This window comes from Mastigoproctus giganteus, chromosome 14 (genome assembly GCF_048544385.1).
Source record: "Mastigoproctus giganteus isolate SK-2022 chromosome 14, ASM4854438v1, whole genome shotgun sequence".
Classification (NCBI taxonomy): Eukaryota; Metazoa; Arthropoda; class Arachnida; order Uropygi; family Thelyphonidae; genus Mastigoproctus; species Mastigoproctus giganteus.
In genome coordinates this window covers 92,427,729-92,499,817 of record NC_143588.1, presented here as the reverse complement: position 1 = coordinate 92,499,817, position 72,089 = coordinate 92,427,729, and the positions used below count along the sequence as shown (strand labels likewise).

The window sequence follows — 72,089 nt, the reverse complement described above, 5'->3', positions numbered from 1 at the left end:
TAATCAGTGGCAGTATTTCGCCCGTTCAGGATGATGATAAGACCAAACCATTGTTGATCCTCCTTCATATTTCACAGTTGGCACAAGACAGTCAGAATGATGCGTCCTGAATACGTCATTCAGCCATTATAAAAAACTACTTCATATCAAGTGTTTCCATTATTCTGTCCATCCCCTGTATGTCTAAGCCAATCATGATTTTAATAAGTACTGTACTCTAGAATAAAGCCACTATTTATCCTTTTGTGTGCGGTACCACACCTCTGTTTGATTTTCAATGGCAACTGGGTATCATGGCCACAGAAGTGAAGAGGAACTTGATTTCGTATTTAGCAAAGTAATAACCGCTGGGTTTCTTTGGCATGTGTGTACATTGGGATGAGCTAATACAAGTAAAACAATTCAGAAAATAAAAAGCAGGATAGAGAACCCTTCACCTTGACCTTTTACCACCGTCTAAATCAGATGGAAGGAGTGGCGCAATTCTCCACATTGAAAACGAAGAAGCAGGAAAAAACCGTAATAAAATAAACCACTCAGAAACAAAGCTGCTTTCCAAAAAGTGAGTTATGCGCATCTCTGCTTGTTAATATGAGAGTTACAAAATAGGTAAGCTCTTTATGTGAAATGAAAATTTCTCACGAATCTCTTCAAGATTCATGGTCAACGTTTAAATGCCATTGACAGCCAGCACAAAAGGATAAAGAATGATTATTTATTCTTCTAAAGCGCATTTTATCAATTAGTATTTCTCTTTGTCTATGCCCAGCTTAGTGGCTATACCATTTTTCCCCAGCTTGTTAAAGTCTGGGTTCCTTTCCTTTCTGCAGTCTTTGTAGCAGTAAGGTTTTAGGAGCATCAGCGACTAAGGCCACGTTGCTCCATGTACACTCTCTGTAAATTGTGTGTGTTCTGAGATCGATTTTCGGTTTGCTGGACGAAAAACCCGAGTTTCCGGGAGAAAAAAAAACCACGCTACCCTCGCCTGAGACCGACTAACCCAGCCACGTTGTGAAAAAGACCCATAAAAATTCCTCACGTCATCAACGGGACTCGAACTCAGGCCTTTTCCACCCGGTGTGGGAGGACGGCGATTCTACCATGGTGCTATCCATTAAGGCATTCCCTTGGGATGCCCTCATGAGGAGCACCATTTTAGCTCCAGAAATACTAAATGGACGAGTGTGAGTTTATAGCGATAGGTGGCAGGACATTCCATTATGTTGTAATCAATAAATGTTGATTCATCCCCAATAGAGAATTCTAAAATACTGTCAGCAAGGAAAATAATATGAGGGTTTTTTGGAAGTTCCTGTGCATTTTCAAAACGTCTGGATATGCCATAGATTCTAAATCGTATTTAATGCTTCTTAAAGAACTTACGAACTCAGTTCTCAGGAAGCGGTCTGGACCAGAAGCGCTGTTTCACGACAAGGCAAAGTCACCTACAGCGCATGCAGCCCAAGATAAATAAATAAATAAAATAAATGTTCTGTTTGTACTCCTGGATGACTTCTTAGAGATAAGGCTGGAGGAAATACAAGAATATCACCATATTTAGCAGTCACGTGCGCATGAACCATGGTCAAATTAAACGCGTTTACCATTGTATCCCCAGAGGATATTAAAGAATATCCTGTGCAGCCAGCAAAGGTATCTTTGCTGGCATCTTTGCTGGCTACATCTTTAATTTCCACTCTTTCAACTGATAACTGTTTGTGATTGTATTGTTTTTGTTAACAATCTTTCACGTTGGTATGTTGAAGTGTCCTTGAATTACAAACAGTTCTAGCTGAATAATTCATATTAATTTATCATTTCGTTGTATGTAGCATCCTTCATCTTGTGGAATTTAAAAATAGACAATTGGTAAGTATCCAAGTCAAAATAGCATCCCTGTACAAACATCTCTTGACAAGTAGAGCATAGTTCAAGAAGACTGTAAATAAATCTTGATGTAATGTCATATTCAGGAAGCAATTGGTAGTAGCTGTCCAATCTCCCAACAAATTAGAAACGCGAGAAGCCTGTTCTTGCCCTTAGTATCCAGCAAGAGATTATTATTATTATTATTATTAGCCATATGGTACAAGGAAGCCTGAGGCTTATGCTGCACCAGCCAAAAAAAAAAAAAAAAAATTCCCGAGTTACCCCCCTGTGTGTGTGTGTGTGTGTGTGTGTGTGTGTGTGTGTGTGTGTGTGTGTGTGTGTGTGAGAGAGAGAGAGAGAGAGAGAGAGAGAGAGAGAGAGAGAGAGAGAGAGAGAGAGAGAGAGAGAGAGAAGTAGAAAGGCATCACCAAGAAAGAGAAGAATGATGATATCCAGCTCAGGACCCTGGGTTTGCCAAGCCCATACTCACCAGATGTGAGCCCCCGGGGAAATCGTGGTTTCTAATTTCTGGTCTGTTCCACGCATAAAGGAACCATTGTGTCCTGTCCATTTATATTCCAGAAAAGACTCATCATCAGTAAAAAACATTCATTTCAACATCATCAACTAGAATACATTAAGAAACATCATGTCATGTTAGAGGTGGTAAATTTGGAAGCAGGAAGTAAGTACCAGGTAGCCAATTAAAGCATCTAGATTCAGAGCTGTCTGTAGCGCAAGTTAATGAAGGAAATGCAACCAAATTTGATAGATATGTTCTTATGGAAGAGAACATAAGAAATACAATTAGGTCCAAAATTCAGTGATGAAATACGCAATACCCTGTCAGATTTCACATCGATCTTTGAGCTTTAACGTTTGAAATTTTAATTATAATTTAGAGAAGATTCCTAGAGAAGTGAATGATTCAAAGAAGCGAACTTCTCTGCGTCTGAAAGGGGGGAAAATTCTCAATAAAAAGTGCCTCCTTTTCTATTTCGAACTTCATCAAATCTCTGCCTCAACCACAGTTGTAGGCAATGTATTCCAATCATCTACAAACAGGCTCCTCTTCATGAAATACAAATTTCATGTCTGACTGAATTATAATCCCAGAGTCCGTCTTAGGCTACTTTTAACTCAGTTCCCCCCCCCCCTAACTTGTAAGTCACTCCTGAGTTTCTGTCCCTAAGTGCATAACGTTATATTTAGAATCATTATAGTTCAGATAACATTCTTCAGACTATTTGTGCAATAGACTATTGTTAATAGAAAATTGCCTGGTTCTGATCATTAACTACCCTTCCGAGCTTTAAATCATCAGCTTTGACAGTTTCTTCTGAATATCCTCATCAATGTCATTAGGGAAAATAAGAAGCAGAAATGATAATAACACTGCTCCTTGAGAAACTGCACTGTTCCTATCGAGATGATTCTGTAATTTCATTAATTTGACAAACACCAAACTTTTCTCAAAGGACAATATACAAAGTTGTCTCCATTTTAATTTCTTTGCTAATGATTTCTCTTCCTTAGCTTTTGCCTCTATATAACAAAACTCAGTGGTTTTGTTTCATAAACACTTATACGAACAACAGACTGCAGAGGGTATAATCCTTCATTCCAACCACGGAACAGTGATCAGTTGAGCTACCGATGTGGGACATCTTGGACGGGTTCTCATTCAACATTCCGGTTCGTTCTATAACAAATCCATACGGTTCAAATCGAACTCTGTGAAGGCCATTCCAACTTTTGTACATTCATGTCCATGTCATTCTCTATGGAACCATTGTGATGGGACACTGTCCTGTTGAAACAAACATGGGTGTGTATTAAAGAAATGCCGCATATCAGAGAGCATTGAGTTGTCCAAAATGTTAAGGTAGGCGCCGGCGTTTAGAGTTTTTCCCACAACGACCAAAAGTCAGTACCATAGCCCCTCACCAAAATCTCACCACCTCTAAATTTCATTGTTGGCACAATGCGCTCAGGTACCGAATAGGGTGCAACGAGATTCCTTACTCCATAGAACCGAATTTCACTGCTCCACGGATCAAAGGAATCAACCGCTTTGTCGATTGCTGCAAAAGAAGCGATAAGCCAGCAAAATGAGATCCCAAAACAATCTTCTCGAAAACGTAGGTTCAACTGCCTTGTGTGATTATATAAAAACCGGAGGTTCACATACTTTTTGAGGGTTCTCATCCTTGTTTATATTTAATTAAAAACTGGAATACATGAATTAATGCAGTTTTAGTAAAAATGTAGACAGGCTAAGGGTCCCCCACCTCATCGAAAAGAATAATGGTAGTAGGGGCATGTGATGCAAGAAAGCAAGTGTATGAGCTTATGCAGCATCAGCCCCACAAAAAAAAAAAAAAAAAAAAAATCACACCATTCCCTCCAAATGCCTGTCCAGTTCCTCTTTAAATTTATTCAACCTATCAACTTCCACAAAGACAGATGCAAGTTTGTTCCAGCAATTAACCACCCGCTGGCTAAAGGCAAATTTCCGCACATCTATTCTACATCTGTCTTTTCTTAATTTGAATTTATGCCCCCTTTAGGTTCATAATCTGAACAAGTGGAAGGATCCCATCAGAATTCAGTGTGCTCAACCCATTCAAGTCCTTATACACCTCAATCAGATCACTGCGCAGGTGCCTAGTCTCCAGCCACTGCAATTTGCAGAATTTAAGCCTCTCTTGGTAAGAGTATCCCTTCATTCTCCTCACCAATCTTGTTGCCCTTCTCTGTACACGCTCAAGCAAAATCTACATCCCTCCGAAAATTAGGCCTCCAGACTTGTACGCAGTACTCAAGGTGCAACCTGACCATTGCCTTATACAGAGCAACAATCACCTCCTTTTCCCTGCTAGCAAAATTCCTATATATCATTGACAAAACCCCATGACCTGCCCTGGCAGCCTGTCTGCGTTATTCACAAAACTCCATATCTGACTGCGGAATTACTCCCAGGTCTTTTTCGTTTTCTACCACCTTAAGTGTAGTACCACACAGTTGGTACGTTTCTCTGGGGTTACTTCTACCCATATGCAGTACTTTGCATTTGTCAAGGTTAAACTTCAGTTGCCACTTCTTAGCCCATCTGCCCAAATTTTCTAGATCCTATTGCAGTAACGCCCTGCCATTACTGTCATTAACAACCCTGCCAACCTTTGTATCATCTGCAAACTTCGACATTAAGCCGGATATACCTTCATCAATATCATTGATAAATATACAAAACAACAGTGGACCTAACACCGAACCCTGTGGGACTCCACTAATAACATTAGTCCACGAAGAGCAGCGTCAATTGGTTACCACCCTCTGTCGTCTCCCACTCAACCATCCTTTTATCCATTGTAGCAACTTACCCTTAATACCATTCTGGTCCAATTTGTACAATAGTCTTCCATGCGCAACAGTGTCAAAAGCTTTCCTAAAATCCAAATACTGTATATGATATCAAAATTATTTTTTGCATCCAGTTCCTTTGTAACCACATCATAATATCCTATCAAATTTGTCAGACAAGGCTTTCCCTTAACAAACGCATGCTGTGTCTGAATTATTGCTGCAGTCTTGTCTGGATGATCCCGCAATGCATCTTTAACCAGTGACTCCATTATTTTACCCGGAACAGAAGTTAAACTAACTGGTCTGTAATTACTCGTGTCACCCTTCGATCTCCCTTTGTGAATTGGGGATACATTTGCACATCTCCAGTCGGTGGGGACCTCCCCTGAGTCCAAGGATGCTCTCATAATTATGGCTAAGGGTTTGCTTAGTTGCTTTAATATAACTGGATAGATTCCATCCACCCCAGGTTCTTATGTTTAACTTCAACTATTTTTCCTCCACTTTGCTCTCAGTTATTACAAAATCATTAAGCAGCCTGCTGCAATTTGATAACCTTGTGGCATTTTCAAACCTTAATAACTCGTCATGTGTGAATGTAGATGCAAAATACTCATTCAGTTTGTTTGCTATCTGAGCAGGATCATCAACAGTCGAACCATCGATGTCAAGTGGACCAATCAGATTCATCCCCTTCCTTTTAGAGTTTATTAGTAAAATAATAAGAGGAGTTCCTGTGATCACGACATACGGTCGAAAAGCGTTGTCAGCTTCAGGAAGGAAAATCGTTTTGAATATTTTCGTTAGATTCTTTTAATTGCGTTAATTTGATTTTTAATTGTTTTAAATTGATTTGAATTGTGTTAAATTGATTATTTAATTATTTATATTTTACTCTAATGTACCGGTAAGTTGTCGATTTTTTCGTTTTTTCCGTTTTAATTTCTGGAGGGTATCATAAGGAAGTGTTCTACACACTATATTGAGGTAAACTCCTCTTATTATTTTACTAATATTATTATCAACGTAGAACATATTGAGTAGTACAGCTCTGATTCATACTATCTAATTAATTTTTAGAGTTTATATAAGTAAAAAAGAAATCCTTGCTGTTTTTCTTATCATCTTTTGCCAAGGATTTCTCGTAATCTGCCTTCGCCTGCCTAACCTCCTTTGTGACCCGATTACAGACTAGCTTATATCTGCCGTAGGCTTCTGCGTCGCTTGATAATTTTAATGCATCCCATGCATTTTTCTTCTCTGTCACGAGTCTCATTAGTTCACCTGACATCCATTAGTTCATTTGATAACGATTTAGGCCTAAACCTTGAACAATATTTCTTAATAGGTATGAAACTTTTAGTAGCTTCCACGATTAATTCCTTGAATGCTTCCCACTTAGAATTTACTGTTGGTAACATCGTCAGTTTATCCCACTGTACAGAATTTAAAAACTGTCGGACACCACTGTACTCACCTTTACGGAAGCAAAAACCCTTTCCTTTACCCCTGATGGTAATTAAATCTTTAAGTAAATCCCACATCAGCACACTGTGATCACTGCCACCTAGGGGTTCCTTTATCTGCAAATTCTTAATACGAATGATCACTGCTGATAACCAGATCAAGAGTGTTACTTTCTCTGGTTGCCTCTCGAACATGCTGCTGCAGAAAACGATCATCCAATAAATCCACAAAAGTTTGACTAGTGTGTGAGTGACCAACCCACAAGTTGAAGTCAATGTCTGGGAAGTTAAAATCTTCCATTATAAGGCATTCTGATTTACTAGCTCACTCTATTTCTCTGTACAATTGTTCATTGTACTCATTCGAGTCATTAGGCCTATAACACACTCCTACTCTTATTTTTGCTTTCGTAGTGCACTGTTCATCTATATCAACTGGATGCACTTCTTTTGATTTTATTTTATGTTTTTCTTAATTAATAGCATGACACATCCTTCCTTCCCATCCTGTCTATCCTTTCTGTACACATTGTACTCCCCAAATTCCAATTCTGCATTCCTAATATCAGTGTGATACTACGTCTCTTATATCCCAACAATATCAGCCTTTGATCCCTTGACCAACACTTTAAATTCATCAAATTTATCTACTATATTTCTAGCATCAAATTTATTTACTATACTTCTAGCATCAAATTTATTTACTATACTTCTAGCATCAAATTTATTTACTATACTTCTAGCATATACTTCTAAATAAATGAAAATATTCAAAGCATTTTGGAGCAAACACTAAATAAAGGGGCTACCAATCTTCGCACAAGGTTCTGAAATACGATAAGATATATTAAAATTAATCATTAACGCCAACAGACATTTTATATTTTATTTTATATTGATATTATGACATTTATTTTAAATATTAGGTTCTCAGTAAAGCGCCTCTAGTGTCGTTTTTCAACATTGCGTTTGGAATGTGAGATGAAACGCTGTCGAACAGCAATAGAGTAAGCAATCACTTCGTTATTTTTATAAAATAATCTTTAAAAATAAAATTATAATTAATTGCTTAAATTATTATTAATTTCTTAAAATTTTTATTGTTAACAACGTCCAGCTGAAAAAATAAAAATAATCGCGCAGTGGTTTTGATTGGTCTGTATTTAAAGCAAACACGAACAATATTCAGTTGGCAAAGTTAACGAATTATATTGAATTAATGAATTATAATGAATATTAATGAATTATAAGTGCTTATAAATAAAGTTTAACCAAAATAAAATCGTACTTTATTAAAGCTTGTGTGTTAAGTAAAAATAGTCGATGATAAAGAGTTTTATTATTATTACTGCTACGAAATTAGAATCACTTTAGAATCATCCTGTGTTCGTTAATTAAGATTCAACTCAGTATTATTAAACAGCCAGTTTTGATATCAGCTTTCCTTGAACCATAAATTGTGTGTGAATTACTCCATACTTTTGTATCCAGTTTAGTAGGTGGGACATGCGCAGTTACACACGCAAACGTAATAAGTCTTAGAAGCAGTAGCGGGCAGAATTTAAAGGGAGAAAAATCCCCAAATAGAACAGCACCTTTCTGAAACTACCAAAAACCACAATAGTTAAATATAGTAAACTACGATGATGATTTTAGGCATCAAACTATATGTTATAGTTTGCAGGTTTCTCTTTTGTTAATCTCAGAATCCACATTCCTTACGTCGAAGATATTTTTGTCCCTGATTTGAAAAACAAAAAGTGGTAACCCTCAACAAACATTGCCTTCAAAGTCGTCTATGGTAAATGACAAATTAACCTTTTTCAATGATATACGAGTGTGGTAATTAAGTTTATTCACAGGCGCAATAAAGTGAAGGAGCTCAAAAATGGTTTTATTTTTATTCAAAGTAATCGCCACTAGATTGAATGCACTTATTACACTACTCTAAAAGTTTCTAAAAAAGAGTTCACAAAGCCATCCAAAGAGATGATGTTTAGTTCTGCAGTTATCTTTTTCATTATGTCCTCCACATCCTGAAATCTTTTCCTTTGAGGGCAGTTTTCGCCTTAGGAAAGAGGAAGAAGTCCGCTGGTGTTAGATTGAGAGAGTAGGGTAGATGGTTGATCTGTACAATGCATGTTTCATCAGAAATGGCTTCACAACAACTGCAGAATGGGCAGGGGCATTGTCGTGCAACAAGAACCAACTGCCTTTTCCTCTAAATTGCAGCATCAGCCGAAAAATTTGCTTCAAGTCTTTGAAGCATCTGTAAGTAGAATTACATCCTGTTTGTCAAAAAACTTGATCAGCATTATCTTGATCCTGGATCTCAGTAAAAGGAACATTTAGGGCTTTGGTGACTCATCTCTAGTGACAAAACAGTCGAGGAAGTTAGGATTGTCTTGACAAGTCTGGATGAAATTTTGTTATGATGACACCCTTCGTTGCTTTTGCTAATCCGTGAGGCCGTGAGGCACAAATTTTGCACAGACCTTCCTTTTCCTCAAATCTTTATTCAGAATTTGACGAATCGTCTCCTTATTCATATCCAACTCATCAGCCATCATTCTGAAAGTCAAACAACGTTTCCTTGCCACAATTTCTCGAACTTTTCTGTCCATATATCAAGGAGTCACGAACCTCCACTTCTTGGGTCATCAAGAACATCTTCATGTCCGTCTTTGAACCGCTTATACCACTCAAACACACTGCGTTTCACCACCATATACAGCTTTTAACATTCCATTCCTTTCTGTTGCAGATTTTCCCCTTTTAAAGCAAAATTTAATATTCGTTCTTTGCTCCACTTCAAAATAGTGACGCGCTCGCAGCGTTACCACTACGAATGAAACTGGTAGTTACTTGCAACCTGTCTGCCTACTAGACAATCTATGTACCACCATCTGTTGGAGGAAATGTGAACTACAACGTACCACTTCCTCTTACTTTCAAACTGTCAAATATAACTGTAACAGCACCAGTCTGAGAAATTCATTGCCACATCTCGTATATTTGGTGTTGCACTGCTTTGAAACACAAGGAATTGTGGCCATTTTCATGACATTGGGGATATCGAGGGTTTGAGAGGGTGCATATGCTTTGTGCAAGGGGAAAACGATTTAATATGACAATTAAAATATTATAAATATTCTGGGGGTTTTTTTTGTGCTTACATTCGTCTCTTTAACTTTTCTATAACAAAAATAAAAATGTTAACTCAATAAAAGCACCTTCTGAAATTTTTTTCTATCTAGATGGGGGTACAGGAATGCCTCCCCGCCTGTGGCGCAAATATACTTCTGGCCGACCCTAAGTATAATAATAATTTGGGTCGGCTATGAAACATACGTCAACTTCTCACTTACTTACCGCTACATTTGATTTGGCCACCTCACGCATTTTTTTACCAACTTAGTTTCATTATTTTCACTCCATGTTACGTATATTTCATATTAGAAACAGAGACCTAATTTCTTGCTATATTTCCTTTGTTTTTGGCTGCTGACCCTTGATGAAGAAGTTAAAGTCATCAGATCTACAGCAATAAGTACTTATGTATATTACTTTTATTTTCCAGCTACCTAATGATTTTTTCCATTATTACTACTTCCAGTTTTGTCAGCTTTTCTCCACTTTCCCCAATTTATTTATCTACATTTTATTATGGTCGTTGGGTTTTTCTGCTATTTCTAGTAGTGCCCCTAGTCCATAAACAATCCTAATATTTGTCTACATATTCTTTATTTTGCTGTAATTTATTCTTCTCTGAACGGTCCAGGTTACTTGTCCATCCTTGAAGAACATCTGCATCCCTTCATGGTCATCGTGCACCCACAGGGCAATGGACTCTTCCAGTAGGACAATGCGCCTCCCCACAGAGCCGTGGTGACTGGAACATGGTTCGAAGAGCATTCCGCATATTTCACCACCATGGAATGGCCTCCCCGTTCACCCGACATAAACCCTGTGGAGTATCTTTGGGATGCTGTGGAAAGGTCCTTCCGAGCATTGGATCCTCCACCCAGGAATGCAACTGTATTATAGACAGCGTTGCAGCAAGCATGGATGGAAATACCTGTGGAACGGTTTTGTGAACTAGTGGACTCAATGCTTGGCCTTGTGACTGCCCTTATCCGGGCGAAACGTGGACCTACCCGTAGGTATTCCATGATTTCTGTCCACTCAGTGTACCGCATATCGTTTTTGGAATATAAGAAATAATGAGAGTATCCTAATTCAAGAGGATCTAGATAAATGAGTAGATGGACCAGAAATTAGCAGTTGAGGTTGAACAATGATATACGATTCAAATACAATGGTACCACTTAAAGTTTCATCACCATAAACAGTTTTTAACATCTCTTGCAGATTTTCCATTTTTAAACCAAAATTTCTTATTTCTTCGTTGCTCCATTTCAAAATGATGACACGGAACGTTGACACTAAGAATGAAATTGGTAGTGTCTTGCAGCCTAAAAGCCTACTAGACAATCTGTGTACTGTTGGAGGAAGTTTGAATCATAACGTACCACTTCCGCTTATTTCAAACTCATCAAATATGACTGTAACAGCATCAGTCCCAGAAATTTATTGCCACACCTCGTATGTTTGGTGTTGCACTGCTTTAAAAGAAATGGCATTACAAAAAGGTTAAACAGGCATTTATCAATACAAGATTTGTTAGAAGGTAGCGCCATACCAGGCAACGCGTTCAATTTCAGTTAGCTGTCTTTGTCTGTCTGCAAAGTTTTTTGCTGCTTTCTTCTCTCTCTATCGGATGTCTTTAAACGATTTGAACTTTGTTACCATCAAATTAAAGCTATCATAGCTGGAATCCACTTGGTGGACACCAATGCTGGTGTCCACCAAGCTCTCGAACGGTGAGTGATGCAGACAGTTTTTGTAGCGCCATAACTTGCAATGGTTCGAATCCATCTGGTCTGGTCATGAGGTCCACAGCTAGCTCGAGATCACAATTATTGAGAGCCTCCCAAGGTATCGAGGATGCATGCGGCTTCGAGACATCGTGGTGGATCAATGAATTTGGGTGCTGTGATGTCTTTTTTCTTTTTTGGGCCTTGGATATCGAAGTTAGGTGCGGCTAAGTGCAGGATTATGGCAATGGGTTCGTGATCGGATTCAAATAGGTCGTGAGGACTGTCTTCGAGGTCGCATGGTGCTGAAGAGAATGTTAGATCCAAGAGATTAGATCCTCTCGTGGGGTGGCAGTTAAGTAGGCTGATACTTAATGAATCCATACTGCTAATGAGTTTCATACTAAGATGTGTGAGAGTAGGTGGAAGAAATCTCCACAAATAATGTGCTTAGCAGAGGCGTGGAGGTGATTTACCAGTCAGTGGATCACATCTTCAATGATGACACTGTTTAGGCGTCGTGGAATGTACTGTTGCTATGTCTATCAGGTTGCTATGGCATTAAGCTTGTTGTTGAGTATGTTGCTATAGCATTGAGCTTGAGGGACACCATAGCAGCTTAAAATGCAAGGGATTGGGTTACTACAGAATGTGCCAATGAGAAGATTATAGAGTATTGCGACTCTCCCTCCCTGTACGATCCTCTCTAGAGGAACAGAGCATCTGGTACCCAGCCTGAGGAGCGCAGGCAAGGGAGTCCCACACATTCCCAAGCCACGTTTCGGCAATGCAGAGAATATCAAAGATTTTAGAGAGGAGAAGCTGTTCGACAGTGTCTATCGTGTTACAAATACTCGAATACTCGAAATTCGAATGGTGGTAGTCATAGTAACTGGAGTTCGTACATGTGGCAAGTCTCTTTTTAAGGTTCGCACTGATTTACTGTGCATTGTGATGTGTATATGGATATCTTTCATCGGTCTGGAGCCCTGGGGACTGTCATTATAATCTGCTGAGAGTTGGATTGAATGATATGTGGACAGTTTGTTTCCTATGATAAGTTTGTTCTCAGTGAAGTTATCTGATTTCTCGTGCATTTTGTTGGTTTGGGACCTTGGTAGTTTTAATTGCTATTGCGGTTGATGTTGATGTCGGTAGTTTATTGAGGTTTTTGGCTTCTGGTCTAGGAAGGGTTTGACGAGGGTTCCAGGGGGCCATAGCCTTGGATCCAGCACGAAGCTCATCTTCTCTTGGTGGCAGGTAAGGATGAAAGAGGCGTAGGTTGGATACCTGGTTCTTCTCTGTCTCATCTCAATATTCAATCCCATGTACTTCTGCAAACATGGCCTTAATGCTGTCTGGTTTAGTAGGCGGTTCCAGTCGAGATATAAAGATTTGTCCATGAGTCTGAACCACTGTGATGTTGTACGAATTAGAATGAGTCCCCTTCCAGGAAAGTTCGGTGGCACCTCTATTGTCCTGTTGTCTTCCATGTTCCATTTTTTGATATGTTGAATATATCATCCGGGTTTCTTTTGAGTGAACCTGTTGATCATGAGAGATGCCTTGGGCAGGGAGTAGAGGCTGCCTATAAGCCTTGCTGTGGGATCTTTTGGTTATTCTCAGCATCTTTTTGGGCAGTGACTACTTCTGAAAATGTGGATCTTAATGCACCCTTTCCGGTATGGATTGTCTCCTTCAACCTTTTAGGTTTGGTATTATTTTGGGTAGGTATTGTGGAGAGGTCCACCTGACAGGTCTTTGAGTCTGCATCTCTGCTATTGAGCTGATTCTTATCTCGTTCTGTTACAGCTGCCATTGGACTAAGGGTGACAGGCATATGAGCCATTGCATTATAAATAATTTGGGGGATACAGTTCCTTTGAACGTTGAAATCATGTATCAATTTTACTTCTTGTGGCTTGTTTTCCGAGTTTCCCTGAGAAACATTGAGTGCGGCATTGCTGAGTATACTGTTTTCATTGGGGTTAAATAAGGTTGCTAGTTGACGCACTTGATTGGTTACGAGCCCTATTTCTTGTTTCATGTCAGTATTCTGTACACAAAGCTGCCGGTTCTCTTCAGATAAATTCTGCAGACTGTCAGAGATTGATGTGAATTTCCACATCTGCAGTTTGCATGGAGAAGAATTTCATGTATTCTGCACAGATGCCATCAGTTTTTCAGGAACCTGTTTTGCTCATCATTAAGGAAGGCACTTTCGGCTTAGCTTTCTTTCCTAATTCCACAGGGTTTTCGTGTGTCGTTATGATTGATTGTTGACTGCAGACCTCTGGGCCCATTTCACATTCCAGTTATCCGCTACTGCATCAGTTTGACTTGCAGCGTGGGTCTGACTAAAGTTTGATGTTTGGACGTTTGTTTGTTTATTTTCTACCTCCGAGTCATCCTGGATATCCACATATTCCGCCACAAATGTCATTTGTTCTTTACTTTCTTTGCAGGATGGGCATATGTACTTTTGACTTCGCTGCTTGTTGAATCGCTTTATATCGCATTTGGTACAGGCCGCACAATAAAATTGCCGACATGAGGTACATTGGATTATTGCTTCCTGCTCTACTTTACAACGGAAGCACGAGGGATGGCTTGTTGAAATTTCTGATTCTGCCATACTTTGCCTTTAGGTTGAAATATGTCTGGCTAATTACTTTTCTGCGAAGAATTACAACCGCTTACAAGAATTAAAACTACTTGTATTTTAGGTGTACTTTTGACGATGGTTTGCCTGTGGGAATCGAAATAAGATGGGTTATATAGTACCTTTATATGCACTTCTGAAGATTATTATTGATACAGCCGTTGTATTTTCTGCTAAGAGGGGAGTTTTTAAAGCTGAAAGAGTAGGGAAGTTTGATGTCCCCTGGAGGGTTCAGCAGTGCAGGGCTTTGTGACTTCTCAAGGTTGATCACGATGTCGTTATACGCCTTGAGGGCAATAGTGTTTGCTAGCTGTATGCGGGTTAGAGCTAATGTAATGGAAGCATTAGCAGAAATATAAAAACGTGAAATGCCTGTTTGTTTGATGACTGAGACGATGGCTCATCCGTGTTGAGCTGAAAAAGAGGAATCCATTGGTACTTGAATCATGCTGTACGGCCAAGGAGAAGTATCTAAAACTTGTTATCTATGAAGAGCATAAACGGACGCGACATACATCAACTTGCGCAAGTGCACTGAGGGATACTGCTTCAGGTTTCCCCCCTACAACTTGATTCCCAAAGCTGGCTTGATCACATCACCAGGTTTACCGCCATTGTCAACCAAGATGATCAGCCACCAACATCTGACACCAACTTTGATCCGCTGACCACCATATTAATATCAAGACAAGAGCTGATTACTGCCATAAACTCACTGCCAGCAACTGCTACTACTGGACCTGATGAGATCCCGCAATTTATGCTTAAGAGCCTAAGTCCTTACATCCCACATAACATATTCTCAGTGCGCTCAAACCGCTGCTTTCCATACCAATGGAAGAAATACCTAGGCCAAAATATTCGAACTCCATCACAGGTGAAACATTACAGGCCGATGTCAAACTCATTCTGCCCGTTGAAGTTGCTAGAAAAAATACTGCTGCAGATCCTACCAAATAACCCCACACAAATTCACGATTCACCTTCATACAGATCAACTGCGACCAATATTTTAGAAACTACCAATATAATCATCACAGCCTTTGAGAACAGAGAAGAACTAGCAGCCACCTACGTAGACATGGAATCTGCATTCGATGTCGTGCACATCCCATCTCTCCTAAAGCTACTAGAGCACCGCGACCAAATAGGTGGTGACGTCTGAGCTTTCCTGACATCCCTGCTGCATAACTGAATAGTGAAACTGTCTGTAGATAACTCCCAATACTGCAAAGTAATCTCGGTCGGAGTCCCGAAAGGGGCAGTATTATCTGGCCTCCTCTTCACCGCCTTCATTACTCCACTGGTAATTCGAGAGCTGAATACCCTAATATATGCCGACGACCTAAAGATACTCAGGCCAATTAAGGCAAACCAAGACCCTCACCAAATCTCGGAAGAGCTAACATCCACTCTCTCACCAATATCTATCCACCTCAAGTAATTTTGTCTATGTATCAATCCAGAGAAATCAGAAACCATGGTTTTCTCGCTAAAACAAAAGCTAACAAAAATCTATCCAGTCCTCAATGGACTGGATAGATTTTTGTTCTATCCCGCTTGTTCAAAATCACATTGACCTAGGGATCAGATTCGACCCAAAGCTTCTGTTCAGCCTACATATAGATATGCTTCTCACAAAAGTTACCACATAAAGTTACCAACTACACAGAAACAATCAAATAACAACAAAATCTGAAGAATATTCCAATGAGTGTTATTCTTTCATAGAAAACAAAGTGGTGTTCTCCATAATTTCATACTTAGTTTAAAAACATGAAGAAATTATTTACATTTTTTTAAAATAAGAAATTAATTTTTTTTTCTCCATGTATTCCCCATATAAACTCAACTGCCCGTGTATTATGTCTTCAAATTGCGTGTGACCTCTACTCGATTTGTTAGTTTTTCAGAACGAAAAACCGGAGAAAATTGCGCCCTCGACCAACTAATTCAGCCACGGAGTGCAAAAAAGTTCCATGTAAAATTCCTCACCTACTTAAGGGGATTCGAACCTGGGTCTTTTCCACAAACTCTGTTTGCACCCACACCTCGACCCTCAACCATTAAAAAAATAATAATAAATAAATAAAGATTGCTAATCAAAAAAGTATGCATTTAAATTTTCTAAACTTGACTAACAATGCAATAATTAGTTTTAAATTAAAATAAATAAATAAATAATACCGATATTTAATTGTACATAACATAAAAATACTTATAAAAATTTAAAAATAAATAGTTACTAAAAATAAATATTTTTAAAAATAACTACTCATTTTACTTAGAAATGCAAATTTATATATTTTAAAAATAATTTTAATAAAGAGTAAAAAAAAATTGAAATAAATGAGGGCGTTTTTGTACGTGAACAGAAACGACTTTAATTTTGAATGTTAAAGATGTGTGGCGTGACGTCACTGTCACGTGATCAAAGTTTCGTGTGACGTCGCTATCATGTGATCAAAGTTTCGTGTGACGTCACTCTATCAGATTTTTTAGAGTGAGGATTGTTTTTATAACTAAGCTATAGACATTCTACACACAGTGTCAGAAAAATTGTCCCACCTATAGGACCATCTTCTTCTTCCACTAATGTGTCATTTAGCTTTTTAAAATTTAATTCTAGTAGAAATTATGGCAATATTTCAAAAGGCAATTCTACTTTCTTTTAATCTCATTGACAAGTGTTAATTAGCCAGAGAACTTGCAGAGTTAATTAAATTCAACAATCATTAAACATAATTATGTGAACAAGCGCACCCTTCAGATTCTCTGAAGACATTATGGTATTATAAGAGTAATTCAACACAGCTGAAGAGTTATTATCGTGGACTTTTATTAATGCACTCCTTAGGGAAGCAATTAAGGGTAAAGGGGACTTTATAACGTAAAAACAATACATCGAATTACAAAGTATTAATGATGTATTTTACAAGATGAAATGCGCAAAAATTTCTGTCAACAAAATACTGATTTCTCTCTCTCTCTTCCCTCAATTTAATACTGAATCTTTAAAATGATGAGTCACATGATGATGTTCGTTTTTCTCCTTATAACTGTGCAGGGATTTATATACAAATGAATTCATTTATTGGTTGTATAGAGTTTCTTGCATAATTAATTCTGTTCCTCACTAGGAGCAACTGTTAATTTTTCCAGCACTGGTTTTGCCTTGGTTAAACTTGGTGTTCCGTTGGATTTGACCATTGGTAGTTTGTTGTTGTATTCTTGGACTGGCAATTTGCTCTTCTTGTGTCTACTCCAAGAACAGAGCAGTCCCTCGAAAAAGTGAAATGGGAGCTGAAATATGACGTAACACAAAGAAGACACAATAAACGTGATGAAAACGTACGAAGAAAACTGGAACAGCTAGAAAACAAAAAAGAATTTGCAGAGAGAGAGAAATTAAGGTAAAACTTTAGTAACAAACTACAAATTTTATATTTCAAATAAAAAAATTAAGCGGTATTAAATATTTCACGAAGCAATTTATTTCATCAATAATATAATAGATAAATTAATTTATCAATAACGTTCGCCTTAAGCTTTGTATCCATCATCTTTTAAGTGTGATATTTAAAACGAAATTTAATATTTAATCATATATACAATATAATTTATTTTAAATGTTATATATAAAAGATTATGCACACAGCAAACGTTATTGATAAATTTATTTTATACATCACTTTATTTTATAACTAAACATTTATTATTTTTTTTATTTTATAAATAAAAAAATAAAATAAATTTGTAAAATATTGTATTGTAAAATTTGTATTTATAATTAAATTTTAGCCTTAAGTTCATATATCAATTTGGCGCCATCTAGTGGCGTTAACGTAAACTAGTATTTTTGAAATTAAATTTCGACAAATTATTATTATTATTAAATGTAACCATACTTACTTGTTCGACAGCTCCCATATATATCCTTTCCCTTATTACTCCACTATGGTAAATAATAATTGGTAGATGTAATAAATAGGCTAAATAACAAAGCTTATCGAGTGGTTGAAATCCCTTCCAACATAGCACACTGTTAACTATACCTGAAAATGAGGAGAAAAGTATCTTAACAATTTATTTTAAAATCGATTTTTTAATTATTACTTTTAAAAAGTTCAGATTAATTCAGGTAAAATTAAGATACATTCATTTTTAAGAATATATTGAAAAAACAAATGAAATAAAGATAAATGTAAAATAAAACTGTTTAAACAAAAACAACTGCAATTGTTGCCACTAGATGGCACCATAAACAAATCATTATTAATACAATGTTTGGATTTGCTAGCCAGCAGATTACCATTTGGGAGTACTGAACTTGGACTCTTCAGGTTGTAAGCGATTTTCGAACTTTTAATCTGTAACAAGCAATGTTTATTTCGTAGAATTAAAGGCTTGCTGTCTGGTAGAATAGAGGCAACGAGATTATACCCTAGCTGATCAGGATGGCCCCTAGAAGTTACCAATAGGTTGGGTCCAGTGGACCCAATCTGGCAGCCAGCCTGCGAACACCATTTTAGAACTGTACCACCGAAATGTAAGGAAGATTGGATCTCACCATGATGTCCATCATAAGCGGGAAAAAACATCAATCATACTGTGTGATGGAAGAGATCAGGGGTTGCCAGAGCTTTGCTCTGGAGACTAAACATGGGTTTCACCACCACAAGCCTCCAATAAATTAATGTTATAGCTAAGAAATAAACTCCTACAAGAGGACAAAGTTAAAGTAAAGATTTATACAAACAGTTTGAATCAATCTTTATGGATAACCCCGGAAAATTAGGACTTAACCAAAGTTTTAATTATAAAGGAAGTTGAAGTGTCTTCCCTAAAGTTTATTCTCACCTCCATATCCTGTAGCGCAGGCAAACACTATCCAACCGAGGGCTACAGCCCACGCAATTCTGCTGAAAGCTGCGTAGAAAACTCCAAGAGGTGGTTCAATCTCTTGAGTAATTCTATAGGGATACAGTCCATAGATGAGGGATGCATACAGAAAGATGGCGAAACACCATCCAAGCAAAATCATCCACTAATAAAAAAGAGCAAAAAAAATAAATGAATCTCTCCAAGAATTTCAAAAGTGTATATCAAATACACGATTTTAAAAGAAATTCATCTCCTTTAAGGTGAAATTTTAGAATTGACGAATACATACTTACCAGCTTCATCTTTGTCGCGTGACCATACCTTCCCACAGCATACCCGGTCAATATACCAATACAGAAGGGCCCAATGTGATCGTATATCTGCATGTAAACCCATCTCCAAGTAATTGGGCCTGTTCTGTGAGGAGAAATGCAGAAGATGGTATTTAGATAAGTTTGACAAATAATCCCACATCAAAAAAATCTCATTATGGAAGAAAACACTTACTTAATATTCACGAGGTAGGCCGATAAGGGACCAGGGACATCCTTAAATACAACAACGATAGCCACAGCAACTGCACCTCCTACTATGAGAAACATCAACAGAATCACTCCTAGGTTAGGGCGCCTGAAATATTTTTAAAATATCATAAAAATTCTCACGTGCACTTATCTTAACAAAATAAGCACTTAAGTATGTGGTCCAATAAAGTCCAAATGATTTCAATTACCTGCTTAGGATCCAGAGGAAGACCACAGATATGATGTACATTTGCATCATCAAAGACAGTAACCAAGTTGGATAGAGGCACTGAAAAAAACAAACAAAAGAAAAAGTAGTTTTTAGGTAATAAAATGAATTAGGACATTTAAAACTGCATACACTACTATATATTTGGTTAAAATTTCAAAATGGCTGGCCTTCGTGGGTAGCACAGGTGGTAGAATTGCTGTCCTTCCACACACCGGGTGGAAAAGACCCGAGTTCGAGTCCCATCGATGAGGTGAGGAATTTTTATGGGACTTTTTGGCAGCGTGGTTGAGTTAGTGTGTCACAGGCGAGGGTAGAATGGTTTTTCATCCAGCAAGCAGAAAATTAAAGTCATAACACAGATAATATTGCACCGAGCAATTCAGTTAATTGTAATAGAGGTATCTTACCGTATCAAATGCACTGAAATAATTCACAATGCACAGGAAATTTATCCACCAACGTTGTCGACAGTTTTCCAAAACAGGTTCCACGTAATCTTGCCAGATAGGACCATCTCCAATCAATGGAAGTAAAAGAAACAGTCCAATCGCCAATCCTTGAGCGACAGCAATCCTGTTCAGTGAAAGAAATTGAGAATTAAAATCATTAATTCACAGTGATGTAACAATAACATCGACTGTTTTCACAAAGGTAAATTCCCTATGAACATACTGAATTCCCACAATTCAATGTGAATAAAGAATATATTTCCAAAACTCGACATAATAATTGAACTGGGTCAGCCAAATATTTATTAATGCGCAGAAATGACCAATAAAATACTAATCGACAAGCCGGATTTATTAGTTGCCATAGCGACCGTCCTGACTGAATTTGTCGAGCCCTGTTAATATTTATAGAAATATTCGGTTAAAGAAAATTTTAAATACGTAACATTTAAGTAATTTTAAATGATTATAAATACCTGAAATAAGTTCCAAATATTAAGGAAGGAATTCTTAGTTTAACTTTTTGGTTTTCTGAATTTTTCCATCTTGGATACGCAAGCATCACACCTCTAAAATGAAAAGAAAAGTTAATAATTAGGCTGGATACTATTCTAAAAAGAACAGGAAATTTTAATAAAGTAAAATTAATTAAATACTAATATTAGTAGAATTAATTACTAATAATTAACGCTTATTGTCTCACTGCTTAAATAATACTTCTTATTTTAGAAAGCCATTTTGTTTTTAATATACACTGGTGTGCAAAAGTTAAATTACAACGATCGATATGCGCTTGGAATTATTTAAATTCGTTTTCTGTAACCAAAAAGCAGTTGTGACTTAGCATTCAATCTCCAATATGTTAATCACAACACCACTTACCCAATGAAATAAAAACTATCAATCCCGATAGAAGCATTGGCCATCGATGTAAACGAAAGATCTTGCATCATCTTGAAGAAATTCACAGGGGCAGCTGCAAATACATCCATTTGTTGGATGAAACTGGTTTTTCATCCAGCAATCAATGTTTAATAAACATCCATTTAAACAATACAATGAGGTCTCATTATCTCAATTATCTTTTGACCAAAATACACATTAGTCGACCCTTACTGGGATAAAACTCCAAATATATACTTACTATATTTAAGAAAATGGAGTTTGTGAACTATGGCATAGGTGGAGTTGTAAATAGTCCCAAATACTGTTAGAACACGCATTCCTCTCATGGCCCCCATCGGATCTTTATCTGAATCCACGGACAGCAACTTCTGGACGTTGGTGTAAAAGGAGAAAGTCGTAAGGAATTGGACGACGAAGGCTGAAAAGATGGTAATTAATTGGTTTTTTTTTATTTTTGTGCAATGGTCTGCTTGATAATTTTCAAGTAGATCGTGGTTAGCATAAAGTAGAAGTAGCCAATTTACTATGTTTTTAATAGGTACAGTATTTAATAATGTATTTCTCAAAAGAACTGTGAGGAATTATAGATTATAAGCCTAAGAATATTCAATGTGTCCTCATCTGATGATAAAAAGGAGTCCCGAAAACCAAATCATCCGCCAATGTGTAATATGTCCATGAACTGTGGGTGTTCTCTGATCGATTTACCAGTTTTTCTGAATAAAAAACCCGAGTTTGGGGAAGGGAGCATTGCTGTCCTTGCCTGAGACTGAATAAGTAGGCCACGGTGTTAAAACAAGCCCATAAACGTTCCTTGCGTCATTGAAGGGATTCAAATCCGGGGCTTTTCCACCTGGTGTGTTCTGGCAACAGAATCGTTATATATTTAATTCCCTGTTTCCCAATGTTTAATTTTAAGTTTTGTCAACAGCAATTTTCGTTTTTTATCTTATTTTGAAGTCCCTACCCCCAACGGGGGAGAGGTCTGCAAAATAAGGTCAAAAGAGTAAAGTCAGTGCTTAGGAGTAATAAATAACAGTCTTCATCGATGGATCCTTTTCTTTTTTCTAAGAAAATGTTTCTATAGAAAAACAGACGTGAGGGAAGAATGCGAACACCCTGCTGATCAAACTTTTAGAAATAATTCTTACCAATAAATTATTCAGAAAATTGGTAATTTATCAAGAAAGATAAAAGATCACTTACACCTTGGATGATTGCTAATCTCTGTTGTGGTCATTCGATTCCATATTCTGATTGCAGCATCCGTGATGGTTTCAATCCCAACAAAACCCAAAAAAGTTAGAAACACGACTCTAAAAAAATAAATAAATAAAATAAAATATGCTCATTAGACCGCGTTCAGTTAAACCATACATTTCAACCAAAGTTCTTAATATCAGCATAAATGAATCATCATTAGATAGCTTGGTAGAAAATGTGAAGCTTACAGGATGGCCTTCTGCTCTAGTGTCATCTTAACATTTTCTTTAGTTTCGCAGTGAAGAACCTTAGCTTTCAATCTTATGGCTTGAGTGGCTGTGGGCGAAACAGTCTTATGTAGAACATTCATAAATGCAGTGTCCACTTAAATATTCTCTTTTTTTTTTTGAAGAAAAAGTGAAGATAAAATAGGATAAAGTGGATCAAGGTAGGAAGTAGATCACATTAAGCTTTTACACTCAGTAGCCAAAAATTAGAAACCTTCATTCAATATTTAATAGCGCTTCTTTTGGACTGAATTACAGCAAAGTCGTGGTACGGATTCGACTAGGTTATGTGTCTGAAGGAGTCTAGTTCCAGATTTGACTATTCTTCCATCAGGATCTTTGTCAGCTCCTGTATTGTGGTTGCTTGAGAATTATTGTCTTTCCCATAATATCCCAGACATTCCCAATTGGATTCGGATCTGGAGAATTAGGCGTCCAGGGCAGATATTCGAAATCTTGGGAGGTGGTTCCTCGAACCATTCACATACAATTTGTGCAGGGTGAATAGTTGCGCTGTCGTCTTCAAAGAATCTAGGGTGGACAGTTGTGTTGTCGTTTTCAAAGAATTCATCGGGTAGAAATAAAGCATTGCAGGGTGAGGTTGATTGGACGGCCTTCTGACGGTATGAGCGAACACAAACCATGCTGCCAACAGAAAATAACTCTTACAAGGCTTCTTGAAGTTCATGTCACAATTTCACCCTACCATTGATGCGAAAAAGCATAAGTCGAGACTCGCCAGACCACATGATCTTTTTTCCACTCTTCCACAATTTAGTCTTGGAGTTAGCAGTTCAACTCTAGTCGAATCTTTTGATTTAATAGAAGACACGAACACCAATTTTGAACTCCCGCCTCATAATTAGGTTAGAAATGGGTATTTCTTTGCCTAAACTGAATTTTTCAGTCATTTGCTGAAAAATTCAGTTTAGGACCTTGCATTCCGCATCGGAAAGATTACTTTTGTCTTTCCTATCACCGGATCGACTAAGAAATTCCAGGAAAACAAGAGTATTTATCTGATACCAAAGTACTGGTGATCATACCACTTGACAACTGACATTTCCATACCTTGCGTTTAATTATCTGTTGACGCCAGTTGCAAAAGGTTTCTAATATTTTGGCCACTGAGTAGATGTAATTAGTAACCTGTAGTTATGAAACTGATATTAGTATGTGAAGAATTTTTAACATGTCTATACATTACGTCTGTTCTGCAGTTGATTTGCTGGACGAAAAACCCGACTTTCCGGAAGAAAAAACCATGCTAGCCTTGCCTGAGATCGACTTACTCAGCCAATTTGTGAGAAAGGTCCTAAAAATTTCCCGCGTCATTGGCAGGATTTAAACTCAGGTCTTTTCCACTCTGTTTGGGAAGGACCGCGTTTATACCAACTGTGCTACCCACGAGGGTAAGCGTTTTCATAATTGGGTGATGAATCTGGTGAACAGGATAACTGGAATTACACCTCGCCATCTTGTTTGAGAAAAACTCGCCATATTTCTCTAATTGGTAAGAATTGGATGAGTTAGTGGGAGATGAGGGCCTTACAGAGTCCAATGCAGAGCTCTCGACATCTTGTTTAAAAGATTCTATTGGATCTCAGCTGGATGGGATCCACTGTCACTTATGAACATTTTTGAACTGTCACAGAATACCTGTGTTATTATTCTGATTTGACTGGGCTTTATGAAGAATGGTATTGGGCACAATCCAGAAGAGTGGTGTCTTTTCATAGACAGTTCAAAAAAACTTCGAAAGCCATTCTTTGCAATGAGAACATACACCCATCGATTTGTGTTCATATTATAGAAGACCGTGGAATTAAAAATATGAGTTAAAGAAAGGTCAAGTATGGACCTTTCTGACCAGTATAAATGGGATGTCTGTGTGGTACAGGATGGCAGTAGATTAGCACTACAAGAATTGAGAATGGGCTACCAGAATTGAGTTGCAGCCATCCACACACAACGTATTCAACAATCCCTTGGTTCCAAGCAATAAAAGTCATGCTTCCACCAAGCAAAAAAACAACAAAGTCATGCTTCCACCACTCCATATCAAGCTGGAACTCCAAACAATTTGTTAAAAGAATTGGATCCTCAGAGTGGTACTTTCAAGCACATACAGTCGATGTTTCCAAAGTTACATGAGCTGCGTTTTTAGAATCCATTATTCTTTTCACAGTAATGTGGCAACAACCAAATTTCATAGTAGTTTATGTCCTATCCTAAATGTTTCCATCGCCCCTTCTCTTTTGACCTGAAGATGGGTTTCTACAATGGATCCGAAACGTAACCTATAAGGATTTGTAGTGTAGTTTTGCGTGTATTAATAAAATTAAATAAATGAAAAGGTAAATTATTAACTATTATAAAATTGTTTAATAAATCTTAAAAATTAAATTAACACTAATTAAAACCAAAGTTAATATTGTAGTTTTATAATAAAGTAATTTAATAATAATGACATTAAATTTGAGTAGTAGTGGAACTCCAGAACTTTTTACCTCGTGCAATTAGGGACTCAATATCTGTCTGGCTACAAGTGGATGGCAGACAAAGTCCTATACGGAATGAATAATTATTTGCACCATTACGAAATCGCTTGAAGAGTTTGAAAAACTGCAAAGAAAATCGATAAAATACAAAATTATAAAAATTAATTTTACCCTTAAACGACGTGTGCTGCCATCTAGTATTAAACAATGAAACTGAAATATTTTAATTTGAACGACAAATACTTACCGTTTTGGAAGTGCTTATTGGTGATCCAGATCGGTTTCCTGAGTGGTAGGTATTAATTGCATTGGAGATGACTCTTGGAGACTTTAATTCCACCATACAATACTGGCCTCGGAAAAGTTTATCTTCTGGTCTCGTTGGTGGTTTATCTCCTCTACCAACAACGATATTCAGACAGTCATCGTACCCTCCAATTGCAAGAAGAGTTCCAGATAAAAGCGAGCTAGGGGGCTTCCCCATAGAATCTACCACTACGTAATAAAAAAAAAATATATATATATATTATTTATTTTTTAAGTTATCATAAATATCAATCTTCATACAAAATAGGTTGAAAATAGAAACTTTGAAGCTCGTGGGGCAGCTGACATTGAAATCAGTGGGATTGTCCCTCATTTGCCCTTGAGGTGAAAGAGAATTGAGCCGCTATAAATAAATGATGAAAGGAATCTGTCTCAAGTTAGACGCAGTGCGTTTTAATAAATCATATTTGGCTGAAATCGGCCGAAGGCTTAACAAAGATTTCTATGAAACGATTGTAACAGGAATTATTATAATTCGATATATGAATGGCCTGGTTTTTTCCCATCAGTAAAAATAAAGATAATTCTGTGAATTTGTAATAAAAATACGCGACTTCAACTCGTGCACTTCGTTTATCCTTAAACGATCTGCGCGTGTGATTTGTAGACGATGGAGTCACGTGATACGTAAAAGCGATACTTTTGAGTTTGGCTTTAACACTAATCTCGATTGATTATTTTTATTTGCGTGAATATCCATTTTGTATAAAAAGATAAAATTTTTAACAAATTTACGTTTTATAATGTGCCGCTAGATGGCAGCACCGGACACAAGGTTGGATTGTTGAATGTCATAAAATACAAGTGATTTATGGTATTTCCTTTTATTTTTATAACCCGTTTTCTTTTAGATTCTTAGAAGGGCTTTTAAGAGTCTGAAAGAATGTGGTAAAGGTAAAGGCTGTGGGGTTATACGATTTCCGTTAATCATGCTAAGTTTGTGCTTTATTTATTACCTATAATATAATACACTAGTGTCCAAAAGTTAGTCACACCAAGAAAAACACGTACTTGGATCAAGATTCATAATATTGAGTTTGAAAAATATGTTTTTACTTTCGTGTATCATAAACACGAGATCCTGAGATTCATGAGAAACATTGGGCAGTCTCATATAGAGTCCCCATCCTTTCTTAAATCTCTTGCATATACTTATTTTTTTTAAAAAATCGTGTTGCTACTATTTATTTATTTTGGATTTTATGCCAAGGTAAAAAAGGGCTGCGAGGCGTCAATAAATGCACGTATCCTGCAGTTGGTTTGACAGTTTCTGGATGGCCCGTCTACAACAATTTCAATATTTATCCTCTTCAAAGTACTCTCCAGCCCCGCCTGTGCAGTGCCTCATTCGTGATTTCCAGGATCTAAGACAGTAGAGGAAGTCCTCGGAAGACACCGCCTTTAATTGCTGCCTTGTGTTCTTCTGAACGTTGGCTAAGTCCTCAAATCTTTGAGGTGGATTTTAATTTTCGGGAACAGAAAAAAGTCAAACGGCGCCACATCTGGTGAATAAGGCGGGTGCTCTAACGTTGTGATCCTGTTTTTCGTTATAAACTCTCTCACTGTGGCAGAGGAATGACGTGGCGCATTGTCGTGATGGAAATCAATTTGTCCAGCCATAATCGGGCTGCGTCTTTCGAATTTCTTCACAAAGTCTGAATTTCTTCCAAATTCACGATGAACAACTTGTCACAATCAAACACGAGATCATGAGAAACATGGTGTTGATGTTCGATCCAGACGTTCTTGCTTTCATTCTAGCCACACCTTGTACAACTTTCGTGCTCGAAATCCACTTTAAGAAGTGAAACCAAAACATCGAGTCAATGTTAAGGTGGTGTAACAAGATCTACGTGTAGAGGACACTGAAACTCATCCTGTTTCAGTATCGTGTATACGCTGAACTACGGATGATGAACAACCTTGGACCTTGGCCACTGAACCGAAAGAGACAGCGAAGCGAACTTTAATCAAACACGCAGGTTTTCGAGCCAGGTGTCATTTAACGGGGTGTCCTTGGATTTCACTTCCAATTTGTTCGTCACCTTCGCTAATGGTGATTCATTCCCACATTTCAATGCGCGTGTCTGGAAGATGTAGGTTTATCTGACATCTACAAGAGAATAACGGAATGAGTTAACGAGTACCGAATAACCAAATGACCCCCACCCCCCGAAGAGACATTAATTAGGTGGAACCCAATTTTGTCCACATCTACGAGTACTCGTTTCATTTTGGTCGATTGTAAGAAAATCGAATCGTTTTTCTTCCTTAACGCGTTAAGGTCGCGAATCCTTTTCAAGACAGGGGTTACCTAATCAAACTAATTAGATTTTAAAATCGTTACAAGGCGAGCAACCTTTTTGCACTTTAAATAAAAGAGACAACCTCGAGGATTATGATATTTTTAGCATTTTTTCCCCCTCACTTCTTCTGAGATTTCGACTATTTAAGGGTTCGTGTATTTCTTTTTGTAAAATACTTCCTCTTGATAGTCTTAAACATTTCGTTACAAGGACAATTGGATTGCAATAACTTGGTCTAAGTATAATCATTAACCACTGTGGTCTTGGAGAAAAGACCCTGAACGCCTTCTTGCAAAATACACTCCGAAATCACCTACAGTAAGATATTTGCTCCTCCCCATCAAGATCGTGAAAAAGAATTTAAAAAAAATGGTGAAATAAGTAAAATATAATAATTTTTTTTACTCCGGAACGTCCAATAGAGTGAAAAGAGTTTATAAGATAGAGACAATACAAGAACAATATCGTATTTAGCAGTGACGTGTACTAGAAGCACGGTCATTTCAAACGCGTGTACTACTGCGCCCTCCTGTTTGACCTCTCGGCTAAAGCAGCCTGAAAATAAGTTGATGTTTCAGAAAACACTGCGAGCATCTTTTTATATTGTGGCCCAGTCGCGGAATTGACGCCAAAGCTGTTTATTATTTACTGATATAGAAATGTCAGTAGGGCCGGACGGGACCCGATGAATCTGTTTTTAAGAGCCCTGGACAATGATGACCGAGCTCGTTTATCAACTGACCGTCCGTTATATATAGGATGCATTATGTACGAAGCAGAACAGCATTAATTAAATATATTATTAATACTATATTTTTTAATAATTTATTATTTTTATAGGAATATATTAATAATAATATGTAATAAATACGTGTCGATAAAAAAGGAAGTCTCATTTTATATAATTATGCTTTTTTAATTATTATTATTTTATTTTATTTTGTTTTATTTTTTATTTTAATTTATTTTATTTTTAATTTAATTTTATTTCATTTTTAATTTAATTTTATTTTATTTATTTTATTTTATTTTTAATTTAATTTAATTTAATTTTATTTTATTTAATTATTATTAAATTTAATTATTATTTAATAATGGTATTAGTTTAACCATTATTTTCGTACATAAATTTTAACACATACAAAGCTATAATATCAGGACAAGATTCTAAAAGAATTTAAATTCGAAAATATTCAAAAATTCCAAATTCTAAAAGATTACAAATTTCAAAATTCTAAAAATTGTAATTGAAAAAGCTATAGTATCATGCAAAGATTCCAAAATATTCAAAAATTCTAAATTCGAAAAGAAGACTCAAAAATTCTAAATTCTAAAATATTTTAAATTCCAAAGCTCAAAAATTTTAAAGATTCTAAATTCCCAGGCTCAAAAATTCTAAATTCTAAAATATTCTAAATTCCAAGGCTTAAAAATTCTAAATTGTAAAAGATACAAATTTCAAAATGTTCTAAATTCCAAGTCTCAAAAATTCTAAGATTCTAAATTCCAAAGCTCAAAAATTCCAAATGATTCGAAAATTCTAAAAGATTACAAATTTAAAAATTCTAAAAATTCTAGTGTGAATAGCTGTTAAGCAAAAATTCTTTTAATCATCACGAGTGTGATATTTTAATTGTTATCAGTTTACTAAATACATAATCACGAATTATTATATTTGCTTATTATATTAGTCATAGTAGAAACGTTCAAATATGTGTTTCAACCCAAGAAAAAATAAGTAAAGTGCATTACGAAATTGGCAGTGTACTCGATTTAATTTATTAAATCACAGAGCAGAAATACGTGTTGCATTTCACTCGTTGTTTATTAAAAAGTATTACAAAACATGCATTAAATATCACATTGGGTGGCATGCGCAGTGAAGTGAAAACAATTACTTTTATATATTATTGTGATTGTGTTTTTAAGGGACATATTTAGGGAGAGGGCGTTTAACCCTCTTGAAACCGTTTGAAATTGTTAAAAAAAAAAAAAATGAAAGAGCCACTCAGAAGTCGAAGCTTCCCTCTTTCTGTTTACTATTATTCTTTTTTGTAACAGCCGTGTACCACTACTTTTCGAACAGCCCCTTCTTAGTCATAAAAAGCCTAACAATATCAAATCTGCAGCCTTGAAAATGAGAATTGTCGTGACTAAGAACTTTGATCCGTGAATTGTTTCGAAGAAACTCTTTTTAGCAGGAAACTCAGGCAGTGTGGAAACTTAGGGAAAATGTCTGTAACTGATGTAGGGGTCTGATGATTCAGCGCCAGTCAAGTTTGACGCGTTCTGTAAAGGAAGTTCACTTCGATATCGTGCAAAATAGCTATCGATAAAATCTTACGAACTACAGATACAAGTAACAGTTACAAATAACAGTTACAAGTGATAGTTAGAAATAACAGTTACAAGTGATAGTTAGAAATAACAGTTACAAGTAACAGTTGCAAATAACAGTTACAAGTGACAGTTAGAAATAAAAGTTACAAGTAACAGTTACAAATAACAGTTACAAGTATTAAAATATATGAAGGTGAGCCAGTTAAGGAATTCAAAACTATTAAGATCGCTTTTAGATTAGATTTTTTTTTTATTGCAGATGTAATTCAAATACAATTTATCTTTATTATCACTAAAGAAATTTAGTGATAATAAACGAGACCAGTTTTTGTTTCTAAGATGGAAACAGGATTTTCAATTTTAAAAGCGCTTTTCATCTTCTTTACAAATTATTAATGCCTTTTCCAAGAATAACAATAAACAAACAAAATAAAAAAATAAAGTAAACTGTATCGTGTGCAAATCACAATCACTGGCGTCAGTCCAAATTGCTAACATTCATAATGTTTTATAACAGAATCAACTTTATAAAATAAATATAGATTAGATTTTAACTTATTAAACAAATATTGTAATGATAATTTATTATAATGATTATTATTATTAAAAGTACAATATTTATTCAAAATAATTCTTTCAAGGATCAAGGAACTTGTTGAGGAGTATTTAGCTTCTTAAAACCGGTTTTCTGGATACCGATGTGATGGGGAGCATTGCATCATCCACTCTTGTCCACATCATACCATTTAGTAACCATGGCACGGTGGAACGGCAAGATCGTGTACCGACTGCTCATGGCATGAGTGGTAATTTTGAAGAAACTGGTTCTGCCTGATAAGGAAGCTTCCCGTTGAGTGAAAAACACCAGTACACCATCCTTACAAGGTCCTCCTGCAAGAAATTAAAACTTCGCAATCTCCTTACCCATACAAATTTCTCTTAACGAAGGTTAACTCAAGCGGATGAAAACTTTATTCGCAATCTGTGGATGTCTAATGATGCTTTTCAATCTAACTGGTTTTGTGAATAAATAAAACTTTCCTGGTTGGTTGGAAGAAAGCCCCCGACTGAGTAACAGTGTGGTGCACAACTTCATCTCTGACTCTTTTGAGAAGCTTTTAGAACGGTGTAATAAGCGCTTTCAATCAGATGGTGATTGATATAAAAAAAACACCGTCTTTGAGCTCCACACCACACCTCGTAGGTGTATGTGAACTATAAGAAATTTTTCTTGCGCTCATGGAACTGTTCACACTTTTACAACTCTCTTTTAAACGTCCAAAGCATTCTTGAAATTCCTCCAAAGTTATCTACTTCGGATCACACAGAATTGTACGAATCAAAACAGGATTTATTTAAAATAAGAACTGGACCGTTTGCACGACAATGCACCTGCTCATACGGCATTAATTATTTAATGTTATTTTTTTTTTTTTCTAAAAAATGGGTTAGTGTGATCAACAACCAATGAGATGCACAATAGAAAATCTGTTGAACTCATATTCTAGCTCACAATATCTGTCTTTAGTGTAAACTTTGCTCAGATGGAATAGTAGAGATCAAAGTCAACAGATGCTTTGGATTATTTTCTCTAAACATCTATCAAGTATCTTCTTTCATTCGTTCATGCTGTTGAAATGAGTTGAAAGCATTTTATAGAAAAATATACTGAGTACAAGTCTGAATGACTTTTACTCATAATTTGTCGCGGTATATAATAATAATTATTATTATTTGTTAAATTTTGAAGGATATTATCGATAATAAATCAAGTTAGAAACCTAAAAACAGATCTTAAATTCGCAATATGATTTTTGTGACGTCACAGCATGACTAGTCATACAGGTTACGTCACTAATTCTCTTAACCCTAACAAATTTCTAAATTTAAAAAAAATTTATTCGGTCTATTCAAATATTTTTTATAAAATAATTTGTAATATAAAATATAAGTTTTAAGAAAGCTGACTAATGCGCTTATTAATTTTAATAGTTATTAAATCTAAACTTTATTGAGACACCGGAAAATGATACGGTAGGATTTTTAAAAGCGTCATTTTTAGTCTCAGAAATATTTTTGTATATTTTTTTAAATGTTATTTTATTATGTAAACTCCAAAAACGAGAGGTATCAGAACCTATAGTACTTAGTACCATGCTTGCGTTGGAGGTTGAGAAGACGAAAGAAGATATTTGTTGATATTGGACTTGAACTTCTGTAGATTGTAATTTTCAGGAAATACGTATGAAGGAAGGTTGTTCCAGAAAACGGCAGTTGAATGAATAAATGAGGAAGATGAAAAGTTGGTTCTGTGGGTTTGAAGTTGGACAGTAAATGGATGTTGGCTGGTGGCGGCACGTGTTCGGACTGTTTTGAAAGAGAGAGTGGGAATTATAGAAGCCAATTCAGAAGAACAGTGCCCATGGAAGTATCTGTAGAAGAGGCATGCAGCAGAAACAGAGCGTCTATGAGACAGCGAGTGGAGAGACTCTGTTAGAGATGAATCATTAATTAACCTAACTGCCCTCTTCTGAATGGAATCAAAAAGCCTGAAAGAGGTTTTGGGGGCACCACCCCAGATGTGGGAACAAAATTCCATGGCAGGACGGATTTGCGATTTATACGGAGTGAGCAGCTGTTTGGGAGAAAAGTAACACGAAGAGCGAAAGAGAAAACCAAGTTTTTTAGATGCAGAGGAAGCAATATTTGTAATGTGCTTGTGCCAAGAGAGATTAGAAGTCAGGGTAATCCCCAAAAGAGATATATCATTTTGCCTAGAAATCGGAGTGTCACTAAAGATAAGCATAGGAGCAGAAGAATCCTTTTTGCGAGATATAAGACAAGCCTGAGTTTTAGAAGAGTTGAAATCAACGAAGTTGTCTTTGCCCCACTGGAGAATTACCTGACGATCGGCATTTAAGGAATTGGTAGCAGATTTTCGAGAAATTTAAACTGATTGAGCAGGGACAAGGTTTCTCAAAATGGAAAGTTGAATGCAATGTGCTATCATCAGCAAAACTACGGATAGGATTTCCAGTCAATGGAAGAAGGTCATTGATATACAAGAGGAAAAGAGTGGGGGAAAGAACTGAACCTTGGGGGATACCAACATTAGTGGAGAAGTTAGAAGACAGAGAGCCATCTACCATCACCCTCAGTGAGCGATCAGAGAGAAAACTGGATAACCAATTACTAAAAACAGTTGGCAAACCATAAGATGGAAGCTTGTTTAGAAGACCTTTATGCCAAACACGATCGAAAGCCTTTGAAATGTCAAGAGCAACTACTTGTGTTTCACCGAACCTTTCCATTGAATTAGTCCACAAATGGGTAACATAAGCCAGAATATCACCAGTGGATCGACACTGACGGAATCCATACTGGCGATCATTGATCAGACGGAAGGTTTCTAGGTAGTTTAAAAGTTGGCGGTTAATTGATTTCTCCATTACTTTAGAAAGAGTAGAAGTAATTGCAATGGGACGATAATTGGATGAGAGGGATTTGTCACCCTTTTTAGGAACTGGCTGCATATGAGCAAATTTCCAAGCAGAAGGAAAAACACTTTTGGAATAAGAAAGTGAGAAAAGGCGGCAAAGAATAGGAGTAAGTTCAGGAGCACAGGTTTTGAGAACAATTGGAGAAATACCATCGGGACCTGGAGCTTTCTTAGCATCAAGATTCGTCAAAATCCTTCTGACATCCTTTTGACGGAAGACCACAGGAGGCATTGAATGGAGCGTGTTGGGAATGGTGGGAGGTGTTTTACCAAGATCATTAATACATGAGCTCGAAGAAAAATGGGATGCTAGCAGGTCAGCTTTATCCTTGGCTGAAGTGAAAACAGAACCATCTGGTTTGGACAGAGGTGGGAGCAGAGATGGGCAAAAGTAGCGGCCAATAGCGTTGGCAAGAGACTAGAATTCTCGGCTACCATTAGGGCAAGAAGCAAGTTTTCTACTCTTAGCCTGTTCAAACTCTAGTTTGGACTGATTAATAACTGCTTTTCAATTGTTGCGAGCTTTGGTGTAGGCAGAAAATGAAAGTGAAGAATTAGAAACAAGCCAATTACGGTATGCAACATTCTTCTCTTGAACAGCCTTAGCACATTTATTGGAAAACCAAGGTTTAGATAAATGACGAGATTTTAAAGTGGAGTGTGGGATAAAGGATTCCATTCCTGCAAGAATAATTTCACTGACACGATCTGAGCAAACGTTGACATCAGAGCTTTTGAAACAGTAATCTGACCAAGGAAAAGAAGAAAAGAAGTCTCGCAGGTCATCCCATTTTGCATTCTTGTAATGCCAAACAACACGAGGTTGGGAATAACCACGAGATAAAGGTTCCATTGGAGAAGAGACAATTACCAAGTTGTGATCTGAGGTGCCTAAAGGACCTATCACTTCGACCGTGTACTTAGAAGGATTGTTTGTGAGAAAAAGACCAAGCGTGTTAGCTGTATAATTAGGATTGTCCAGTATTCTTGTAGGTAAATGAACAATCTGTGCTAGGTCATTAGTAATTGCAAAAGCCTCAGCATCTCGACCAGCTCGGTCGGTGTGACTAGAAAACTGAAGCCAGCTGGAGTTGTGAACATTAAAATCACCAAGGAAAATGACTGCACTGTTAGGAAAGTTGGACTGGAGAAAGTTAAGTTGCAAAGAGAGGAAGTCAAAAAGCTCCAAGTGATTAGTGGAGTTGGGAGAACGGTAGAGACAACAGATGAATTTTACACAATGAGGTATAGAGATTTTAAGCCAGAGAAGATCAAAGAGAGGAGATTCCAAATTGCCAAGTCTCTGACAGGGAATATCAGAACGGACATATGCACAAGTACAACCTTTGAGGCGAAAGGAATCATACAGCGAATAATTTGGGCATCTGAGATGAGCAGTAGTTGAATCAACCGATAACTGAGATTCTGTCAGAAAAAGTACATGAGGTTTGGCAGACTGCAAGTGGAAATGGACATCGTTGAGATTAGAATTGAGACCACGTATATTTGTGAAATGAATTAGGAAGTCCTTGGGAGGTTTAGATCTTTTCGCAGATAAGCTTGCTCCATTTGTTTGACAATTCTTGGTGTATTCAATAGTAAGAAAAAGTGGGTGGGACATGCTGTATGAAGTAATGAAATTTTTGGATATGGTGTACACATGGTAAAAATATACCCAGATCCTTGACATAACGTGGCCTCGACAATGCTCCCCACATATACACACTACTCGGACTCCCTCCAGTCACTATCTGGCAGAGTAGAGGTAGCAAGATTATACACTAGCTGATCCGGAAGCTTCCTAGAGAGTTACCAATAGGTTCGGTCCGGTGTACTAACTAGCGGCCGGCCTGCGAACACCGTTTTAGAGCTGTACCCTCGAAATGTAAGGAATATTGGATCTCGCCATGATGTTCATCATAACCTCAAAAGTCATCAATCATACTGCATGACGGAAGAGATGGGGAAGGGTTGATGTCACGCATCAAGAAGGATTTTATACAGTCCCTTTGGAGTAGGTATAAACTGACAGGGGGGTCGGCAGGGAAATCATAGAAACGAAAGTGGCAGTGCATCAAAGCGAAGTTTGGGTGCACTGACCACACCGGCCTAAAGGAAGAAAACAAGCATAAGAAAAGATTTTGAGTAAACAAGAAATCTGAATACTTATAAAATTGAAGGTTTAGATGAATAGGAAAAGGCAACCAATCAGAAGTAACAGTTCTCAGGCAAGGAGGAATTATGATATTCGAAAGAGGAATATAGGTAAATTTTCCGGTGGAAATCAGTGTGTGGATACGATTTTCTTTTTGTACGAAAAAAATAAGAAAAAAAATACATTATTAAATAATATAAATATGTATTTTGACACCGATGAAAGTGATCACGTGAGAGTGACATCACACATTGTGAATAAGTTATTTCAATCAGATGTTTCTTGCATTCAAATTCCCTTTTTTCTTATCATCTGATAGAAGTGGTGAGCATCTTTTCATCAGTTGAACAAAACCAGTCTTCGGATGGGTAGACATATATTTCTACCCCTGTGATTTTTCTGCCCTCTCTGCTTACCCCCAAAGACGTAATTTCAGAAGGCCAGACTCTGCTTACGTCTTTGGACGTAACCAGAGGCTGTCCTTCTGAAATAATGATTGATATTTTTGAGACTGAGATGGCCTAACTCGCTGTCCCTCTGGATCCGAACCCTGGCAGCTCCAAGGTCAAAAAGAAGAACATGCTGCCGTATTGTCCCTAATTTTTTTTAGCCAGTTGGGATCTCTCCCCCCTCCCTCCATGATGCTCGCTAATTATGTTATGAAATATTTATGAAGGTTGGTTAATGCAAGCTGATTCCACATCTGACCTTGTACTCACCGGGTTCAGCATCCAGCAAGAAAAGTAAATAGGGCAAGTCGGATTGCATAAACCGTAAATCGACCTCGCTAATTAATTGTAAGGGACGGATTTTGTCAAGCTATGCACTGATTTCTTCTTAATGAGCTCTCAGAATTAAACATTAACTCCATAGTCAATTTAAAGAACTTTCTACCCTAAAATACAACATTAAAATCAATTCTTATCGATTTGTTTTATTTTGTTATGAATCATTTAAAACACATTTCTTCTACACGAATCGAATCTTTTATTCTTTCATTGGGAAAGTAAACTTCCAGGAAAGTTTCATCTCTCAGCACACGCGAGTATTCTTTGAAACGGCTGATTTCTTACTAAACATTGCGTGCACGTACAAATAGTTTTCAAGATAATTCTAATGGCAAATCGATTAATTCTTCTCACGGTACCAATTTACTACGATTGCATTATTCTTAGAAACGTTTGAAAAACCGGTTGTGCCATCAGCAATCAGCAATACTGGTAGAAGTTTTGTAGGAGACTTAAGAAATGCCGATGGTACAGTAGTCATCAATAGGAGTGAATATAAGGCATAAATTTCAAAATTTACTGTATAAAATCCATTCTCCAGAATTGACTCCGATTTTTAGAATGGCCCCTGGACAGAGGACGCTAAGTCATCACACATTTGAGACTACTTCTTCCAGGTATTCAGTACATTACTTAACGATCTCTCTTAAAATTAATGCGAGTGACTAAGCAGAGTATTAAAAATGTTGCCTCGAACAGTAGAACAAACCTTGCCTTCACTACGAGTTGTCTTGACATTGCACTGCTTCAAACACTTTTAAATCCTGCTAATTTAATAATTAATAATATTATATTGTATAGTTAAAATAAAAAATAAATTTTCTCTGACCACATAAGGTCAGAGAAGTTCCCAAAATAGACAGAACACACGAACATCTCCGTATTTAGTAGTCGTGTGGACTTGAATCATGGCCACTCCAACGCATGTACTTCTGTACTCTAGCTTGAACGCTCATTAATTAATGTCTAAATTAATTAAAACTATTAATTAATATAACTGTCATCTCATATAAATTCGTAGTTTTATTTATTTAATAATAATTAATTCTATATTTAAGATTGGCACATGTGTATCGAATCCAGAAGGAGAACAACGAAGCTGAAGGAGACTTGGCTTAATTAAATCACTGAGGAGGGCCCTACGGCCCTCCTCAGTGACGTATCCGATGGTATGATACGTTGGCCACTGAGCATAATCCTTCATGGCTGCAGAATATCCATCTAGGATTAGGTTCTTCTAACAGAAGGATTTGCCATGTCACAAGGACACAATTTCAAGCAACCATCCAAATTTCAACAACTGTAGGAAGCATTTTAGACCACCATCCCTGAGGCACACCTTGAACACCTCGTTCAATCATTGCCACGAAGAATCCAGGGTTTTTTGGTGTCTAGGAGGAGGGAAGAAACCTAATTGCTGTTAAGCAGGTGCGCCTAATAAAGTGGCCACTCGGTGTAATACACCAGGACAACATCCAACTCAGTCCAATTCAAATTAACCAATGAAAGAGGATTAAGCAGTGAAATGTGGCTGTTATCTTCGTAGCAAATAAATAACAGTAGTGTGGCAAGAAGGCTGTCATTAAGATGAGGCAATCGTGTGGAGGTTTTGTTTTAATCTAATGATGCGCGAGAATAGTCGAGGGATTATAGTTTATGTGGTTTAAGAGGAAAAGGGCTGAGAAAATCCTGCAGTTTGGTATATAATTAGCAAGTGTCGCAATTCATGACTTTCCTCTCTTCTAGGAATCAAATCGGCTTCTGTAGATCGTATAACTACTCTTGATAATTATGGAAATCATAATTGTCTTAATCACGAAGCCAACACACTGTTCTTTGCAATCATGTAATTATATACTAATGGAACTCTTTGCCAAATGAACGTCAATAAAGATTTAGGTGTCAAAAATGAAATAAATATCCGCTGATTGGTTTTTAATAGCTCAAGGACCTAACCACGAAATAACAGGATGTATTTAGCAAATGGTTTTGACCTTTTTTAAAAAGTGACATCTCTTACTGGATTCCTACTGGTTTCTCCTTTCTGTATAGAATTTTAGAGGGACAATCCAGGCCACGAATTAAAAATACATCGATCTTGTTGCCCTACTCTGTACTCGTTCCAGAAGATGCACATCCTTCCTAGAGTGAGATCCTGGACGAGATAGGATTGGACAGTCTTGAGCATCGTATTCGTTGTATTTGAGTCCCTGTCGCATGGTTCTTGTAGATGTAGATTTATAGATTGTGCATCATAACTTAATCCTTCTTATATCAAAGGTATCTAAATAAAATTTTATTCATATTTTAATGGCTTTAATTTGATCTACACCAATAAAAGTCCAAACCTGAGATTCGTATATTCAGTAAGAGATATGGCAACCAACTGATAGATTTTTGTCATGCTTTCAATATCTTATCTTTAACCAAAGGTTTGGCAAGGGCTAAGGCCCTAGAGACCTTCTTGGTGATCCCTTTAAAACAATGTTTGAGTTCTTCCTCGTTCCACAAACGGAGGCTGCAATGAGTGGTTGAAGAACCCAATCGTAGATGCACTGCAGCCATGAAAGGATGCATCTGGCCCGAAGAATTTTCCAGGTAACCTGCGACATCCAAATGTTTCTCCACTGACATTAAAGGGTCCCTTAAATCTTGCCCATTTTCGCAATGAATTTCAAGCATACTGCATCCCCTGCGTCTGTCCACCTGCTTTATATTTCATCGAAGACTAGAGCAATTTCTGAGGTCCTCTTCGATGGAGGCTGTAGTTAGTCAATCTCAGGCAGGGAATGTAGTGTTTTTCATCCCACACAACATACAAATCGGCCAATTAACGCAGACTAATAATTGATGTTATTAGAATACGTTGTCATTTCATCTGGGATAAATCGAAGAAATGCTAAAGATGCAAAGAAAACTGTAACTTGGGGTGATGGTGTGTTGTCTCGTTGAGTATTGATACTGAACAGGCTGTTCGACTGCAGCAATCTGAAACCAGAATGGGGGAAATGCGTGATCGATTACACTTTGAAAAAGTTCTTAACGTGGGTGATCGCTTAGCAGGGTCACGATTTAAGAAACGAAAGACAACTGGTTTCTCAAAAGTATCCATCACAAAGGGTTTTGATGAGTGGAAAGTAAGCGGTTCTTCCACATCTTAAATGGTTAAATCTGGCAGAAAATAAATACTTCAAGAGGGAAGCCGTCGTAATCTAAGGAGAACTGTGAGGAAAAATAGGAGTGGCAGCAAATAATATCTGGATTCAACCAAGTCCAGAACTGCCTTATTTCAACCCGTGCCATGCGCAGGGAACTGAAGAAATTGGGTATTGGCACTCGCCTGCCTATTCGGAAGGCATTTGCTTCAGAGAAAACAGAAAAATCCGCTTTCAGTTGTGCCTGAGAACGTCGTGATTGCACTGTGGAAGTCATTAGGTCAGACGAATCACAATACACTTTGTTTTTCACTGATGGTAGGCAGACTGTGGCGAGAATCTCACGAAGCAATGGACCTTCCTTGCTTTTTAAGCCAACCCAAGCACCTTCAGGTGGTATCGTGGACGACAATGCAACAGTGAATCTTACCAGAATCATGCAAGAATGATTGGGAGAAAATGACACAGATTTCCACCGTCTTCCTTGACCCCCCCCCATATTCACCCGATCTCAATAGGGTTCAGATCGGGTGAATAAAGTCTATGAGAGCTTGAGGTGTAGGGTAGATACCCTCGAAGAAATTAATATGAGGGGCCCGTCAGCTCTCAGCTGCCCAACTCAACGCCAGAGCTCACTCGTGGGCATCAGGAAACACAGCGGCAACCTCCAAGGCAGAATTCGCTGGTCCCACAAGAGTTAGTTATTGTCAGTGACTCTGTTGTCAGGGAGACGGGGAATATATTGGGTAAAAAAGATAGATGGAACAGGACCAGGGTATGTATGCCAGGGGCAAAGGTTGATGACGTTGTAGAGCAGATATCATCTTTTAAGGGCACAAAAGGTGATATAGTTGTACACGTTGGCACTAATGATATTAAGAGTAGGAGACCGGCAGAATTACTTAACAAGTACAGGTCACTGATAAAAAAAAAAGCCGTGAATTAGGGTTGAATTTGAAAGTGTCTGCAATTCTGCCCAGACACGATAGAAGGGAGTATATGATGAGAGCCTTGTCGATCAATTCGGTACTGGAAAGATTGTGCAAGGCTCAAGGGGTAGAATTTTTCTTAGAGTTCAGTGATTGTTTCTACAGGGATGGGATACACTTAAATAGAAAGAGTGCCAGAAGATTTGCTGATGCTATCGAGGCAGTGTTAGGTGGGTCGGAAAACTGCTAGCTTGGGGGAGGGGGGGTCACAGACTAAAAGGTTAAAAGTAGCCGTAGGCAGAGGTGAAGGTGATTCTTGCACAACTTCTATTAGAACAAGTAGAGACCTGGAGCGAGGGGTGTTGGGGGTTTCAGGGACGGATGGCAGTCATCGTGAAACAGGTGAGTATATGGGATGTATTAGAGTAATTAAGAATAGAAATAGGTGCATGTATACCAATGCTAGAAGTATAGTAAATAAATTTGATGAATTTGAAGTGTTGGTCAAGACATCAAAGGCGGATATTGTTGGGATAGCAGAGATGTGGTGTCACACTGATATAAGGAATGCTGAACTGGAATTTGGGGAGTACAATGTGTACAGAAAGGATAGACAGGACAGAAAGGGAGGGGGTGTTATGTTGTTAATTAAGAAAACCATAAAATCAAAAGAAGTGCATCTAGTTGATGTTGGTGAACAATGCACTGTTGAGTCAGTTTGGTGTGACATAAGCACTGCAAAAGCAAAAATAAGAGTAGGAGTGTGTTATAGGCCTAATGACTCGAATGAGTACAATGAACAATTGTACAGAGAAATAGAGTGGGCCAGTAAATCAGAATGTCTTATAATGGGGGATTTTAACTTCCCAGATATTGACTGGAACTTGTGGGTTGGTCACTCACACACTAGTCAGACTTCTGTGGATTTATTGGATGATTCTTTTCTGCAGCAGCATGTTCGAGAGGCAACCAGAGAAAGTAATACTCTTGATCTGGTTATCAGCAGTGATCACAGTGTACTGACGTGGGATTTACTTAAAGATTTAATTACCATCAGGGGTAAAGGAAAGGGTTTTTACTTCCGTAAAGGCTAGTACAGTGGTCTCCCACAGTTTTTTTAATTCTGTACAGTGGGATCAACTGACGATGTTACAAACAGTAAATTCTAAGTGGGAAGCATTCAAGGAATTAATCGTGGAAGCTACTAAAAGTTTCATACCTATTAAGAAATATTGTTCAAGGCTAAATGGTTATTGTTACAAATGGTTACAATTAACAAATATTGGTCAAGGCTATTGTTCAAGGGTGAATGGTTATCAAATGAACTAATGAGACTCTTAGCAGAGAAGAAAAATGCATATAAATCAGGCGACACAGAAGCCTATGGCAGATATAAGTTAATTTGTAATCAGGTCACAAAGGAGGTTAGGCAGTCAAAGGCTGATTATGAGAAATCTTTGGCAAAGGAAGCTAAGAAACACAGCAAGGGCTTATTTACTCATATAAACTCTAGAAGGAAGGGGATGAATCTGATTGGTCCACTTGACATCGATGGTTCGACTGTTGATGATCCTGCTCAGATAGCAAACAAACTGAATGAGTATTTTGCATCTACATTCACACGTGAGGAATTATTAAGATTTAAAAATGGCAGAAGGTTATCAAATTGTATCAGGATACTTAATGATTTTGTAATAGATTAAAGCAAAGTGGAGGAGAAATTGTTGAAGTTAAACATAAGAAAAGCATCTGAGGTGGATGGGATCTATCCAGTTATATTAAAGGAGGCAGCAAAGCAACTAAGCAAACCCTTAGCCATAATTATGAGAGCATCCTTGGACTCAGGGGAGGTTCCCACGGACTGGAGATGTGCAAATGTATCCTCAATTCACAAAGGGGGATCGAAGGGTGACACGAGTAATTACAGACCAGTTAGTTTAACTTCTGTTCCGGGTAAAATAATGGAGTCGCTGGTTAAAGATGCACTGCAGGATCATCTAGACAAGACTGCAGCAATAATTCAGACACAGCATGGGTTTGTTAAGGGAAAGTATTGTCTGACAAATTTGATAGGATATTATGATGTGGTTACAAAGGAACTGGATGCAAAAAATAATTTTGATATCATATATTTGGATTTCAGGAAAGCTTTTGACACTGCTGTGCATGGAAGACTACTGTACAAATTGGAGCAGAATGGTATTAAGGGTAAGTTGCTACAATGGATAAAAGGATGGTTAAGTGGGAGAAGACAGAGGGTGGTAATCAATGGGTGCTGCTCTTCGTGGACTAATGTTATTAGTGGAGTCCCACAGGGTTCGGTGTTGGGTCCACTGTTGTTTTGTATATTTATCAATGATATTGATGAAGGTATATCAGGCTTAATGTCGAAGTTTGCAGATGATACAAAGGTTGGCAGGGTTGTTAATGACAGTAATGGCAGTGTGCTACTGCAACAGGATCTAGAAAATTTGGGCAGATGGGCTAAGAAGTGGCAACTGAAGTTTAACCTTGACAAATGCAAAGTACTGCATATGGGTAGAAGTAACCCCAGAGAAACGTACCAACTGTGTGGTACTACACTTAAGGTGGTAGAAAATGAAAAAGACCTGGGAGTAATTGTGCAGTCAGATATGAAGTTTTCTGAGCAATGCTGACAGGCTGCTAGGGCAGGTCATGGGGTTTTGTCAATGATATGTAGGAATTTTGCTAGCAGGGAAAAGGAGGTGATTGTCCCTCTGTATAAGGCAATGGTCAGGCCACGCCTTGTGTACTGCGTACAGGTCTGGAGGCCTCATTTTAGGAAGGATGTAGATTTACTTGAGCGTGTACATAGAAGGGCAACAAGATTGGTGAGGGGAATGAAGGGATCCTCTTACCAAGGGAGGCTTAAGTTCTGCAAATTGCAGTGGCTGGAGACTAGGCACCTGCGCGGTAATCTGATTGAGGTGTATAAGGCCTTGAATGGGTTGAACATGCTGAATTTTGTGGGGATCCTTCCACTTGTTCAGATTACCAACCTACGGGGACATAAATTCAAATTACGAAAGGACAGATGTAGGGTAGATGTGTGGAAATTTGCCTTTAGCCAGCGGGTAGTTAATTGCTGGAAGAAACTTCCATCTATCGTTGTGGAAGTTGATAGGTTGAATAAATTTAAGGAGGAACTGGACAAACATTTAGAGAGAATGGTTGTGTGAATTTTTTTTTTTTTTTTTTTGCTGATGCTGCATAAGCTCATACACTTGCTTTCTTGCATCACATGGCACTACTACTACTACTATTACTGTCTGAATAATGAATGTTCAATACGCCACAATAAGTCAGGAAATATATGATTGCATTTATTAGTTCTCGTAAGGAACAAACTATTTAGATTCTGTGACGTAAAATTCATTAATGAGCAAAAATGGGTCCACGTGGGTAGCACAGGCTTCGCACTTATATCGTGGCAATTCAGACATGGGAAGGAGAATTTGTCTCGAGGTATGCTACATCAACCAAAGCATCACGCTTCAAGAGCTTATTTGTGACGCTCTGGAGATCAGCACGTTAGTTATAATCACTATTCTCTCACACGAGGCGCCAAGGTCCGAGTTCGAATCTCCTCAATGACGCGAGGAATTTGTATGTGCCCTTTTCACCTGCTGCGTGAATAGGTCTGAGGTAAGAGCTGCGTGGTTTTTTCTCCCGGAAACTCCAGATAGATGGTCTGCTTGTTAAAATAAACTCGAAAATATGGAGATCATGGAGAGGGGAAGGCAGTCTGGTGAAGTGAACGTGGATTTGCTCAAATCTTTTTTACTTCTATGGATATGCATGGACATACGAGGTCAAAAAGGTCTGAGAAAGGATTATAAAATAATTCTAATTTTTAGTTTTAAATTTCTAAGATTAAATACAATAAGTTCGATTCAGTAAGTAAATAAATTTAACGTCACAGTAGATTGGTCCTTCAACTTCTTAGTGTAAATAGGGCATTATTAAAGGGTTAGTAAGACCCTATGCACTACAGTTCGTAAGGTATTTAGAGTAATACAGGATAATTCCTTTTTTGTTTGTTTTTTTTTCTGTTACTCACTTTGGTATTGAGAAAAGAACGAATTCTAGAAGTTCTTAGACTTCATTTGTCTGATCAGAATGAATTAGGAAATTTTTCTTTCATAAATTTACTTTTATGTCTGTGTTTTTGTTATTGAACGCACTTCCTGTTAAGCGAAGGATTTGCATTTTCGTTGCTTTTCTAGGTATTTGACGTAAGTTGAGCTTATCAGTTATGTGTTCGAGTCCATTTTTTCTCTGTTCACGCCTCCTAAGTCTGACATCGTATAATCTTTCAAGATTGCGAGCGCGATGAGATTTAAAATTTAATAACAAGTTTAGAAAGAATAATTTTTATTAGTATACGCTTAGTGTCAGAAAAATTGCCAACCCTTAAAGGTAATTCATCCGAACTTGGCTTATAAATATGTGAGGGTTAAAGGAAAGAAAGTTCAGAAGGACAGATCTTTATTTAATGGGGAAAACCAGTACTAAGGGTGCGCCTTTGATAACGATACAAGTTGTTACTCGTCTTGGCATTGAATCAAAAAGGTACCCTCTTGAGGAGCATCCTTTCATTCCTTTAACTGTAAACCCCTATAGTTTGTGCTGGCTGAGACATCACTGCAATTCAGACATACTTAATAGGATTAAAATCAAGGGACCCAGAATATTTGGAAGGATATCAGAATAGCGCAGAAACTGTCCAACAATATTAGCCGTGTAGATGTTGGAGACAGGGCAGAAGGGCGGTATAAGTACAATTTCAACGCCACATCAACCGACGAGGCTACCTTAAAGAAACAGCTGGTGCACAACTTCAATAAGATATGGTACCTCCTATCATGGTTCTTGGATTTGTCCTGTGCGCAACAAAGGACATTTGTGGTCATATCCTGGACTCTTTCTCCAGGGTATGGCCACATCAGGATCCTTTAGTCAATGTTCCCAAATAGAACCTTGATTCATCACTAAATATATTGAAAAAAAGCAATTGTAAAACTAACGAGACTCAAAATCAAGACTTAACCACCCGTTTTTCAACTTCAACATATTTAAGAGCAGTAAATATTTCGAAATGTGGAGTATAATACAGGATTATTATTATAACCGAAACTTTTGAGTTAAATAACACTTACTGACAATGGCCCAATCCTTTAACTGCCTAATTCCAAGTATGAACCTTAAGATGCTGGCAGAGCATGGTCCCGACATCTGTATTTCGGTTGACTGTCGCATTAGATGTGGAAGAAGAAATTTAAACAGCGAATCCACGGAATCTCTTAATCTTTTCTCGGCTTCTTCGAACGTTGCGGGCTCTCCATCCTCATCTTCGACCAATGTAGAAGTGGCTTCTGTAGCTTCACCCTCCGTGGAGTTTTCTGTCTTTCCATCGTGGATCACCGAAATCAGAATCAACGCACAAATAAACAGCTTATTCATTTTCCACCCGAGGGTGCAATCACACAAGAGCGAAAGGGAAGTTTTGCTTTTAAAAGACTTCTCAAGGTTAGAAACCTGATTTGTGCGCATGACAGATCCCATCATGCAATTTTCCTTTCTCTGCGTGTTCTCATTCTTGCTCTCTTCCAGAAAACACGTGCGCCTTAGGAGATCTCTTTTAAGGGCTTCTCCTAACGAGCACCTGTCTATCTTCTTATCATAATTCAGAAATATAATATTTTGTTTTTAACTGTAAGATTTCGAAGAGTTATTCTGACTCTTTATTTTGATGAAAGAAAAGTTAAAAACGAAGGTTAAAAAATTGTTAAATATATATATATATATTAAAAAAGGTTATAGTACACCTGTAATGTCTGAATGAATAAATCCCATTTATTTTATACTCAGAAGTAAATAATTATACCAAGATTGACATCCACAGCGAACATAAGAGAAAAAATCAGAGAATAGGAGTACTTGGACACTCTGAAGCAGAACCTCCTCGCTCTCAGCAAGAGACCACTCTGATGGAGACCAAAAAGCCTCTACAGGAGTCTCGGAGAAGACGGGAAAGAAGGGAACGGACCACCCGAGAAGAAGACGATTGAGGAGTTCTGGGGCAACATATGGAGCAGGGAAGTAAGACAACAGCCGAGCCCCTTGGATAGAACTAGAACGCAGGAAAACCAAGGATATACAAGAGATGAGAGAGTGGGTGATTCGAGAAGAAGTAAAACAGACGATCAAGAACTCTCACAACTGGCGAACTCCAGAAATAGATAACGTCCACAACTACTGGTACAAGAAGCTCACTTGCACACACAAGCAACTGGCAGAGCAGGTCACCCGAATGAGAAGGCACCCAGAGACATCCCGAAGTTTCTCACTCAAGAAATCGCATATCAAGAAATACAGGCCAATCACTTGCCTCTCGACAATGTACAAGATCCTGACCAGATGCATAACCAGGAAGATATCAGACCACTTGGGGAGCCTGAACATAATGGCCGAACAGCAGAAAGGTTGCAAGCGGCTGGGCAAAGGATGCAAGGAGCAATTAACCATAGATGCCGCAGTTATGGAAGAAGCGCCGCAACCTGTACACAACCTACATCAATTACCTAAGGCTTCGACTCCGTGCCTCATAGCTGAACATCTACAAAGTCAATCCGATAGGGACAAACTTCCTAGAAGCAACAATGGCGAAATGGAGTACCACCATTAAGATTGCGAACATATAACCAGGCCAATTGCTATCAGGAGAGGAATCTTTCAGGGAGATGCTCTGAGCCCACTGTGGTTCTGTCTAGTGCTTAACCCGCTATCCACCATGTTCAACAGCAGCAAGTACGGATATAACCTCAAAGAAGGAAGGAAGAACCAGTACACCCTCACCCACCTGATGTACATGGATGACATCTTATAACCTCAAAGAAGGAAGAATTTGTACACCTTCAACAACCTGATGTACATGGATGACATCAAGCTCTACGCGGGAATCGAGATGCAACTCCAGCAACTATTCGGGATCACCGAAGAATTCAGCAATGATAAAATTGGGATGGAATTTGGTCTAGACAAATGCAAGACCCACGGATTGCACCAGGGAAAATTAGTCAACCGAAACTACCAGCTGAAGAGTGGTAAAGAGATCGAAGCCATGACAGAGGTAGAGGCCTACAAATACTTGGGAATGATGCAGGCTCAGCAGTTACAGCACAAGGAAATTAAGGTCTGCTGACTGAAAAAGACCATCAGAGACTAGAAGCCTGCTGAAAGCAAAGCTAAAGGGAGGGAACACAGTTAAAGCCATAAACGCCTATGCAGTCCCAGTGCTAACATACTCCTTCGGGGTCATAGGTTGGACTAACGCCGAGCTGGAGGATATCATAAGAAAGACAAGGACAATGATGACCAAGAGCCGCCAACACCACCCGAAATCAGCCGTGGAAAGACTGACAATTGCTCGGAAAGTAGGAAGGGGCCTGATAGACCTCATCAAGCAACAGAAAACAGCGATTGCTATCCTGAAGGATTACTTCCAGAAACACACAGCAGCACTCAACTAGGCCATAAGGAAGATAGACAAGCGGTATACCCACTCAACGTAAGCGAGGAGTCCCTCCCAACCAGGAGACACAAACGAAGCTAGAAAGATGGGCAGAGAAGACACTCCATGGCAGACACTACAATGATCTCCATCAAATCACATAGATAAAATTTCTTCCAATGCAGGGCTCACGAGCGGGACGCTCTTCCCCGAGATTGAAGGATTCATGCTCGCCATCCAAGACCAGGTAATCAACACCAGAAACTATAGAAAATACATCGTCAAAGAGCCCGGGGTGTCCGATTACACATGGCGACGATGCCACCTGGCCTCAGAAACGATTCAACACATCACCGAGGGATGCAAGGTGATGTGTTGGATCGTTGGATCAACCAGACTGAATAAACCCTTAGACACGACCAGGTAGCCAGGATAATACATCAGAAGCTAGCAATGAAATACCAGTTGATCGAAGAAAGTGTACCGTACTACTAGTACGAACCCCACGCAGTACTAGAGACCCCAACCCACAAGCTGTCCTGGGACTGCGCCATAATAATGGATAGGACAATCCCGCACAACAGACCGGGCATAATCCTTGTGGACAAGAAGGAAAAGCCTACCAACCTGATTGACATAGCGGTGCCCAACATTGTGGCAACCTGCAAAAAAAACTAATGGGGAAAAAAAACAGGAAGTACACGAACCGGCTCTGATCACGAACCGTCTCGCTTTGGCTCTTATCCCATCCTGACATGGTTATATCTTGATACAGATTGGGTTTACCGTACTCTGATCTCCCATTGTACTCATCCCAAAGAGTTTACTACTTATACAATTGCCAACTTCTAAATCACAATACAGATTCCAGCTCCAAGATGAAATGAGAAGATAGCCAGAAACAGCGTTTCTGGCTATCTCCCCATTTCATCGTTATTCTATGGTACACTACCACCACACCATATTTTGTTCCGCTTTCACGAGCTGCACGAGTTATACCGCGTTTCCTGCTTGTTCTGTTAATTTTGTCGAGCAGTATACTAAGGCAAGGGACTCTCCCCAAAATTTGGAATCAATACTAAATGAAACCATTACCTAAAGTATAAAGTCGTAAGCAGCTAAAAGACCTTAGACCAATTGCGATAAGTTGCGTCCTTGAACTGTTCGAGAAATATCTTCTACCAACTTTAATTAGTCACAACTTCCATCACAGATCAGTACACCTGTATCCGTTTATCAAAGGACGATCAACCACAAGCAACGTATTAATCAGGACCACCCACAATGAACTCATCTATATATCCATAAATTGCATGTGTCCTCTGATCAATTTGCCTGTTTTTCTGATCGAAAAAATGAGTTTTCTGGGAACAAAACTGTCCATGCCTGAGACCGGTTAACTCAGCCACGGAATCAAAAAAACCATGAGAGTTTCTTGCGTCATTGATGGGATTTGAACTCGCACTTATTCCTAATGTGGGAGGACGGTGATTATAACCAATGTGCTACACACATGGACTCAACTAACTTATTAGAATCGCCCTTCAGTGTTCAGAGAACCCAATGAAAAAGCTCAAATCGATACTGCGCTTATGAACATTAAATCGGCTTCTGACGTCATCTCAGTACCGCCTTCCTATCAATCCTGACAGAGTACTTCGCACTATAAGGTAGTGTTTGGATCTTTGAGTATAATCTTTGAATGTAATCCAAAGATCAGTATTCAAGTGAAGTTTAACGTGAAAATACCTGCATTTATCAATTCCAGTCATACCGCAGATCCCTCAATTTATGCTTGAGTCCCACTAAGTCAGCCTTACGCATCATAATGAACAAAAAGATCAAAAACATTCCTGTCCATCTGAATGGAACACAGGTGACAAAATTAACAATTCACCTAGATTTCAGTCTCCCTTGAGACAATAATCTGACCTCCACACCACACTTTGCTCTAGAAAAATACAAAATCTTCTCGGTCTTATGGGCAGTGAAACAAGACTTAACTGCTATACCAATCCATAGCTGGTGAAGACCTTGCATTCTAAACTATCTAATTCCCATATAGGTGGAAACCCTCAAGCAACAATACCGGGAAACTAAGAATACCTACACTGCAATGATCAGGCAGCGGAAAAAGCTGTCCTGGGAGCACCTGGTCTCCATGGTGGAAAACTCAGACCCACCCTCGGGCATAGTCTATAAAATCACAATGAACAAACTGCCCAAAGATGAGGTGACACCCTCTACCAGGATGGAAGCATGACAAAAAACTGGAATGAATCCGTAAACAAGGTCCTAAACACCATATTCAAAACCCTGGACAGCCAAAACTCTCCTGAGCAAAGAGCAAATCTGTCGGGAGAACGACACATATCGCATCATCCTCACAGAGGCACTCTTCACGCAACTGGACCTAATATCCGCAGTCGGCAAACTAAGAAATAAGAAATCACCAGGAATGGATATGATAGAACCAGAAATAGTCAAAAAAGTGGCAGAACTTATCCCAAATCTCCTAGACCAATACAACTAGTTTCCAAAGCGGCCGCTTTCCCACAGACTGGAAAACTGCAAACATTAAACTGATTCTGAAAAGCCTAACCAAGCCGTTGTGGCTTGGTTCTCTCTCTCTCTCTGTACTAAGCAAAGTCTTTGAGCAGCTCCTATGTCAAAGGCTAGAAACCTACTACAACTCAGAGCGCATTCCTGCACGGAACCAATTTGGATTTAGGAGAGACCGACCCAACAGTAACGCACTAGAAAGCATCATCACCGCAGCTGAAGGCTGCCAAAGAAAATACCTCCTCGTCGTCTCAGTCCATTTTTCTGGGGAGTTCGACACCCTCTGATGGCCGAGCGTCCTTACGCGACTGAGGCGACCAAATCTTCCCATGAACCTGTACGACTGCCTGCAGAGTTATCTCACCGAGAGAAGAATGGTAATTCAGGCATCTTATTCTAGAATCGAAAGACAGAGCTACAGAGGATGCCTGCAGGGCTGGGTGCTCGGTCCGCTCCTTTGGAACTATGTATTGGATGAATTCCTCTCCATAGACCTTGGGGGCATCCTGGCACTGGCTTTTGCGGACGACCTAGCCCTGATCCTGGACGCTGACTCAAGGGTTCAGATGGTAACAACTGCAAATGGAGCCCTATCCGTCCTTCAGGAATGGACCAGAAAGCACCACTTGCGATTTTCTCCAACCAAGAGTCAATCCATTCCCCTCGAAGGATACCTAACACCCACAAGGCCTGCACAAATAAATTTTAACAAAACTATAAAACTGGTCACGAAACTAAAGCACCTGGGAATAATTCTCAACAGTAAACTATCTTTTCTACCACATCTGAACTACATCCAAACAAAGATGAAGAAATACGCAGAAATGGTGGCGAGGATCGTCCACCGGGACTGGGGCCTAAAGAATGGCACTCTCGCCCTCCTCTACAAAACAGTCTTCATTCCAGCAGTTACATACGCCTTAAGTGTGTGGTTTAACAAGGCGACAAAAGCGGCAAATAGCAGGAAACTCAATATTATTCACCGACCGGTTCTTCTTACCATGACGCGGGCCTGCAGTCGTTTCCACCCACGCCCTGCAGGTGATCACGGGAGCCTTGCCTCTTGACCTGGAGGTGTACGCATAGGCATGCTGTACCAGCTTGAACGAGGAAAGAGCATGACATACAGGGACCACATCACGGACCCCGCTGGGAATTGATCTTTAGAAAAGAAACGACTGCAAAACTGCTTCCAATCTGTAGGGCTACAACGTTGGATGGAGTCCACAAAAGGGGAGATAACTCGAAAGTTCATTCCAGACGTACAAACAACATATCCAAAACCGCCTTCGTGGTTCTCCCCGGGACTCTATTACACTTACTTATTAACCGAACACAGTGCCATGTGAATAGCCAACAATTCATCTTGCGCGTGTGGTTCACAGGAGACTTGGGACCACCTGATGTACTACTGCCGACTCTATGAGGACCTCCGGGGTCTATTCATCACCGAGCTACAGTTCATCCCTAAAGACAGAGAGCACCACATCCCAGAGAGTGACATCACCTACAAAGCATTCTCCAAATGTGCCCAAAGTCTGTTCACAAGAAGACTGAACCTGCGCAACAACCAAACCCACCTGAATAGACAGCAACCCATTACCATGAAAACTAGAGTGCAACAAACCCAAGCAGCAACCGCTTGTTGCCTGGACAGAGTCATCTGACAGTAGGATAGAATGATGCTCCCACGAAAATCAGAGAGACATACCCATCCCCGGATGTGATTCAAAATCGGAGGCGACTGACCACAGAACGCAACGAAGCCCAGAGTGAACTCTACTTCCCCGACAAGTCATCATGAAATGTGATTAACTACTGAATGACCAACAGACCCGGCCATAAACTCCAATTCCCGACAAGAGTGATAAAAACGTGACAAACACTGGACCTGACTACCACTTGCATGGACTTCACTCAAGACAGCACGGACAAGACCTGTCTCATATACGAGACCTGCCTGATTGGACCTCTGCGGAGGCTGGACGGTTACCACCTCACTTGACAATGCAGCACCATATATCCGCAGAGGTCCAAATTCTTCAGTTTTCTCCCTTTTATTTTTTTTAAGATCCTAGCCACTGAAATCTCAGGAAACTAGGTGGCAGGACCTGCCAGAGTAAATAATGTCTAAACTACTGGGTAGCTGGTCTACCACCACAGAGCTGAGTGCGAGCAACGTTTGGCCTCAGCAGGGGTCCAGCGGCTTAATGGCCCGAGGTACAACGATACACAACACCATACTTAAAGATCTACACACTTTTAAATCTCTGGCCTTCCCAGTAAACTGGTACACCTACAATGAAAGCAACTCGTGATGTGGGGTATAATTGGCCCGTCCCCACCAAGAGGCCAAATAGTCGAAATTGTTGATAAAACTTATTGTTTTTGTTTATTTGAGTTGACCAGTTGGGGGTGCGTTGAAATAACCCACTAGACTGGTAGAAGAAGAAACACAAATGAGAACCAAGTCGCATATGGGTGAAAACCCGGGATGGCGACTTGGGATGAAAGCTTACTCAAATGACAAAATGACTCCTGTGAGAATGCAATGTTTGAACTCTGCTGCTCCAACAAACAGTTCATTCCTAAGAATGGAACTATCACTTAAATCTTTCATCCCGCAAGGAGACCAAGAACTTAACCTCAACTCAAGTCCTCTCTCGCAAATCCATGATCAAAGATATTTTCGAGCTAACATTATCGATACATTGAACAAACCAGAAGTGGATCCAACAAAAATACAACGATGGCATCTATATAAATTTTATTTTAATTATTAATTAATTCTGATTTTAATTCTTTGTAATAATCCGATTTCTCAGCAGTAAAAATCGCATTTTTGTGCATTGACGTATCCTAAGATGTAAGATTTGTCTCGCGATAACTCTGTTCACCAAGACACATAAAAACGGGTTCTTCCATTTTCCTTAGAACACATCACACAAAAACATTGATGGCACGCGTCATACATACTGTTGATTTATTGCTTTTCCTTATGTGAACTGAAAGCTAACCTTCACCAAAGAATCGTTGCTATTCTAGACACTGTAAACAAGATTCTACGAAATTAATGCGTAGACAAACTGGCTCAATTTTCTAGTGATATATCATTCTTCGGACTGTGAAAAGAAAGTTTCCTTAAGTAAAACATTGTGCTGAAAGGAAATTACAAAACGTTTCTTGTATATAACATTGTCTATAGATGGCAGTGAAAAATGTTTCTTTTTTATTAATAAATGGTTGCAAAGTTCCTAGAAATCGCTATAGATATCCACATAAAAATAAACGCCATCATGTGAATCCAGCTCACACTGGTAGGAAGGGGGGAGGGGACGTGGATATGCATCCACTGAAGACTTTTGTAGTGTTCCTCTATCTTGCTATCTAACCTACTCACCTACCTAATGGTGAGTAGGTCCCATATGCCCCTCAGAACAGTCTAGGTTCTTTATGCATGGACTCAACGAGGTATCGAAGATGGAAAGTTGACTCAATTGCTTCCCAGAGTTAAAGCAGACTGACTGGTTGCGGTCCTGTACTCCAAAGAGCACGTTTTACCTCCTCCTATAGGTATTGAATTGGATTGAGACCTGATGACTGGGGAGGCCATTGCATTGAGCTCAATATACTGTCATTTTCTAAGAACCTATTCGCAGATGGATGCATTGCAGCCATGAAGTAATGTGCCAGGTCGGAAATAATTTTTGGTAATCTGTAGCATCCAAACAGACACGCTCAGTGGTATTAAGGGACGAGGACCCAATGGGTACCATGAAAATACGCTCTCGCAGGTGGCACAGTTGGTAGAATCACCGCTCTCCAAAGAGTCCCAACATCGGGTGGAAAAGACCTGAGTTCGAATCCCGTCAATGACGCGAGGGATTTTTATGGGTTTTTTCACAACGTGGCTGAGTCAGTCGGTCTCAGGCGACGGTAGCATTGTTTTTGCTGCCGGAAAATCAAATCGGGGTTTTCGTCCACCAAACAGCAGATCGACCACAGAACACACGCAGTTTATACCTAGCATTATGGACGAAGTCACCGATACTTAAAACCTTAAAACAACTAACCACCATGAAAACAATCCCAACACCTTTACACTGCCGCTACCACCAGCCTGCGTTCTTGATATCAGGCAGGATGGGATCCATGGACTCGTGCTTTTTTCGCCATAAGTGTGAAACAACAATAACCGGGATTCTTCAGACCAGGCAAAGTTCTTTTAATCCTCCACAGTCCTATGCTGAACCCTTTGGCCAATGGCTACGATTCCCCATCCGTTACAAAATACGACGAGTTGTGCGTTCTGAAATGCCTCTTCGGTTACCACTGTTGTCCTGAGTTCTTCTCCGACTAATTTTAGCTTTCTTGTCACCCTGCACGAATCATGTCAGCATCCATTGGCCTCTCCTCTCGCATCAACAAGCTGTTTCCGAGTACAGATCGCCTTTGGCTCGATGTTACTTGTTTATTGGACCAAACTCGATACACCCGAGATACAGCGTTAGGTGAAAATGCCAGGAAAGTTGCAGTTTCCCAGATACTGACATCATAGCGTGCATAGTGTTAGGGTGAGGCGCCACCTGTGGCTTCCCACATCTGCGCCATATGTACACTGTGAAGAAATACAGAACTACTGTAAATGCCAGAAAAGTGTTGCGTGTTGGATGTGTAGAAATAATAAAATACTTTGAATACTTTGGTCTTTGGGTATGTAGGTCAAGGAAGTGATGAAGGTGCAGCGGAGATCCTCATACAGGGGGCAGTCAGTCGTACATAAGGTGCTACCAACTCTCAGTCCCACCACAGGTGCAAGTGGGATCATCGATGATTCCCAGGGCCGTCAGCTTGCCTTTTAATGATCCATGGCCAGTTAACAGGTATGTAGCATAAAGGCCAGGTGAAAACCAGGGGAGAAGCCTGGGGAACACCCTGTAAATGTAAGGGAAGAACTTTCTAGTGATTTCGCCTTTGTTGGAAGTAGTCCATCTCGCTTGCCACGCCTGCTGCAGATGCGTGAGGAGACGCTTCTTTTCTGCTGTTCTGTCGTTGGCGAGATCTGTTATGAAGTCGAGGATGGTCTTGGAATTTTCTTTGGAGAGGTGGAAGAGTAGTCCACAGCGGACCACCTCCAGGTCCAGTGGCATGGCGTCTTCCAGGATTTGCAGAGCATAGGTACTGACAGTGCAGCAGGCACGGGTAGTAGCGAGCAGAATGTTCCTTTGCAGAGAGTCGAGGATTCTTTTACCACTAACTGTGATGGCTTTCGGGTACCAGATGCCTCCTGCGTACATTATAATCGGGGTAAATAATGCTTTATAGAATAAGGACAGAGTGTGCCTATTGATTCCTCAGTCTGGAGACCCTGGTGACAAGGGCGGTGTAATTGCGCATCTTTCTTCTTAGGTATTTAAGATGTGGCTGGAAATTTTAGTTTGCTGTCAAGGATAACTCCTAGATACTTAAGTTAAGGGAAAATTTTATGTTCCTGTTGTCGATTTTTATCTGTGGCGGTCTGGCTTCATTGAGACTTCCTTTGAGAAGAATAGAATCTGTTTTGGTGGCAGAGATGGTGAGGTTGTGGTGTTTAGCCCAGTCCTGTAGCTTCTTTATTGCATTATTCGCCAAAGTCTCCAATCGTGCCCTAGAATCGCCGGTAACGGTGATAATAAGATCATCTGCATAGGCCTGAGAGGTGACCTCTCCCAGGTCCATGCCAAGGAATTCATTAAGGACAAGATTCCACAAGAATGGGCCCAGAACCGAGCCCTATGGGCATCCTCTGTAGACCTGTCTGGTGATTTTGATATATGGAACATTGACAGTGATTGACCTGTTGGAAAGGTAGCTTTTGATTGAGTTATATAGGTTTACTGGAAGCTTTGGTTGGCGCAGTCTGCCTAGGACGCTTGGCCACCAAAGTGAGTCGAACGCCCCAGAAAAGTCGACAGCGATGACCAGAAAGTATTTCTTTTGGGTAATTCCTACTGCTTCAAGGAGATTGTGGAGTGCATCCACATTGGAGTGCCCCGTTTTGAATCCAAATTGTCTGTGAGAACCCATGTTTGCATTGTTGTAGTGTTTGAGAAGTCTGTAGTAGAGCAGCCTTTCATCGAGTTTACTAAGTACCGACAGGAGAGCGATGGGACGGTAGGAGTTCGGGCGTTCAGGTGGTTACGTTGGGTTCTTTAGGATTAGTTTTACGTTGGCCGACTTCCAATCTATTGGGTAGTGACCATCACGTAGACAGGCATTGAATAGATGAAGTATTAACTCGAAGGAACACTCCACTGTTTTCTTTATAATCTCTGGCTCCATTAGGTCCTGTCCTGGGCATTTCCTATCTTTGATTAGGGTCGCAGCAGTTTGTAGTTCTCCTAAGTCAAAGGGAGATTCCTGCTCTTCAGTGTGGTAAGTCTCATTCTCTGCACAGAGGGATTTTTGTTCCTGAGTGATTGAGTTTGTTGCTGGTTGTAGGATGGCGTCCGAAATATTTGTTATGGATTGCTGCCAGGTGGTTGCTTCCGTACCTTGTAATGACTTGGTTGCAGTGGTGACCTCTTCCCTGGGTAGTTTGTTTGTGGTGATCTTGTACACCACTCCCCAGGGATCGGTATTGCCAGTGGTGGTGGTGACCAGGTGTTGCCAGGATTCTTGTTTTCGTTTGCAGATCAGGGCCGTGTACTTGTTTCGCACTTCCCTGTAGTTCTGTCTGAGCGCCTCCACTTCACGTGCCGGCCAGATCCTCCGGGCACGCTGGAAAGTATTTCTTCTTATAATGACTTCCCGGCGCAACCTATGCATCTCTGGGCTTCACCAGGGCTTTGCGCCCGTGGCAGGGTTTTTTCTTTTGATTGCCAAGTTGCAGGCGGTTGTGATCAGATCAGTGACTTGTCTTTGCAGGGCAACTGCGTTGTCAGGAAGTAGGTGAGGTTGGGTCTCATTAGTCAGCGCTGTCTTGAAGACGTCTCAGTTCGCCTTTTCAATTGCATATCTATTTAACATGACTCTTATGGGGATCTAGCTAGAGATCGGTTTAGCTGGAAGGAAATAACCCTGTGATTCGATGTAGTCCACGCCTCGTTGACCTTCCAGTTGGAAATGTTACCGACAATGTTCCTTGAGGCCATAGTGATATCAATAGTGGCCTCCCATAGGGTGTTTGAGAAGGTGGTAGGATTGTTCGGTTGGTTAATGACTGTCATAGTCGAGTTTTCCAGGAAGTCTTCCAGGGGTTGTCCATTTGCAGTGCTGCGCCTGTCTGGTGTCAAACTATGCCAGACCGGTGATCGGCAATTGACATCGGCTCCGATGATGATTTTTGCGTTTGTCAGAGTTCTCCGTAGGTATATCTTTTAGGCTGTGAGCCCATAATCGGTTTTCATCTGGTATAAACTCTTTGCGTTTATATAGGACGGACACGTATTGTCCCGAATAGAGTGGTGGTGGTCTAGTTTATTACTTTTACAATTTGCGCAGACAGGCTCAGATTCTTTGTTAGGGCATGTGTTGTATTCATGTCCTTTCTCAGCACAGTGGCCACAGGTCCTGACAGCCTGGGCACAGGTGTGTGAAGTGTGCCCAAACTTGCAGCCCAGATACTGACCCTTCTGAATCCAACTATCGTGCCACGTTCAAAAAACCTGAAATTTCCAGCATCATTGACAGATTCGATAGCTCTTTCTCGCCAGATAGGTTGGGAGAATAACTCTAACCACTGTGATATCCGCCAACCCTAAACGTTTTTAGAATTTTCTTAAATTCATAAATAAATTCTGCTGTCTTGATGTGAATTTATAATTTGTCATCTTCCAAAGCGCATTTATTGGTTGACTTCGTCTCCAGACATCAACAAGGTCTAATATCAAGTTCTAAATAAAAATTTACTAACCCGCTTTACCACTTTTTTTCACATTTAGAGCGACCCTGTCTTCTAATCGTTGCAGGTCGCGCCTGTCACCTGAAATCAGTGAGCGACCTTGCTGTCCTTGAGTCCGTACCTGATATTATTTAATTTCATCACTTCAACTGCGTGACAAAGTCCTTACATATTTATAAATCCACACTACGTTAAGGTCCAAATGCTTTTCTAGCCTTCTGCGCAAATTATTTAATTATTGAGAAAAATCCATTGAAAACTATTTGATGTTTTATTCTAGATTTAATTCAGTTCCAAGAGAGTGGCCTTGGGGTACGCATGGAATTGAACTTTGAACGAAGGTTGCAATGAAACTTTCTGTTGGTTTTGGAAACACAGATATCGAAACTCATGTGGTGATACGTAGAGCTTTATTGAATCATCAGGCGCATGAATCTTGAGGTTGCATAACTCGTTTTTGGATGGAAATAAATGTCTCAAAGATGAATCGCGCTTCCCTATGGAAATTTTAAACGTCGTTTATCTAGTAGAATACCTTTTGTTGGAATTACAGCCAGTAACACGTCGCAGTATCCATTCCAATGGGTGTCCGATAGAGTATAATCCAGATTTGACCATTTTACCATCAAGACATTAGTATTGTGGTCAGTAGAGAACTGCAATGCCCAAATACCTTTCCAACAAATCACAGACATTCTTAATTAGATTGAGATCGGCAGATTATGCGGCCAGAGTAGATGCTGGAAATCTTCGGAATGTTCCTAGAACCATTCAATTTCTTGTGCAATTTTTGCACGGTGGATAGTTTCGTTATCGTCCACCACAATCCGGGATAAAGTTAAGAACTTTAGGGTGAAGTTGGTTCGGTACAACAGAAAGATATTCATTGGAGGTAACACGACCTCCTAACATGAGCAGACCCAATCCGTGCCCATAGAACATACCTCATAGCACAATTCCATCTCCAACCGCTTGAATGGTAGACATGTAACAGTCTGAATGCATCGCTTTGTGAGTTTCAAGCTACATTTTCACCTTATCATTGGTGCAAAAACTTATAAATCGAGACTCGTAGACCACGTGATCTTTTTTCACTGTTCCACAGTCCAGTCCTGGCATTGGCATGTTCAGTTGGAAAAGGGTCTTTCTATGCCTAAAGTGAATTTTTTCGTCTGTGCAATGGGCCTTCTATTCTGACATACAATTCGTTTTAAATTCTTTCTGTCCCGTTCTTGGAGTACCGACTTTCTGACGATTTCACCCCTTTAGAGCTGCATTTCCCCCTTTCGTCTTTCACTCATTGTATACTTTTAGATGCTTGCTTTCGACCCACAGTAATTTCTTCTGTTTTCTCAGTTGTGGCTCCTGCTAAATATGTTCCAACAATAACATCTTCCTGAAAATCAGAAAGGTTACCTATCCTCCCCAGGACTGGATCGGCTAAGAACCAAGAAAGCAAGTACTCGTTTAATCATCTGTTTATACCAATTGCAGATTTCTAATTTTTTGGCCAGTGAGGGCTCATTAGGTGAAGCTTAATAGTCCCACAGCTTTCTTGAATTCAAAAACTGTTTCTGCGGATGTCATGTTAGGTTGGACGCCTATGCTGGCTGACCATTCATATGAGTCTAGTATATAAAACAATGTTAGTCTGGTCCCTGGTTTTGTCTTGACTTTTCCCTTGGTGAATCTAATTTTTCTGGTGGTTGGCTGCAATTTTTTCTTCACGAGCTTCCTATTTCGTCTCTGAGATGCCAACCATATTTTTCTTTTCTTCTGATCTTTTGTGGATGATCAGTAGGTTGTTATTTGTAAGTCTTCACTCTGACAAGCAGATGTTGTCTCCGTTCATATCCCCAGTCCTCCCATCAAAATCACCCTTAACAAGTTTCGAAAACTGCTCTCTGGTTGCTAGTATTTGTATTAATATTGGACATACGATTCAAAGAAGTCAGTCTTTCGCTGATCGCACAGTGGACATAATCACCATCCTCCCCATACCGAGTGGAAGAGGACGTGGTTCAAATCCTGTCAATGAATCGAGAAATTTTTATTGGCTTTTCTCTCTTTCTCTCTCTCTCTCTCCTGTTCGCCTGTGGTTCAGTTCAACTGGACTTTCAATTTTCCAAAGCCGTCAGCCTCGATTATCCATGGAGTAATATTTGCTATGTATCAATGATTAGCAACTCTCTGGCTAAAGCGAAAACGTCTTACAATCCAATCTACGTGGTTTGTATTTATGACCATTAGTCTCACCAAGCACGATGGTTGTCTTTGGACCAATTCAGAAAGCTTGATGTCTTTTATCATGTGGTGCCTCCACACTTAGATAGTGTTCCAAATGCGGTTTTACAATTGCTTTATGCAATGGGATTATGTACTATTTCTACAAATCACCGATAGGATACCAAGAGCCCTTCTTGGAGCCTATCTATAAGTGCACAGAGACTTTTATATCTGTTTGAGCCATTATCCTTCCCCTCCTCCAAAACTCCTTCCTTTTCTAATGATTTTAACTCAACCCCTTCAAGTGGATATAAGCTATTTTGTTTACGTCCAAATATGCATTTTTCAGAATTTAAAAACAATTGCCACTTATCTGACACAGCTCTGATCTGATCGATTTCCACTCTGAAGTCTGTCCAAGTCGTTCTTAAAGAGTGCTTCTGTGCAGTGGTCATTAACCACCCGCCTGATCTTAACATTATCTTAATATTTTGACATCACACCCTCTATCCTTTCGTCAATGTCTTTTAAGAAAATCAAAAAAACGAAAAAACAAGAGAGATCCAACCACCGAACCCTCATGGACACTACATCTAATTTTAGCTGAAACTGAAGTTATCTATCGTGCATACCAACTAAGGATGCACAGTTCCAGCTTAGTGATTTGCCTAGAGTCCATATAATAACGTCAAAGTTTATTTTCTATTTAGATACTTGCAATCTAAATCTTCACCTCCATGAGTTTCCTTACCACTAAAGGCAGACCAACCGGTCTGTAGTTACCCGTATCAGTCTGAGAACGACCTTCATGCATTGCCGATGCAGCTGCCCTAGCCCATCTACTCTCGTTTATCAGCTCTAATGATTTACTTCTATTTGAATTTCTTGATTGCTGATCACTGTTTAGCGTTTTGCAACTTTTAGATGAGGATTATAATGTGTAGGTACTACAATGATAGAATTCCATTTTGATTTTTGTTCTTGTAAAGATTCTAAACATTATCAAACCCATTAGTGCATGGGGAACTATATTTTTACGCATCATCTGAAGATGAGTAAAAATTCTATAACTTAATTTTGTACTTTGCTGTGTAAAATGCATTTTTATTTTGTTATTTCTGTTTCGTGGGTTATAAACACTATGAGCCCTGTTGGGTAGCACAGTTTGTATAATCATCGTTCTTCCCATACCGGGTGTTGTTGGGTTTTAAGTGCATTAGCAACTTAGACCATATGCGCGTGTTCTGTGGTCGATTTACTGTTTTCTGGACGAAAACCTCGAGTTTCCGGGAGAAAAAGCCACGCTACCCTCTCCTGCGACTGACTAACGCAGTCACATTGTGAAAAAGCCCCATAAAAGTTTTTCACATCATTAACAGGATTCGAACTCTGGTCTTTTCATCCCGGTGTGGAGAGGACGGTGATTATTCAAACTGCGACGTCCACGTGGGCAAATGTGTGCAGAAGGAATACTTTGTGGTGAACTGGGACAGTTGTTCAAATTGTCAATTTGCTTCTAGGTGCCGTTCCCAGCAGTGAACAAATGAATGGTAAAAGCTGTCCAATGAATCTGGAACAGCTACACGCGCTTCTAATTTCTTCGTTTGTAGAAGTGTAGCTGGACTACAGCAGTACACTGCATATCTTCAAGTTGCCCCAAGTTCTTCATCCAGCAAACGGCAACCCGATCAAGGATAAAGCAGTTGCAGACATAATGTACTGACACTTCATAGCCGTAGTTGCCTTGGTACTAACCACGCACCTAACACTAACGCTGTAGTACTACTTTAAAATTGTTTTAGGTTATTCGAATGTCAAATGTTCAGCTGCCATGTTGTTTACATTTTGTATTATGGATATCCTTTTCGCTTTATTTTAATAACTGACGCCATCTGTTATCAGCAAAGCATACTACTCAAAGACGACCCTTTATATCTTTTAAATGTCTAATGCAAAAAAAACATGTTCAGTTAACGTGGTAGAAACACGTGACTGACTTAAATAGGAGAATACTTGCGCAGTGATTTTACGATTCAGGTGTGTCAAGTTAGATTGAGTACGAAAAGAATCGACAGAAAAGCTTCAAGGAAGTAGAACATTGCATTATTTAAACTGAAATTGCAGCGCTATGAAGGAACAAGAATATAGAGATGATATTTACAGCAATGATAGCCCAGAAGTTAAGAAACACATGATAAAAATTGCAGACGATAATTTATGTGTGTGCGTGGACACATTTAATGACACAAATGATGCTTACAATGAACAGATCAGTCTGGTGTAAATCCACCACATTTGGGGTACATTGAACTAAGAGTCTCGGCATTGAGTCTTACAAGTTCGAACCAAGTCTCTTGCATCTGGTTCCGCAAAACGTCCCTGGTCTGTGCTGGTTGTAGGTGGCTCTGCAGATACGTCCAATCATGGACCACACGTGCCCGATGGGGAAGAAATCCAGGAACCTGGCTGGCCAAGACAGTACGTCCACACCACGGAGGTACTCAGAGGGAACCCGTACAGTGTGGTTCGGGCGCTCTCCTACTGAAAGTGGCATCAGGCACCCCAGTAAGAAAGGGAAAAACGACGGGTTGCAGAATCTCGGATATATAGTGGCGAGCAGTCCGAATGCTGTTGAGGAACACCAATGACGACCGCTATCAAACCAATGGCTCCTCACACCATGGCACCAGCAAGGAGTGCAGTATGGCGTTCAACGATTGCTCCAGGATCATTGCGTTCACCACACATGTATCTGGCGATCATCGAGCGGCTATCAGATACGGGATTCATCGCTGAAGACCACTTGACGCTCTTCTGTATTCGAGGTGGCCCGAGCGCGGTACCATTCCAGACGCTGTTTACGATGGGTAGAGATCAGGGTAATTTGCGCGATGGCCGGTACGCACGGCGGTTCCCTTCTATCATTCGGCGTGTAATGGTTCGACTGGTGGTGGGGTCAGAGCCAGCTAATGTCACAGCTCGTTGGATGGTAGCAGTATAACCGTAGGTGTGGTGTAAACCTGTAGACGGATAAGACGATGCTTCCGTTATACTCCACTACCCTTCCTGCTCGTCGTACCTGCCCGCAGCCGCTGTCACCAACATCTATGCACAGTGGTATTGTCACGGTTCACACGTCCGCTACACTACTAAGCGACCATCCAGCTCTCGAAGGCCGATAATACGCTTGTGTCGAAATCGTAACGTCTGATATTGATACTGAACATGACGCCTCGACATTTTCTGCAATCTCCTTGCACACCAAAGTCGGTTCCTGCGATACAGAAGCCTGTGTCACATACGAGTTGCTTTAAACTCTACCATAACATTTCCATATAATTTGGCACGTAAAATAAATAAATAAATTTTCTGTTTATACTCCGGGACGACCAAACAGTCAGAGGAGTTCACGAGATAGACAGAATACAAGAAACAGCACCGTATTCAGTAGTCACGGCCTTGAACCCCGGTCATACAAGGCACGTGTACTTATACACCCTCTCGCCTGACCACTAGGCTACGGTGGCCTTTATTAGCTATAACAACGAGTTCTTTGAGGGAAAAAACACATCACTGCCATAAATGGAATTTCCAAAGAGACCTTCCAAGTCAACAGGGGAGTCCCACAAGGTAGTGTCCTCTCTGCTACGCTCTTTGCTACAGTACTGCATCCTTTCCTAACCCAAAATCAAAAACAATTTGTCGTATATGCAGACGACTTGAAATTTTTCATCCCCTCGAACGACCAAAGCACATCTTTACAATGCAACAACGAAGCAAACTCCAAAATCGCCGAGTTGCAAGAATACCTTAATTGCATGGAGCTCCGACTAAACGAACACAAGACAGCACAAATGGTGTTCACCAACAAGGTAATAGAGAACCACATATCACAATACGCGTGAACCGGACATCCATAGCGCTGCGTAAGTTTTCTTCTTGGTCTGAAATGGGACGAAAACCTAAACTTCACACCGTATTTCGGACATGTAAAGAAGAAAACGTACACAACGCTATGGACGTCCAGACAGAAGCTGGTAGGTATCAAGAACCCTGACCTGGTTAAACAATATAATTTACGATGCGTCATCCCCATCCCTCTCTACGCATCTCAGATTTGGTCTTCTGCCCAAGATGCTACCATCAAGACTTTCCTGGGTTTAGAGCGTGTAAAGTGTAAAGTATGTTGATGTCAAACAGCACCAGGGGTTCCCCCCATCTCCACGTTGTTTTCACTGTAGGTGAACTAGTTCACTGAGAAGGCCAGAGATTTAAAAGTGTATGGAGATTGTAAATGCGTAATGTCATGTACCGTTGTTGGATTTAGAGTACTGGATGCTGAGATGGTTAAACAGGATCACTACGTAGCCATTTACAATCTCATGGGCTGTTTTATATGCCAACTTGGATGTCACGCCTTTGTCTCACATAATTGTCACCAAGAACATTCTCACGCTTGCAAAACTGCTGACCGGGAACCTCTACTCGCCGAAAACTGACTACCTGCTGACTGGACCGCGTATGACGCAAAGGTGGGCGAATAAGACACCATCCCCTCCAATCAGTAGCGCGCTCACGCAGCTGGGAAACCTTCGGCAATTTTTCCTTCTAACACCATTAAGATGTACAACGATCTTCGAGCAGACCCAGAAAAGCTTTGCACAGAGAAGAGGTACAGGACTGAAATGTTTCAGAATGCATTACTCCACATGTAAATGTTGAGCGAAGCCCACAGATGAAAACAAAACAGAATGCAGGAAATGAAGAATGAACTGGTCGGGACTGTTTGTGCTCCTGTTATGTTTACATTATACGTCTTATCTTTCTGTTATCTCGCTGTAAATAGTGGTGTAGATGTGAACATTCTCAAATTCCTTGTAAAACTGCACATTATGCTTATGCTCTCTCTCTCTACCTGCCTGTCATGTAAAATAAGGCAATGATACGCATAATATAATTAATTAGACAATGTATAATTTGTATAATTTATTAAGACAATGATATGTATATAACTTATATTTGTATGACATTGCATTTAAATCTTCTTTGCAGCACGAATCCCTTCGTGGGATTCTCATTGATAGGAATTCAACCTTTAAATAATTTATATCAATATTAGGCCATTCTGAAGACAATCTAAAATTCACATTTCCCTCGTGCAACGATTTTATTCCACCAGGGAGCGCATCTGTCTACCGTTAAAACGTTTGGTGAATTTGGCTTTCCCATACATTCAAATACTTTACGTTGGATTATTTAAGCAAAAATAAATTTTATCATACATTATTTAATTTAATTTCTTTAATTATATAAATTTATTGTTTATCTTATCCTAAACTTTAATTTATATATTTTATTTGTTATATACATTTCAGTTTAGCTGTAATTAAGTTTCCATGAGTAGTTAATATTTAGAGATGACGTCATAATCTTCTTGGGTGGTAGAAGAAAATTTGATCCCCGTAAATAGGACATAAAATTCCATTTGGCTGGAGATCAACAATGGCTGTTCTCATTACCAATGAATCTTAGCAGACATAAGAAGCCTGTTTCACTTTACAACAAGCTACACTAACAGGCCATTTATGAGAACATGGTATTATGCCTACGTGCTAAATTGGTGGAGATGGATGTATGTCCCGGTGCCACCCTTTGACAGTTAAATACATACATAGTGGTAATAGGGCTAACAGAAACGTGGTGCCACCGGATATTGGAGATGACTAGTTCCATTTTGGTATGTGTGAATGAAAGGCAGCCTGAGCGCGAAAAGAGCTTTCGCTGTCAGAAGTTATGTCTACCGGGCACTCAATCGGTGGGAGTTAGTTGGAAACAATGGTATAATGAGAGTGGGAGTAATCTACCAACCAGAAGATTGCGAAGAGTATGAGGAGAGTCTTTCTACGTGCAGATGGAATGGGCAAGCAAGTGTGAATGTCTTGTTATGGGTGACTTCAATCTGCTCCTAATTGATTGGAATTAGTGAAAGGGTACCATGGGAAGAAAATCTTTAAATAAACTAGATGATTATTATTTATACTAGTATGTCAGAAGAAATTCTTGACTCATCATTACTAACGAATCAGATGACATGCCGGCTTAAAGTATAGGAACAAATGGTTGGAAGATGGAGAAAGATGTTGCAGTAGTTAAAGGTACAGGCACAGATTTAATTTCAGAAAACGGGACACTAGCCCTTGTGTACTGAGTGTGGAAAAGTCTTATATAACCCAGGTAATGTTAAATCGACTAAATAGGTACTTCGTAGCAATCTTTATTGACAAAAAACCCTTTATGCTGAGGAGAGGCTGAACCATATGAAATTAGTCATTTTGAAATTGCAGATGATTCAATCAGAAAAACTTTCCAGCTTAAAGGCAAGTAAGGGTGGTGGAGTTGATGGCATATACCCAGTAATTTTGAGAAAGGCCGCCAGAGAGTGTATTGAATCATTGAGGTTATTTACGAGGTCATCATTGGACTCGAGAGAGATTCCTTTGGATTGTAGAAGTATCAAAGTATCGCCAATAAAGGCAGTTCTAAGAGTGAAGTCGGTAACTGCAGACTTCGCTCTTAATCTAATTAAGAGCGAAGAAAATTTATTTGGATTTCAGCAAGGCATTTGACTCGGTCCCTCATGGCAGGTTACTATATAAGCTGGAACATGTTGGGATTACTGGAAAGATTCTAACATGGATTGTTGGATGGCTCCAGGGTAGAACGCAGAGGGTTTGATCAATGGATATCCTTCAGATTGGTGTAATTTCAGGAGTGGTGTCCCGCATGGATCAGTCCTTGGGCCACTGTTGTTTCTCATTAAGCGTATAGAGTGCGTATACGCGCAATGCAACCACCTCCATTGAGTACAAAGGAGAGATCTGTAAGAACTTACCACTGTAACAATAAACGTTTCACTAAACTTCCACAAATTCTTTTCTACTTTCTGTTGCTCTCACTCTTTCTAAAATCACAACTAAACTTACGCCCGGGCCATGCTCTTCTGCGCCCGGCCCTAACAAGGAGATTCGAATTTAGTTCTACGAGCATTAAATTATGCTCATACCCGACAGTAATATTGCGTGAATTCTAAGGTTGTTTTACTCTCCATTCGCAGATATATGAATGGATATTGTTAAAAATAAATAAGAGTGTCTAAGTGAAATTTAAAAATAATTATTTATCTAACATTATTTTAAATCTATCAATAATTTTTCATAATATATATATTATTTTCACGTATGTTTAATATATAGATACTATTTATTATCTTTAAATTATTTTTATATTTAAAGTTTATCATAGTCGTGCCAACCACATCGAAAGATATAAAGCTGAAAAACAATTGTTTCTTGTTTGAACTTTTTTTAGAAATTATAATAACCAGACATATCATAAATGAAGTCAGGCAATTCTCTTATAACTTTAGCAGAGCTCCCTGGGACAAAATCAGAAATTAAATCTCAAATTCTAACTGGCAATCCTTATTTAGTAGTCAAGATCCCAACTCAATTTCGTTTCTTATGATAGATAAGATAAATAAATCTAAAGGTAGTTCTCCTCCAAGGATTTAGAGGGCATTGTTTGATACTGTACGAGGGGCATTATTTAGTGCCTGTTCTTTGAATTGATAGCAGCTTATTTTTGATTTTCACCTTAACGATGTTCTGGTGCCAAATACCTGCTCCATACGAAACTATAGGCAGAAATATTGCTTTATAAAGTATAGTTTCATGGTCTTTTTATTCAAACCCCAGTCTCTTTTGGAGATTCTTATGACCGAAGCAGTAAAATTTCTAATTTTTTCCTTCAGTTTGGTGACATGAGGGAGAAAGGTTAATTTATCATCGAGGATTATGCCAAGATATTTGTTTTGAGGAACATAAGGTATCTGTGAACCATTCAGTTGAATTCTTGGTGGTCTTCCATAATTAAAGTGGTTTTTAAATGTCATGAAATTTGTTTTACTCGGAGATATCTTGAGCTTGTTGAATTCAGCCCATGCCACCAAATCATCTAAGATGGGTTGAATTTTGTCCTCTAATACCTTACGTGATCTTCCTTCTGTAGCAATCATGAGGTCATCGGCGTAGGAGACCTTTAGAGAATCCTCGTGTGTTCTCGCGAGCCACTGATCTAATACGGCATTCCAGAGGAGAGGCCCCAACACCTACCCCTGGGGGCATCCTCCCGAAAACTGGGCATTATAAGACAGATGCTTTGCCTTGACCATGATGTATCTCTCATTAAAGTATGATCTCAGTACTCTGTACACATAATTATCACATTTAGCCAACTTTAAAGACCTGAGGGCACTCTCCCACCAGAGGGAGTCGAAAGCGCCCTCAAAGTCCACAAAAATTGCCAAAACATATTTAGAAGATGAATTCTGGATAAAGTTAGTCAACGTAAGAATAGCATCGTCAGTGGACCTCCCTTTTTGGAAGCCAAACTGACAGCTTGAGCATAATTGGTTTTCCTCAATTTTTTTTAATATTCTGGGAGCCAGAAGATGTTCGAATAACTTTCCCAGATTAGCAAGTAAGGAAATTGGCCTGTAAGCAAGGGGATCGGATGTGTTTTTCCCTGTCTTGTGAAGAATCTTGAGCAATGCCAATTTCCACTGATTTGGAAATTATCCTTCCAGGAGGCATTTGTTCAAGAGATTTAACAGTACTTGTGGGTATAAGTTGAAAAACTTGACGATAACAAGATTCTCCACAAGGTAAATTGCGGGGCATTTCTTGCTTTTTTTTTTTTTTTTGTAGTTATTGGCGCATCGGCTGCTGTGGCCATAGTGCACCTCCCAAGGTTTTTTTTGCAGTACTTTGATCCAAGCCCGAGGCGGGATTCGAACCCGCGACCTTTGGGTTGCCAGGCAGGCGCTTTACCCACCCGGCTAGCCCGGTCGGCCATTTCTTGCTGTTTAGTCTAGCTATGGCAGAACTCAACTCCAACAGATTAAAACACTCAATATCAGTTAAACCCGTATACATACTATTTTCAAGACGTATCTGACCTTGCTCCAATGTATCCAAATCTGGAATATCTTTTGGGAACAGACTGACACTATAGCATGTAATGTAGAGCTCCAGTCCTCAGATTCTGCTCCGTTTATTCTTACTGTATTGTACACTTCTCCACAGATTAATTTGTTTCTGGAGATTTTGTAAACTAATCCCCACGGTTCTTGTAACCCCTTCACAAAACAACCCCAAACTTATCTCCTATCACTCACCAAGAATTCTATATCTTGAATATAATCCAATTATTGAGGAGCTCACAAACATAAGGACATACCTACAACAGGAAAAGCACAGTTCTTTTCGATGGAACTTATTCCTCCACTTTTCCTATCCAAAGGGGAGTTCCTCAGGACTCTCCTCTCGGACCCGCTATTATTCGCAATATACATGAATGACATACAAGACTGTATGCAACATGAAGACATCAAAGTTCTCTCCTATGCAGATGATCTGAAAATATACAAAACCATCAAATCAATACAAGATTGTCAAATACTGGAAAATGGATTAAACACTATCATCATGTGGATTAGAAATAATGGCCTGTTACTCAACCTAGACAAATGCTGCACCACATCTATTGCAGACTATCATAAAAAACAAAATTAATTATCCGTACAAAACCAATAATCATGAGATAAAGAGAGTGCAAGAGGTTTCAGATCTGGGAGTATGGTTTTCTGTCAAGGGAAACTTCAACATACATATAAATAAGACAACAGCAAAGGCCTCCAAATCTCTTGGACTGATTAAAAGAATCTGCTTTGACTTTTCCAGCATTCAACTCATAAAAACAGCATGCATAACGATCATTAACCCTATACTAGAATATGCCTCACAGATCTGGAATCCTCACACCAAAATTCTAATGAAACAACTGGAACATATTCAGAAATCCATAGTCAGATTCCTAGTGTTCAAGTCTAGGTTGGAAATCGAAACAAAATCTTACTATGACTGGTGCATTCACTTCAGGATAGTACCACTTTCTCAAAGAAGGGCTGTGGCGGACTGCAAATTCCTGATGTATCTAGTGGCTGGAAAGCTGGATGCCCCCTGAGCTGCTCTACCTCATGAACCCTCCAAGAGCCCTGAGAAGACACAATATGCTGGCACTAGAGCCATTCAGAACTGATAATATTAAATTCAGCTATTTCAATAGAACTGCAATATTGCTAAACGAATCCAACGTTGATATTCTGGCTGAAGATATAAATATAAAAAAATAAATGCAAAGGTACTACTATCAAGTAATTAGAAAATGAGAATAAATGATTACTTAAATAATAATAATAAATAAAATAATAAACATGTTATATCATTTATGGATATTTCAATAAACAAATTAAATGAAAAAAATAAATAAATACAATAATAAGAAAATAATAAGAAATCATACATTAAAAAAATGGATAACCATGATAATAATACAATTCACACAAATTAAATATAAATTGTGAGCAAACAAGAAGATATAAACAACAAAATGTTACAAATAAAAAAAATTAAAAAAAATCTCTGTCATACCAGCTTTGCCTAAATGCAAATCGCCTGTAAAATACGATATTCCATTGTATGTACTGTATATTGACATTTGACTTTGCATATTAACTGTAAATATACTTGTACTATTACTGTTATATTTCTCCTCTGTAAGCAGTAGGAATGGATGGTATAAATGCAGAACTGATCAAGTATGGAGGAAGTTTTTTTAAAGACAGGATACTAAATTAATTTAATAAATGTTGGGAACCAGAAGAACGGAAGATAACAAAAATTATTTCAATATTTAAAAAAGGAAATAGAAATGATACAAAGAATTATAGAGAGATTAGCATACTAAATACAGTATATAAAATGTATAGCAAAATAATAAATAATAGAGTTAAAATTATCTCTGATGAAATATTAATAGAAGAACAGGCAGGATTCAGAAAAAGGAAGATCATGCACAGATAATATATTTGTATTAAAACAAATAATAGAAAAACGAAAAGAGTTTAATTTAGAAACGCATTTAGCATTTATAGATTATGAAAAAAAAAAAGCATTTGATCGGGTAAACAGACGAAAACTATGAGACATATTGAGTAATAAAGGATATCCAAAACATCTTATAAAAATAATACAGAGTTTA

At 39.0% G+C, this 72,089-nt stretch overlaps 1 protein-coding gene across 1 annotated transcript; it reads right to left on the bottom strand.

The window, feature by feature from the left end:
• Positions 1-17,082: 17,082 nt before the first annotated feature.
• LOC150075361 (nose resistant to fluoxetine protein 6-like) lies at positions 17,083-46,221 on the bottom strand. Its single transcript, XM_090389255.1, has 15 exons — positions 45,906-46,221; positions 25,474-25,721; positions 25,236-25,350; positions 22,687-22,774; positions 22,442-22,551; positions 21,474-21,653; positions 21,212-21,305; positions 20,806-20,898; positions 20,288-20,453; positions 19,858-19,937; positions 19,632-19,754; positions 19,418-19,541; positions 19,101-19,287; positions 18,153-18,295; positions 17,083-17,612 (listed from the first exon to the last, which is right to left on the bottom strand). The coding sequence occupies exons 1-15, from the start codon at positions 46,207-46,209 to the stop codon at positions 17,361-17,363; spliced, it is 2,307 nt and encodes a 768-aa protein (XP_090245381.1). The 5' UTR covers positions 46,210-46,221; the 3' UTR covers positions 17,083-17,360.
• Between the last annotated feature and the right edge of the window lie 25,868 nt (positions 46,222-72,089).

Excerpts from the sequence above, each read along its gene's own strand:
- LOC150075361 (XM_090389255.1), bottom strand. The coding sequence starts at position 46,209 with ATGAATAAGCTGTTTATTTGTGCGTTGATTCTGATTTCGGTGATCCAC. Across the intron at positions 25,722-45,905 it reads AAAGGATTGGGCCATTGTCA|TGGTAGATTCTATGGGGAAG; the intron begins GTAAGTGTTATT and ends TTTATTACGTAG. Across the intron at positions 20,899-21,211 it reads GATAGTTTTTATTTCATTGG|AGGTGTGATGCTTGCGTATC; the intron begins GTAAGTGGTGTT and ends TTTTCATTTTAG.